This window comes from Vigna angularis, chromosome 2 (genome assembly GCF_016808095.1).
Source record: "Vigna angularis cultivar LongXiaoDou No.4 chromosome 2, ASM1680809v1, whole genome shotgun sequence".
Lineage (NCBI taxonomy): Eukaryota > Viridiplantae > Streptophyta > Magnoliopsida > Fabales > Fabaceae > Vigna > Vigna angularis.
Window position 1 is genome coordinate 24,070,039 of NC_068971.1, and position 72,089 is coordinate 24,142,127.

Sequence of the window (72,089 nt, forward strand, 5' to 3'; positions counted from 1 at the left end):
CATTAGATGGAATCTCCTTCAGCACATCCAAATCTGTTAAACGTTCTTCAATCATTCTCTCTTCTTCTTCATTGAGAGATTCACGTGCATCTATGAGTGTTTTTATCAGCGGGGACGACACATGTATCTCCCTTTCTACCGTTATGCAGGCTTCGTCAAGCACATCAACTTGAAAACAAGCTCCCTCATCAGTGGGGTGAGACATTGCTTCAAAAACATTGAAATTCACCTCTTCATCTTCCACCCTCACCTTGAGCTTACCATCATCAACATCGATGAGTACTCTTGCCGTCTTCATGAATGGCCTTCCAAGGATGAGTGGTACCTCCACATCCGCCTCCATTTCCATGATAACGAAATCCACTGGAAACACAAATTTATCTACTCGTACAAGAACATCCTCCACTACACCAAGTGGATACTTGATGGATCTGTCTGCCAATTGTAGGCTCATCCGAGTAGGTTTGAGTTCAAGCTCTCCAATTTTCTCAAATAAAGAGAAAGGCATCAAATTGATGCTTGCACCCAAATCGATCAATGCTTTTCCAATAGCTAGCTTACCTATAGTGCAGGGAATGGTGAAACTACCAGGATCCTTGAATTTAGGAGGGAGGAGCTTCTGGATAATGGCACTGCAGTTACCTTGAACTTCAATGGTCTCTTCCTCAATGTATTTCCTCTTTTTAGTGAGGAGTTCCTTCATGAATTTTGCATAGGCCGGCATTTGTTGTAGTGCTTCTGAGAATGGTATTTTTATCTCCAATTGCTTGAAGATATCCATGAACCGTCCAAACTGCTTTTCTTTATCCTTTCTTGTGTATATTTGTGGATAGGGAAGGGGCCTCTCAACTTCTTTTTCTTTTCTTTTTCTTCTCTCATCCTCTTCTTCTTTTTCTTTCTCTCCACTAACACTATTCTCATTTTCTTTTCTCTCATTCTCTTCTTCTTTTCTATTCTCACTCTTTGTCTCATTTTCATCTTTTCTTTCATCACTCTCTTCTGAGTTCTTTTTCTCTCCACTCACTAACAACTTACCACTTCTTGTAGTGATTGCCTTGCACTCCTCCTTTGGGTTGGTTTCAGTATTAGCTCCAAAACTCTTATCAGGTTTTTCTTCTAGCTTCTTGGCCAGTTGGCCAACTTGTATCTCCAAATTCCTTATGGATGCTTCCGTGCTTTTGTGATTGGAGATGGATACTTGCATGAATTGTTGAAGAGTGTCCTCCAATTTAGAGGTCCTGTCAGATAAAGAGGGGTGTGGTTGGTATTGTTGTTGAGGTGGTCTGTTTGAAGGTCCAGCTTGTCCTTGGCCCATGCTTGGGTGCGGTCTCCATCCTTGATTAAAGTGATTGTTACGGTTTTGATTACCCATATAGTTCACGTCTTCTTGGGTATTGACCTGCATAGCACAATGACCATTAGCATGTTCTCCACCACACAATTCACACCCTTGATGTTGGGCTTGTGAAACATTCTGGAGTTCTTTTGGCAATTGAGAGAGTTTGTTCATGAGCGCTTCAAGCTGTTGGGTCATTATCTTGTTTTGGGCTAATAGAGCGTCCTGAGATTGTAGTTGAAAAACGCCTTTTTGCTGAGCCCTTTCATTCTGCAATTCACTGTCATTTGCAGCCATGTTTTCTATTAGCTCATGAGCTTCTTCTGGTGTCTTCCAACGGATATTTCCTCCAGCTGAGGCATCTAACATCAATTTGGTTTGGGATCTCAATCCTCCCAAAAACATGTTGAGAACGGTAGGTTCATCAAACCCATGAGTGGGTGTCTTTCTCAGTAGCCCTTTGAATCTGTCCCAGGCTTGACTCAAAGTCTCATTAACATCCTGCTGAAAAGATGAAATCTCCTATTTCCCTTTGTTAACCTTGGACTGTGGAAAGAATTTGTTGAGGAATTTTGCCACAACATCCTCCCAAGTAGTGAAACTATTTTCAGGGAAAGAGTTTAGCCACATCTTCGCATTACCTCCCAAGGAGAATGGAAATAAGCTGAGCCTTATTGCCTCATCTGGCACTTGATGGATCTTTACAGTGTTGCAAATTTCCAAGAAAGTTGCCAAATGATTATAAGGATTCTCGTGTGATAGGCCATTGAATTGATTACTTTGCACCAGATGGATGAGAGCAGGCTTCATTTCCATGTTCACAGCATTTACCCGTGGTCGAGCAATACTATTAAAGTGGAGCGGTCTTGCGAAAGTAGAGTAATCTTCCAAGGTGCGCCTTGCTTGTCTATCACCATTGCCATTCATATCATCACCCATATCCCCCATTTCCTGATTAGCTGTGGAAGAGTTTGGTTGCTCAGAGACTACAGGTGCGGGAGAAATGTCTCTCGAAGTTCTGTTTTCTCTCCTTCTTCGGCTATTGTTTCTTCTTGCTATCTTTTCAACTTCAGGATCCAATAGAAGAGGTTCAACTGATGGTGTGCTTCTAGTACGAATTTTTCTCTGCATTCACTAGAAACAACAATACTAGAGCACAAGATTAACTTTAAGATCACTAAAACAAATTTATTCACAGTATAAAGAATATAAGAATAAAGCCTAAGTTGGTTAAGAATTACACAACAGTAAAGTATTAACACCGAGTCCCCGGCAGCGGCGCCAAAAACTTGTTAACTTTCTGGCAAGTGTACCAAATCGTTCTAAGTAATAAAACCGGTAAGACCGGATATCGTTTCCCAAGAGACTCGTGTAATGCTTTAAAACTGTATAATAAGTTAACTAACTTAGACTAAGAGTAACATCTTTAATATGATTCAAGTGTAATAAAATTCCAATTCAAATATATACGATAAAATGAACGTCTTAGAGGCTTAAAGATTGAAAGTGGTTGATGGATAATGAAACAATATGGAAGATATGTTGGAGAATGATCGTAATTACTACGCTATCATGCAAATGCACATTACTACTTCATCAATTGATTGCGTTTGTCAACCTTCCTATTATACTCAGACCCAATTCCTTGGTAGAAAAAGCCTAGACTCACTTTTTCAGTCCCAATTCCTTGGTAACCTAGAAAGTTCATCTGCATTACAATTAGAGGTTTATGACAACTAAAGGATCAAGCTCCATTTCTAGATACAATCTCCTATAGGTGTTAATTCCAGTTCAAGATCCACACAATATTTTCCAATATCAAGCAAATCTCAGATTCATGTTATGGTTGATCAAGTCACAACAAGCTTTAAGAGAAGGAAATTAAACACTCACAATCAAATGAAAGAAGCTTAAATTCATTAAACTCAAGTGCATTTACATGAAAGTTTCGTAACTACATCATTCCCCAACAAATTGAAATTAGTTCTCCATAGTCATGGAGAACTTGAGCTTACAATGGAGAAAAATGGAAGAATGGGGATCCAAAGAGGAAGGATGGAGAGTTTCCACTGCCCAAAACCAGCTCCCTTAGGTCCGAAAATGGTGTTCCAAGCTTCAGCCGCCAAGAAGATGCCACCCTCAGTTACAGAATGCTTTAAATAGATCTAGGGTTCCAGGTCAGCAGAGGTCACGCCCGGGCGCCCTCCTCAGTCGCGCCCAAGCGCGAAGCTTTCGCAGAAGGTCGCGCCCGGGCGCCCTCTTTCTCGCGCCCAGGCGCGGAGCTCTCGCAGAAGGTCGCGCCCGGGCGCCCTCTTTCTCGCGCCCAGGCGTGGAGCTCTCGCAGATGGTCGCGCCCGGGCGCCCTCTTGGTCGCGCCCGGGTGCGAGGCTTGCGCAGAAAATGGCATTTTGCCTCCTTCTTCTTAGGCGCTTAGGTGTGAACTTCCTTCCCTGCTCCATCAGATCCTGCTTTTGTATCTTTTCCTTGCTCCCGTTCTTGGTAAATACAATACTTCTCCAATAACTTGCAAATCACCTACGAATTTGAGGAATTAATGACGAAAACTTAAATATAAAGCTTAAGCTAGACTTATTCACAAACTTAGATAAAAAGGGAGGATTCGACATGTTTCAAGCTTAAAAAGGGTAGATTTTGTATAAGAATTGGTTCAAAGATAATGGTAAAAATTACCGTTATCATATACCATTTGTAGCTTGATGAGGAACCTTGATTGTCCTTCTTTTTCTTCAAGTGATGGCTTCCAGATGATTCATTGTTGGTCATTAAGCATAGATTTTCTTGTTCATTTGAATTGTTTAAGCTTGAGAAGTTTGATGTAGAGCTTGAATCAGAAAATGTCAACTTACCACATCTGTGACTTTATCATGAGTGACTCTAAAAAATTCCTAAATTTCCTAAGCATTTTCATAAACATAAACTTTGTAGAATTCATTAAGGGTTAATGCAGATAAAATTATATATTTTGCCTTAACATCATATTGTGCCATTCTATTTCCATCCATAGTCCACTGTAAATAAGGTTTTTCTACCTGCATATCATTTACAATAATGGTGGGAACAATGGGTCGATTTGAAACAACTTCCCACATACCCGTATCCACAGACTCCAAAAAAAATTGCATTCTTACTTTCCAAAAATCATAATTTTCTCCTGTAACCAAAGGAGGTTTGTCAATTAAAGCATCCTTAGCATAAGTTTGGTTATGTCCGACCATTTTGGAAAAATTTGAAACACTATCAAAGCAAGCTCTGATACTAACTATTGAGATTGGTATCACGCAACGAAACGTTTTAGAGAGCGTGTAAACGGTCAATAACCAAGAGGGGAGGGGTGAATTGGTTCCTTTAAACATTATGATTTTCTTTTAGAACTTTCGTCAAACAGTTTAAGCACAAGAATTATAGAGTCAAAGAAAATCACACAGTATTTTATCCTGGTTCTAATCAATAGATTCTAGGTCTAGTCGTTAATCACTATAAAGACTGATTAACCTTTTTTACTAAAAATATTGTTTCAAATTAAAAACACATTTATACAAAGATTAAGAAACAAAAAACACCTTTCTTCGACAAATGATGGAAAGGAACACAACTTAATTAACTTGAAGAGAATCGATTTGACTTTAGACGCACTAAAGACAAGCTTCTCCTTTTCACAAGACTTGATTGAACTCACTCTAAGACTTGAGAAATTCCTCAGAACTATTTTGTATTCTCAAATAGCTTAGTTCCCTTTTCACGCATAGAGAGTTTCCCTTAGGCACACAACTCTAATACTCTCAAATGAAAAGTTGTCTTCTAAGAGTTTTGGAGAACTCTATTTATAAGCCAAGGTTCGTGCAATATTAGAAACTGAAAAGGTAGCTCCCAACTGTCAGTAATAATCGATTATCAAAAGTGATAATCGACGATTTCAGGCCGTTATAAGTTTTGGAAAATGTGATAATCGATTATCCTTAGTGATAATCAATTATTGTCGAACCTTGGACAATATTAAACTTGTAGTGATTATTGCTGCAACAAATCATTTTCTACTTTTGCCTATGATAATCGATTATCTCCTATGATAATCGATTATTGCCAAAATGAATCACTAGTTTATGATATTTCTAAGTTCTTTACAATTACAAAATGAATCCTATACAATGATTTCTACAAATATTGCTTTTAACATTTACAGTATATGTTCTTCATGTCTTTAAGTCTTCACTTGCATCATCATAAAAATTACTTCAAAGCAACAATGCTTTCACATTGGTAACAGTAATCGATTACCAGGGTCCTGAGGACCATTTGTACAGAAAGTTCAACTATACTGCCCAATTGGAACAACAACACTCTTCATGATGGTTTTTGGTCTGTTTTGAGTCAATTTTTCCATTTTTTGACTCAAGATACAATAATTAAGTTTAATAGAGGACGAAGTGATTGACATGAGTGAATGAAACATTTTCTTTAATTTTAATATAATTGTCTTGCATAACAAAGTCTGAAACACGGTTGACATTTTGATTACATCGAACATTAAAACTAGTAATTAACTAATCATTTCCTGTAATAGTGTCTTGTTCCACAACGTAGTCGCTGCCTATTCCTAGTTGGATTTCTCCTTCCGTGTGGAGGTATAGGTGGATCTTTCTATGGAGGTCTAGGTGGTTCTACTTGTGAAGGTCATGGTTCAATATGTTCTTCACCTTCATCTCCTCCATAAGTAGTAGAGGAAGTACATACCTTATGGCTTTCGACAAAATAAAAAATGAGTTATCGTAAGGTACCCTAACAGTGTGGGCCGAAGGTGGAGTAGGGGCATAAGCTCCAAACAAGCTTGGCATGCCTAGATTAGAGAACTATGAAATGGAATGCCTTCTTGCATCCATACTCTTACTCTGCATGAGGAGTGCTTTCATGGTTCCTACTGTCATGGTATTCAGGAGAATGAAGATGTGTCGATGTCGAGGCACGTTGCATCCTAGGGTCATTCAACATTTGTGGAATGAACAAAAACAAAAATTGCATTCTCAAAATACCAAGACATGTACTCGCTTGTGTGGACAAATGGCCCTAGAATTGGAATTCCCGTCAATGTTAGCTCACGCCTGTTGTTCCATACGTTTATCCATTGAGCATGTCTAGTAACCTAATTCTCATCTTGTTTGAGCCTCATATAAACTTTACGGAGGTCATCAAGAGTGTTTGGTAATTTGGGAACATGTTGTGATAGGCGAAATTGTAACCTAATCCGGTCTGACTAGTGTCATTCAACAATTGCAAAACAAATTAAAGTTGTGAATGATGTCCATAATTCCTGGTCTTTGTAAGCTTGGGGAGGAATAAATGACTATAATCCCTCATACAGAGCCCTTGCAAACTTCGTCAACGAACCATTATTGCCTTATTCATTTTTTATCATAAAAGATTTAAATGACAAATACAATGTTACCTGGTTATGTTCTATATGGTCTAACCTTGATCGGTATCCGATTAAATCATATTAGGGGACATTTCGAAAGCTCAAACATAACCTCCGCTCCATCGACATACAAGTGGAAAACTAAATTGCACTCGCGAAATTCTTGCAATAAAGGGCATACGAAACCATGTCCACAATTGTAACAATGATGCACAACCACCCATGGTCTTCGAATGTCGATCTGTTGCTCTACACATCTCCTTGTACAACACAGCTAAACAAGCAGACCCCCAACTATATCGTCGAGTTCTACGAAGATTACTTAAGAAATTCAAGTACATTAAGTGTACTTTATTATCTATTTTATCAGGCGGTATAAGAACCCCTCCAATTAGTCCTAATATATATGCCCTTGTATGGGCATATTTCGTCTAAACTTGAGTCGTCATATACAAGCAACATATTTTTCTGCAACCACTTTACCATCAACTCTGAGCCCCAATTGTAATGACACATCTTGCAATGTAATTGTGCATTATCCTAAGGTATTTAGTACTTCAATCAAAATATTAAATCTTTTTGTTTTACTTTTCAAATAAAGTAATGTTTGAATTTTATATTTTAGTGTAACTGGCAACGTAAAAGTTATGTATGATTATTATGTCACAAATGTGAAACCTAACCCATGTTAGTATGGTTGGCTCTTGGAGTAGTATTAAGCCAATTTAAATCCGTAAAGATGAGGCCAAAATTTTCTTAAGAAGGAGAAATATCTAACTTTTATCATGAAGAATGTTTTGTAATACTATACATTGCTTTGTAATATAGTTGTTTGTATTGTGTACTGTTTCATGTGGAATTTATACATTGCTTTGTAATATAGTTGTTTGGTATATATTGTGTTTTAGTTCACTAAATTTTTAGTTAATCATTTTTTTGAACAAGTTGTGGTTTCTGCTATCATTATATATTACTTTCCAAATTGTTTGGAATGTCTGACGGTTCACAAATTGTGTTTTATACAAAATCATAAATTTTATATATGTTGGCCACAAATCGATGATATATGTCTCGTCAAACCACATAAAATATGTGGCTAATTTCTATGTGATTTGTCGCGATTTAATATCGATTTATAGTATTAATCAATTAATAATGATATATTTTACATCGGTTAATAACCTCTATAATATATTTACACTTTCTACATTGTTGCTGCATTTAATATATTTTACACTTTCTACATTGTTGGTATGTCTACATTGACTATTTAATCGATGTAATAGGTAAAAAATAATCGATGTAAAATGTAGTTTATGTACTAGTGCAAATTGTTTTAAGAGAATTGACTTTTAATAAAAAAAAATTGGTTCATTTTACCAATAAATTAGCATTTGAATAAACTTGAAATTTGAGTTTAACATTAAATTTGAGAAGAGTTCATGAGTGATTATCATCATCTTTATTACTCGATACAGATATTTTTTTGTAGACTTTATCTGATAATTTAAAATTTTAAATATTGACCAAGATTATTTTGTAGAAATTATAAAAATCCGACAACTAACATGATTTAATAACGCTCATATATAAAAGATATTAATATGGATGTGCATATTTTATTCTATATTATTTAATAGTTATAAATTGGATGTTACACACTAAGTTAGCAATTATTTAATCTACCATCCACATAACCTTTGTGTACTTAATAGAGAATAATGTATTATTTATTGGCCACATCAACACTAGCCATATTTCCTTTTTACGGATCATGTGATTTTAATTATAAATGAACTAAAAGAAAGAAAATATAAAATTAGAAGCCGACCACAGGAATCCCATATAAAGAATATCCGCATAGATATAGTAACCCCAACTTAATAAAAAAAAGAAAAACAGAAGATCTTGAATAAGGTTATTGTCATGGAGCTTTATTCTTATAATTCATTTGAGAATATTTACTTGTAGCTGAAGAGTGCATGACCTTTTGTTTTAGTGACCCTTCTAATAATTATTGATAAGCACTTAGGACATTTAGAAGTGAACAAAATACATAAATTCAATTAAACTATTTTAAATTTGAACTAAACAATAAAAGTGATGTGAGGTAACTGAATTGAATTATATATATATATAATGGTTTAAATGAACTTAAGTATAGTATAGCTTGAATGAACTAAATTAAATTGAGTTACTTTAATTATTTGAGTTACCTAAATTATTTATATTAGTCAACTTATTTTAAAGTATATTTTATTAAGATGTTATATATGTTGAAGCACGTGAGTTTATGATGTACAAAATTGTTTAGGAGCAGAGAAAATGTTGCTATTATGAGTAAGTTACTGTGTCATAAATTGTTGGTTTTGTAGAATATAGGGGTTGCCCACGTTACATTTGATTCCTTTTTTTCTGCCATCCCATTGGCCATCATTCATTTCTTCTCATAATAATGCTATTTCAACCTCTTCAAAACCTTTCTCATTACAGTTAAGTTTCATGTTTACTGTTGCTATCACCCCCTGCTTCAATTATTCTAACTTCTATTTATTTTTATTTATTTCATACATACAAAAAAGAAAGAAAAAAAATGCAATTTGTGTATTTTACACTAATTTCACCACCATGTTGAGAATATTTGAAAAAATATGCAGAAGGATCTTAAATAATTGAGACAGAAAAATGAATAGACATAATCAATATCTAAACAGAAAGATAAACAGTATTATTTTTTATCCCTATTTATAATAATAATTTAATATTTTCTGTTTATTTTTTAAATATGGTTTTTATATTTTTTTAAAAGGAATCGATAAGTCTTTTTCCACTGACATATATTAATATCATCTCTCACTTTTTCATGTATTTATCGTTCAGGAATAGAAAGGGAGGGTTGGGATTAACTCTGAATCTTTATAAAATAAATGTACAGACCATATTAAATAAAAAAATAATTAAATCATTCATACAAATATAAAACCAAAAAGTACTATTAAACCTAAAAATATATTTGAACTTTTAAATGTAAAATAAAATAATAAAATTGAATTACGTACGTGTAAAATAATGGAGATAAAAAAAACTTACTAAATAGAAAAAGTGAACTTTAAATTTAATTCAACAATTTGTATCTACTTATATATTATGAATTAATTTTATTTTTAGTCAAATGAAATTAAAAAGAAATTATGATTATTATTTTTTTTATCGTAATTGAGTTGTTCTTTATGTGAATTGGGTGCACTAGTTAGTGTTAAACTCTGGAATGAAAAGTTCTGGAAAGCATTCTGACGAAAAGATAAATTGTTCTGACCTAGTCTTATGATTGGATAACTTGTTCTTTTTTCCCTTTGGGTGTTCGAAACTAACTACAAGTTTGGGTATATGAAGGACAATTTTTAAACCTCTTTCTATTAACTGTTTGTCAGTGGGAAATCTCACTTTATTTACTTACCCAAACTTGTCAAAGTATGAATAACCAAAAACGTAATGCCATACATACATAAACCAAAAATTCTAGACCTTCCATTAGTCACACTAGGTTGGTACCACTAACGATACACGTTTATAAATGTACCATTTTACTGTAACACCTCATGCTAATGCTACCATCCAAATAGGGTTTAGTCTGTACTGTATAGGATATATGGTATCATGTCTCACGTGGATCGTTGTAGCTAATTTTCCAGACACCATGCTAATCCATCATCTTCAACCCTGTTTTCTTCTCTCCACTTGCCTTCCATAAATTATATACTGCAAATATTTATCAGATACCAACAAGAGATCGTGACTCACATATAAACATCACACTAAATAAATCTAATATATATTCATGACTTTCTAATAATAACAATAACAAAATCTAATAAATGTATCTATCTCCTCTTGTTGTTGAACTAGAGAACACGAACAAAATGAAACTACAAAAACTTAGATATTTTTGAAAATTTTAACTCTAATATTGAGCAACTTCTTTTTTTCATCAATACTTACTCCTTTCTTTAGTTCCCTTTCACCTCTCCTATACATTTCTAAAATTGTTTCCCTAAAAAGCTTCTAATGCGCCTTTACTATGTTAAACTCCCCTCTTAATAAGGAAATTAGAAAATTATAATTTTATTGTTATTATTTCCTCTTAATTTTCATTGCATATTTATATTTATGCTAATTTAAAATTATTTTAATTGTTTTAACTATTGTAAAACTACATAACTGTGAGAACTTGAAAATTAAGATTTAAAAGAGTGAATTAGTGCACTAAACTAATAGAACCAGATTGAGTATTTTAAAATAAATATGAATTTCTGAACAGCCTGGTTCATTAGCCTATTCTCATTCTCTCTTTAAAAACTCAGTTCCTCAAGTTCTTTGTCCTCTCTCTACCACACCTCTGTCTTCTCTCTTTCAGTCCTCTTCACTAAGCCACTGGATTTTCGTTTAGGTGACGCCAAAACGTCTGCAACGTAGAGAGCTTCGAAACCATCCGATTCGTTTTGGGTTCTAAGCTGGTAAGTCCCCCCATGCAACCTCCTATTTATTCTTGAACGGAGACGTACAATTTTGTTTGTTGCATGTACTTTCTTGCTTTCCCTTCTTCCATTTCTACTCGGTCCTAGCTCTAAGAGCTGTTTCCATCACCATTTCGGTGGTTGTAGGGAACTGTTTAGGTCCTTGCTGTATGAGGTACTGTTAGGGCTTTCCAACGAGCTATGCTGTTCAGTCAAGCCACTCTGAGGTAAGGGGAGCTAGAACACTTTCTTATAAGTTGTTATATGTTAGGTGTATGGACTGATTTCTGCATCATTGTGCTGTTTGAGTTGCGTTTTTATGTTTTGAGTGTATGGAATGATATGTGTTGAAATGTTAATATGTGAGTCTGTGAACTAATGCTTGTGAACTGATTTAAACGTATTGTGTGACTGCAACTGAGGATGTTAGATAAGTAAAATCTGAGGTAACAGCTGTATGTTGAAAGATTAAGAGGATTGGTAGTGTTTTAGGTCACCTTGAGAGGAAGTGAGGTAGTGATTTTGGGAAGTAGGGGTTCTGGGCACATTTGGGCTGTTGGAAAATCTTAGGCAAGTCAATTGTGACTTATTAGGATCATAAAACTGGACTAAAATAAGTTACAAGTGGTAGAATTGGATTTGGGTTCCTAAGTTGTCGATTTTGGTGTTCTAGAGTAGAATTTTAGTCTAAATCAATTTAGAATTGTAGTAGAGATGTTTATAATCATCTAGACAAGTTTAATTAGGAGTAATACAGTAATTAAGGGTGTTAGAAATTGGATAAGAGACCTAGAAATGGTAAGGGCTGGTGTGAGTGTATGATTCTGCAGAATTCGTGTGCAGATTATGCAGTCCCGCTGTGCGAATTGTCTCGCATAGCGAGACCCTCTAGAGGGTGCTCACTGTCTGGGTCATTCGCTGTGCGAATGACCAGAGGGTGTTGCTCTCTGTTTGTGGATTCGCCTAGCGAATCCGGTCGCTATGCGACTGGTGGTGGTCTGGAAGCACTGCCAATTTAATTCGAAAGGCGAATGGGGTGCATAGCGAGAGTTTTAGGGGGGTTGGTCTCTATCTAGGCTCTCGCATAACAACCTGGGTGCGTTATGCGAGAGGTGTGAATATTGGTGCCAGTTGCGAGTTAATTCACATAGCAAATTAAGTGGGTGCACTATGCGAGGGACATGAGGTACAACACCTCAGCGAGTTAATTCGCCTTGCGAGTGAGGGTGCGATGTGCGAACCCTTTGAGTCTAGTCTTCTCTTTTGCTCTCTTTTTGGTTGAATCAAGTGTGTGGAATGTTTGGAATGCATAATATGATGTGGTAATGTAATTATATTGGAAGTATGTGGTTTTAAAAGTATGGTTGATGGACATAATTCCGTGGATCTCAAAGGGAGGTTACATGGTGGTGCCCTATATCATTGAACGTAATTCCATGATCTTCAAGGAGAAGATTAATGGTGGTGCCCTTAGTGTTTAGAATGATTGCATGGTAGCTCAGTCTTGGGGGTTATAGTGAAACTACAATGGTCAATCATTCTCAAGTAGAGAGGATTGAATCATGTCATTAGTAGTAGCAGGAGGTCCTAGTCTTGGGTGCTTCCAGTATGGCCCAAGGTGAGTGATAACGGACTAACCTCGTGAGTGTGGTAGGGTGAAACCCATTAGCAATGGCTTTGCAAAGCAGTAGAGGCCACCACGAGTGCATGACCCGCCATAGCTCGACAAACATTCTAAGTCTGGACGAGTCAAGTTTAAGTGCAACAAGTCATGTTTGTGTAGTGTACTATATTTGTCCTTACTTGCATGTTACATGTGATTGTTATAACATGATCATTGTATATCTAGCTCACCCTTGCTTCTGTGTTTGTGTTTTGCTTGGGTATGCTTTTCTTTTGCAATGATCATCCACTTGGATGTGAGCAGAGGTGGATGATGTGCCTCTAGAGCAGGCTCTGGAGGAAGACGACGTTGTTGCTTAGTTTAGTTAGGACTTAGTCGTCCTTATTATTTTGAAATACTATATTATGTTTAAGTTTTAAATTATGACTCAATTCGAGATGACTGTAAGCTTAACAACTTTATTTACAATCTACTCTAACGGTTCTTTTTTATTAAAATGTGGACTTACTATATTATATGCTTCTTACATTCTAACTGCCAGCTTTATTCCTTTCTTAAAAATATTTATGTTTTCCTATAAATTTACTATTATTTTTTAACTAAAAATAATTTACATTGGTGCAGCAAAAAGTTTTAACATTGATTTTTCGTCAAAATTATATTTCAATTTTCCAACCAAAACATATTTAAACAAGATAAAAAAAATAGAAGAAAAAGAAACTTTTGGTTTCCATTCTTAGCTAAAGCATATGCTTCTAGACTAAACTTTAGTTGTCTTCACAACCAAGCCAAAAGTAATTAGAAAAGGTTGAAAATACAAAAAATAAAACTTCAAGCGAAGAATCACTTTAAGAAAATTTTGAGTTACCTACATATAATTATGTACATATTTGGATCTGTATAGGTAAAGTAGGTATAGATAAATTTTATCTATGAATACGTAAAGTTGAATTACATACGGATTTTTCATAAGTAATGCAAAAAATATTTTTCATTAATTTTCTTTATGTAAAATTCATATGTACAGTCACTACAAGAAATTGCTGGTTTACCGAAGGGTATTTACAGACGGCCTCCCGGCCTTCGGTAAAAGTAATTTACCGACGATCAGTTATAGTATTACCGAAGGTCTATGATCCCTCGGTATTGAATACAAAAATAGCGCAAAATACAGGCGGCTTTGTACCGAAGGTCCTTAGGCCCTCGGTAATAAACTGGTGATTTTAAAAACTGAGGGTCCTAGGCCGTCGGTATGTTTGAGGGTGAATTAAAACCAAAACTTCTGATTTCCCTCTCCCATTTCGAGCTCGTCGACGAAAGCCTATTTCCCTCTCCCTACGAATCATCTCCTCAGGCGCATTGTCTCTATCGTCACGGTTGTCCGTCGAGCTCATCCTTCATTCGGTCGTGTTAGTGAGGTGGCGTGACAGTGGTTGTCATTGACGGTTTGAGGACGGTTGGTGACTAAGGTGACTGGCGTGGAGTAGGAGGGTTGGTGACTGAGGTGTCATCTTCATTCGGTAGGCTTGGAGGTGTTGTTGAGGGATTCTCCGGGAAGGGTGTTGGTGGGCGGTGATTGGGGCATTTATTGCGGCTGCCGTGGAGTAGGGAGGGTGTTCCCGCTAGGATTGCCGTAAGGTTAGTGTTCTGTTCATTTGAATTTTAGGTTTGGGGCTTCCTCCTTAATTGATTTGTATTTGTTTTCGTGCTTCCAAATTCTTGCAATTCCTTGCAAGTCATTCTATATTGGATTGTGGTTGTGGCAGCAGGGGTGGTGCTTCGTGGATAGCGTGAGGAGGGCATTGCGGTGGTGACGTGTTGTGGACGTTGCTTTAACTAGTGGTGTAGTTGGGCTGGGTCTGCCATTGCAGAGGGTGCTGTGGAGCTTTTTATCAGGTTTGCTATCTTCCACCGCTGTAGTTAACTGCATTTAGAAGTTCCTCTTTTAGTTTGGATTGGTTTGTCTGGGCGTGATGGGTAGGAAAAGTGAACATCTTGAAAGTCAATGTCGCCTTTGATTCTGCTAGGCATCTTCCCTTCTGATTCATTACTTATTAGAGGCTTTGTTTGGATCACTTGGAAAACTTCTGAAAGTCCTCTACCGTGGCTTTTCAAGCTTCCCACACGTAACCCTACACACTACCTCACCTACATACATCCAACCAATTACCTCCAAAGTATTCTTCCGCATAAAACCAATTTCAATATTCTATTCTAATGCCAAAGTTGATTGCTTCTTCACATGGTATCTCACGGCTTTGGTCTTCCAGCAAGAATTCAATTGGAATAAGTTTCATTAAAAAAACTATGAAGTAATGGACATTAGAGCAACTAGTAATTCCAAATTAGATGTATGGTTCTTCGGTGCAGTAAAAAAAGAGCTCCACTTCCATGTACATCTTCTTATTCTCATCCAAAAGAATTTTCCCTTCTACTCTAAAGCAATTCCCGAGCACCCAACCAGCACCTATGCATGTGCTTCATTCTCCAAGCATATGAATAAGACTTCTTCTCTCCAAATTATCACCGTACACCTACCACATCTAATCACTTCTTCAATCTCAAACAAGAAAGACAATTATGTTTTCTTCCAGCCGTGAATCACCACTTCCACTACCTACTCCCATCTAATCAACAAGCTTTACATCCAAAGAAAGAAATAGAATAAACAAACGTGCTGCACCATGAGCTTCATAAATGATTAAAATACACTTCTTTCTCTCCCCAAAAACCGTGAACTAATAGGAACCATGCAATATTCAAGCAATATTCAAAGCCAAAACCCACTTCCTTTTCTTTTCCAAAACTGTGACACATACTTCAATTTAGTTTCCAGTTTCAATTTTTTTATTCATAACCGTATGAGCTAGGCTTCATGGCAATGCTTTTCAGAGTTTTAATGAATGATTTGCTCTCAATAACCACTCACTTTGCCACCGTTCAACACTTCATCATTTTAGCAAAACCGAACAACCAAACTTATCCCTCCCCTGCTCATTGCCCTCCAACCAAATTGTTTTTCTGCAGAGAACTCCATCCAAGAGCAGCATCCAGCATCTGTGTAACGTCCAGAACCTCCCAGCCACAAAAGCTTCCCAGTAACTTTCCAAAACGTTCCCCCAAAGAGTGTGTCCGTGAATGTGTGTACTAAGAGTAGTGTCCAGACTCCCAGTAGGCAGTCTTCCTCTTGTGTGTCTCTTCATTTTTAAAGGGAAAAACAACTAGCTATTGGCCATCTCTTCCGTTCAATCATGGCCCCCCCTCTCCATGTCTTCTGCCAAGCTTTTCAGTGAAGATAATATTCCCTTCAGTGGCTGCTCCCGCTTTTTATCCCAACATACGTTTTGCTGAATGCTTAGTTGTCCAAGGGCCGTGTGTGTTTTTTTTATCTTTGTTGTCGTGACTTCTCTGATGAAAGGGGTAAATCCTGAACTATCACTTGTTTACTTCAAACCTTGTGTGCACTACTTCTTCCAGCTGGAATGACTTGGGTCCATGAATGCATTTCTTTCTTCCAAATATTATGTTGTAAGTGGTGAATAGACCCCTTGGCCGTGAGCTTTGGAGTGGAAAAAGCAGATGGACGTAAAATTCCCCAAGGCATCAACTGAAACTAAATGCCAAAATGAAACCTTGAGTGGAGAATAATGCTGTGAGTAATGGCCCTTTTGATTTTGGTGTGTGTGCCAACGTGACTTGTCCATGGGCCATGCCATTATTTTCCAATCAATATTGAGACAACCGTGAACACTCCACATGATACCAAGTCCATCTTCCATTTTGCAGTTTGAACCGAGAGCCATTCAAGAGTGGTGAAGTGTTCCTTCCAGCCGTGATGGAGCTTGGGTGTTATTTTGGTTTTGTGAAGGCCGTAAGCTTCCTTGGACGTGGCTGCTGTGTGCTCTGCTGCCATGCATTTCCATGGTTTTGCCTTACTTCAGTAAAAGAAAACAAAGCTGGTGGCTCCCAATTTTAATTCCAACTTTGTTGATTGTTTGCTCCTTCATGGGCCCTAGGCCGTGTGCTTTTGGCTTCTTTTCAGAATTTATTTCTTTGCAATCAATTGAGGCAAAAGGAATAAAAGAGTGGCCACGTATGTGTTTTTTCCCTTTGGAAATTACCGAGGGCTTTTGGCCTTCGGTAATTACCGAAGGCTTTTGGCCCTCGGTAATTACCGAAGGCTTTTGGCCCTCGGTAATTACTGAAGGCTTATGGCTCTCGGTAATTACCGAAGGGCAAAAGCCCTCGGTAATTGTTAGCGACAAGAGATTTACCGAAGGATTTTTGGCCGTCGATAAGCCTTCGGTAAACACCCTTTATCGACGGCTTATGGCATTTTCCGAGGGCTTCTGGCCTTCGGTAATGCCCTACTTTTTTGTAGTGAGTTGGCACATCTGAATGAGAACTTTTGCGAATGATATTATCTGTAGGTAATAGTACAGGATCTGTAAGTAAGTAAAAAAAAAAATTTCCTACTAATTTTATATATAGATTTGAGAAATAATTAAATATTAAAAATTAAAACTAAAGTTTAGCATTGCTTACTCTCTTAAAAATGTTCACAGTTTTGTTCACTAACTCAAAAAGGAAAAAAAGGCTTACTCTAGAAAAGAAAAACGTCACTCTCTCGGAGAACCTCACATCTTAGAGAAGAAAAAGGTCATAAATCTCATGTCTTCGTTTTTCTCGCACTCATATCCAACCTAATCTTCGATGATTCTTAATTGCGTAGACCACACAAATAACCTCCATTCCAACGACAAAATCAAAACCATATCCTCCACCGTGCCGCCTCCTCTACATAGAGAACCACCTTTACTCAAGCTTGGTGCATGTTTCTTGACTTTTAGAGCTCTCATCCTGTGGCCACGGAGGTGTAGGTTTCTTGACTTTTGGAGCTCTCATCATGTGACCACGGAGGTGTAGGTTTCTTGACTTTTGGAGTTCTCATCTTGTGACCACAAAATTGAAGCAAGGTGAAAAGAGAACGAACAAGTAAGACAACGGTGAAAATGAAGCAAGGTAAGGAAGAATGGAGAGGACTATAGTGATGGTGAAAATGACACCTTACAAGTGTAGCGACAACAGAGATAGGTAGAGATGCTCACGTATGTAATGACAATGGAGAAATTGTAGTGGTGTTCACATCTCATAGTTGCAGAGCAAAAGAAAGGAACTCTCAATGGCATAATGAGACAAATATCTTTACTAGAATTCTAAATATCTGAAAAATTAACTCTAGCAAAGGAATAAACTTCAGTTCTTGAAAAATCGAAGCTTATTATGTGACCAGAGATAAAATTCAAAAATAACAATGGTATTTTTAAAATTTTGAAATGACTTTAGGCTTCAGTTCTTCTGCAAATATTTTCAAAAATGTAATTTATGACATTTTTGCAATTATTTGTGAAACTATAGGTTTTAATTTTTTAAAGAATCACAACCTATATTAGTATATGCTCAAGCTATTTTAGAATCAAAATCTATAGTTGTGCAAAAAATTTCAAAAATGTTACCATGTTTTGAAAGACTTCGTTTTTCTTGAAATCAAAGCTTATTAGACAATTTCGAACGCATTTTTTTGCACTAGTGTTGCAAACATAAATAAATAAATGAATGAATAATATTAAACTATATTTTTATATAATTATAATTTATTATTGATATTACAAGCTTACCAAAGAGTTGATGTGTCACCAAGTATTTGTGTCCAGAGGGAAATGAGACTAAAGCTCATGACTTATTTGTAAACAATAAACTCATCTTACATGAATGCAATTTCATGGAACAAAGTTCAATGAATAACAATGAAATTGTTATTAACTAAAGTATACTAATTAATTTGAATAAATGCTATATCTCACTCATGTAACATGATGAATTATAAATTGTGAATATGTACATTATTATGCTTGTTCTTTTAAAATAAACTTAATAAATTGTGAATCTCACGTCATCATGGAAGGATTTACTTAGTGAGTATGATAGTGAGCCATCATCGTGAGATATAAATAAATATCTAAGTGATAATTGTGAAACAAGATACATGAACAAAGTCATAACATAAATTACTTATTAAAAGTTATATAGGAATGTTTTTAGTTTTTTGTTTCATATTATTTTTTAAAATATTTGTATTACGTATAAATATAAAATCTTAAAGTTTTAAACCCTTGGATCGTCCTCGAATTTGTTGGGAAATCTCAAGTGAATCTTCGATTTTTCAACTGTCTCAATTGGGTCTATATATTTGTAAAATTGAGCCAATTTTATCCAAATATTTGAAAAATTGAGCCAATTAAGTCTTGTTCATTAAATTTTCACAGACGGCGTTAACAGATGCTGAGTTGTATTTTTTCTTTACATAGCGTGACATTGTGTATTAAATTGAATGGATGATGGGTTGTACAATCAAAAATTTCACGTGGATGTGTAAAATTTTTATATTTATCCTTACCTAAACACAAATTCATTATCCTCAAAACCAAACCCCATCACCCTTTCCCTAGTGATTTCTGCAGAGTCAATCAAATTCATTCTCAATTCCTTTCAATACCAACACTGACCCAAACTCAATCTTCCATGATTTTGTGTCCTCCGTCGAGCGAGATACCAACTCACATTTTTCATGTGATCCCAAGACCATTATTCAACCTACATTGCACAAAAGAAATGACAAAAGTAGGAATCAACCAACAAAGGAGTTGAATGCTTAAAAAAAAACATAGAATAGAACCCGAAAACCCATCTTTAATCTTCATTCGTTTGTATTCACAAACACGGTCCGATTCAATACTCTCATCATTATAGTTCTGTTGTCCATGCCGACAAACTCTTTCTTTGTTAGGGCTTTCCCCAATAAGCAAATTGTGCATCACCTAAGTGTCGAAGTCTTAATTGTTGGTGACGGTGGTCTTGAACTCAAAGAAGAGGGAAAGGTTTTCCCTGATTGCGAGCGAATAGGAGGGAGTCAGCGTTGGTGATGTTAACGCGGTGACCGGCGACGAGCTTGGCGGCGACCGGTGGTGCTAGTGGCGCCTGGCTCACGGCTCGCGACGGCCGAGCTCACTCAAGAGGCGATTGATGGAGGAACGAGAGAGCTTCTCTCTCACGCGTGAAGAGAAGAAGGAGAAGGGAGAACCCGGTGCCATGGTCGGCGATGCCTCCGACGGTGAACAGTGGTGCTAGCGACACCACGACTTGCGGCGACTGGTTGGGTGGAGGCTGAGGCGGATGTGCATGAGCAGAGGAGATGAGCGCTTCTTGGGTTCCTCTAGTTCCCTTTCTATTCAAGTGGAGGATGCAGAGACCAATTCGTATGGTGGGAGAGGCAAAAAACCCTAATGGGTTTCAGATTGGTAGAATGCAACTGATTGTCAAATCCCTAATTTCCTTTCCTTAATCTTATTTTAGTAAAAATGTCCTAACCTGAACAATCTCTAAAGTAAATAATTACATTTGGTACCACGTCCAACACTCTTTATTTAAATAATAAATTTCATGTAATATAACACTTTTACATCAGCATATTATGTGTGTACCAGGTCAGCATCTTTTAACGTCGTTTGTGAAAACTTAACGGACAGGACTTAATTGACTCAATTTTTCAAAATATTTAGATAAAATTGGCTTAATTTTATAAATATATGGACCCACAGTTACAAATAAAAAATCCACTTAAAATTTTTCAATAAATATGAGAACGATTTGAAGATTTAAACCAATTTTGAAAGAGATGAAAAATATATAATTATTTGTTATTGGAGATTTCTCCATAAAAACACCACACTCTACATATTTTAACCCAAATTCTTTCTAATTTATTTTATTTATAACTTTTATCCTATCTTTGATTATAAAAATTATTTGACTTAACCAATCTTCAATAATCTGTATATTTCTTTTCTTTTCTAACATTTTTTTTTTATATTTTACGTTTTTTTTTTCTTTTCAAAGTTTAGATGCAATGTAAAAGCTTAAAGAGTACAATTTGGCTTATTTGAGAAACTATTTACCAGGATACAAATATGGAGTGGCAATTTCTATACTCTGAATAAGTCATCATTACATTGACTCAACAGTAACCAGGGGAAACAACACTGGTCACAGATATATAATAATTTTGTGCAGCTTTTTTCTGAGAAAACGAACAGTGTTATCAGTTCCAATACAACTTGCAAAAAAAGAAAATGGGTAGTGAATTAGCTTGAGCATAGAATTCATACTCAGATGCTGCATGCGGTATGCGGTATTACAAATGGATTTGACATTCTTCATTCATACTGAAAGTATATCACTAATATACATGACCAACTACTTGAAGTGTCTAATAACATATTAGTCAATTTCATCAAAGGGGTAAGAGATATTTTATAAGGTATGCATTTATATACATGTAACTTTCTCTTATTCGTGTGTGTGTGTATATATTTATATTTGTTTTTTTTTTCCAGTTAATAAATATAACAAAGAAAGCAGTACTATCAGCTTATTAAAGTCAATAATACCAAATAAAGTGGTCTAAGTCAGAAGCATAAAATAAAGCTAGTCTAAGTTGGCAGTACTCATACAACAAAACTTGCTCAGATATGATAGTAATAGAGTCAGTTTCATTCACTTGCATAGTCAGAGGCGATTATCCATAACATGGTCAAGAACGACTTAAGTTAATAATAAAGCATATGCAAACATAAAGCAGCTGGTTACAACTTCACCAATGGTTAGTTATAGGCGAAACAAGTATTTTATTTTCTGTTAATAAACTTTTTAGTTTGGAGACTTATATTCATACACGATCTAACAAATATGTGAAATGATCAAAGTCAACAAGACTTATTCAGTATTATTAATTTAAAATTATTAAAAAATATTTTAAAATATATTTATTGACTTAAATATTTATATATGATTAAATCTTGATAATTTAATTATGTTATAATATTACTTTATATTTACGTAATATTTTGATTAATCAGATAAGATAAGACAGTGATTGTTCTTTTAATAGTCATGTATAAAATAAATTGTTATTTTTATTAATATTAATATCATCTTAATATTATCTGTTTTTATCATATAAATCATAAAACTAGTATAAATATACATTGTATTAATTTTACCAAAAAATATACATACTCTCGCTTCTTTCTTTTATTCATGAAAATCTAATCTCTTTACTGGTTTAAACATCACATGATTTTTTACAAATAAATGTTTTATATTTTAATCTTCAAGAATATACATCTATATAAATCTTCTAATCCAGTTAAATTTTATCATCTAGATCCACGCTCCAAATCCCGTTAAAACAGTATATACGTATTCAAGAACATAAATACTTCGAATGAATGTAATATATAAAACCACCTTTTCAATGAAACTAACCGACAACATTATGAATAAAATAGATGTTGTAGTAATTTGCCAAAACTGAATAGGGTCTACAATCTTTGACTGTGTGCCAAAATCTGAAATTCGTCCATACCCTACTCTTGAAAGTATATATAGTTTTCACCTCAACACTGTGCTATACAGTTCGAAACCCTAACTAGCTAGCCTTGAAAAGAAGCTTCATCCATCTGCAACAGTTAAGTAATTGACTTTGCTGCAAGGGAAAAAGCTGTGGGTGAAAAGCCATAACCCAAATAGAACATCTAAATTGCGACCAAATCTGCATAAGTGCCAAATGCTACATGTCTGTGCGTGGATCTTCTCCTAGTTACTAGGGTACATAGGTGGGGATGGATTCATCTTTTAGGACCTTTAATCAATTGGTTATGGCTGTTTCCTAGTGTCCGTTAGTTTTTCAATAAATGAAGATTGCGAAAAGACATATTCCCTCTGCTCTCAAGTTTCCATATCAGTAAACAGGAAGAGACTGTGAAGCAGCTATAGGAATACAGCATGCTAATGTCTCACAGAATAGCACCAGACATACAACTTGAGACCTGTCTCTTACTTTTAAAAACTTGTTTTTCATAATCTATTAATCATAAATTATGATATCCTGTATATAACAAGGTCTTTCAACACTTCATATATGTTTAAAACTTAATATATATTTAAAGAGAGTAAAAATGATAAATTACAGATTATATGACGTAATAAAAAAGAAAAAGAAAAAAAAAGTATATAATAAGTGCAGATAAAATAAAAGTGTATTCTTTATGATGATTTCTTTTATGTAATCTTCTGATAAAAGATAATTGTCTTTTTTTTCCAATTTTTATGCACACATACTAATATATATATACTACACTCGAATTTGTTTGAAAAATAACATAAAAGCAGTTTAAAATAAAAAAATGTGTAAATTGTTTTTTAAATGTAAAAAATACTATTATTCATAAATAAAGTCATTTAAAAATAAATTAAAAACGAAAATAAAGAAAATCAGAGATAAGAAGAGGCTAGCCCACCTTACGATCTCCTTAAAACAGTAGAAAATATCTAAAAGGTACTTATGATGTATTTAATATTTAGTAAAAGGAAAATTTAGTATTTAAAGAGAAACAGCAAATAGTGTTTTTATGTATTTTTCTAAAGTTATAAGCATCACCACTCCCTCTATATCCAAAGAAACATAGTTAGGATAGAGTAAGGAGTTACATGTTATCTGGGATGTTTGATTAATTTATCTATCTTTATATTATTTTCATTCTATTTTTTGTTAAAGAATTATACATATAATTTTTTTTCAAGTGTCTTGTGAACTAATTATTTTAAATCATAACAAAAATAATCAAATTTTTAATGTGTATTTTCATATATAGAGAGAGCAGGGGGGGTTAACTTTGTAATCCTTCATTATAAAATTTTAATAAATATATATTTATGTGAAAACTCATACAATTAAAAAAATTATAAAATAAATACTCCTTTTCTTGTTGAAATATACATTGTTGTCATGTATGTCTAAATTTACACTATATTTTTAATAGGTTGAAGGGTGGACAAGTTATTCCTTTAATATGCTATATTGATTTTGTTAATATATTTTTTTATCGAAAGAAAGAGATATAAAAGCGTATCAGAAGTACTAAAGATAAAGATCCAATTTCAATTTCTGTCAAATAACATTAGTTCTTTAAGTATACAACATCCATGAAAAAATAAGATTGAATATAGATGCTCCTGATGCAAACTATTTTAGTTATTCAACCATTAATAAGATTGTGTTATTTTATAACTAGCTCTTTAAGAATACAACATCCATAAAAAAAATAAGATTGTGCTATTTATGGACTAGTTCTTTACCCACATCTATCTATATTGATTGTGATACAATAGTATATGTAGTAGTCAAATAGACTAAAATTAAGCAGAGATCAGTATGCCATCTTGCAATAAGCGTGTCTTAAAGACCTAAAAATAAAATAGTGTCTTCATGAAAAAAAAAAAAAACTAATGACAAGTATACACATACATACACTACTATCAAAACGAATTTAGAACTCCGTTATTTTAGACTTTTGATATCCATTCAAACTCAGACATTATTTTGGGAGATGTCATTTTAATGTTAATTTTAATGTTGGAGTTTAGCAATAGACATATCAATTAACGTTGGACATCACAGGAGCACACGTTCTCTTTGACTTGGCAAAATTTTCTGGAAGTGAAAAAGGTGAGAATTAAACGTTTGTTATGAAATTAACAAACGTCAATTTTGTTTTTTGTTTTAAATAATTTTTACGTTTTTATAATTTTTTCAAACCTAAAAATCAGAAAATCAGCACAATTTGTAGTATTTGATGTTTCTAGAACATATTTACAATTGTAAAAAATGAACTAGTGAAAACTAAAGTAATGAAAACTAAAATGTAAACTAACATATGTCTTCAACAAAAAAACAATCACAAGTAGAAAAACATCGTATAACGTCACGTGTTTTGTAAATAAATGCAATTATTAAACGTCGTTTAGAATTATAATTCGACGTAAGACGATATAAAACGTCGAATGCCTTAACGTTAGACGTCAAAAGGCCAGTGAATTCAATAAAAATTTGAGCGGGAGATTGAAAATTCATTCACTTTATCTTAGCGCACGAGACCCTCTTCTCTGCTCAAACTTTTCTCGAACGAAGTTTGACGACCATCACATGTAATCTTTGTTTCATTTGATACAAATGCATGTTAATTAACTACTTTAGGTATGATTTTCGTTTGTTTTCACCGATTATTTTCGTGTTCTTGTCCTTCATAGGCGCATTTTGTTTTCTCTCTCACTTGTGGCAACACTTTATCCGATGAACCCACCTTTTAAAGGTTAGTTTTCGTTTTCGTTTTGAAGAACTTATTTGTTAAACTTGTTTGTTTTTTTTTTTTGTTGAATTTGTTTGTTGTTGTTTGGTTGAACTTGTTTGTTGTTGTTGTTTGATTGAACTTGTTTTTTTGTTTGATTGAACTTGTTTGTTGTTTGTTATTGTTATTTGTTGTTGATCCTATATTACCGTTCATAGTTCTGCTTTTCAGGTTTCGTAGAGTTGTTAAAAAGGATTACAATTAATTAAAAAATAAAAAAATTGATTAACGTCGTATATGTTCAAAATTCGACGTCGTATATTGACAAAATTCGACGTTAAATTAACGTCGAATTTTTTAAATTCAATGTCAATTTAACGTCTCCCGATATGACGTTGTCTCGAATTCGACGTGAAAGGCCAAAAATATTCGACGTTGTACACTGTTTTTGTACTAGTGAATGGTTGTTATGGTGGGTATGTCCTAACTCCATCTCTTCAAAATATACGCTGCCCACTCTTGTCGTATCTTCTTTATTGTGGTCTCCATCATTGGTGATGGATTCTTGAAGTGCTAAAAACACAATACAAGTTTATTATGCACTAGTAAAAAAAGAGATATTACCGCGCCCGTTATACCTCGGTTCACCAGTAACCGAAGCATAAAATGGCGTGGTGGCATTTTTGAAATTTTCTTGATAGTATAGCCTCAAATGCTTCCGAACTGATGCCATACAGGGTATATGACGTCGGTTGTCTGCAGAACCCAGGCCAAAAACCACTGCAAGAAACTGACAAACCAGTCAGCTGTTTGATGAAAATCCCTGTGTAGGGCTTTTGGCCTCGGTTGTCTGTAGAACCGAGGCCAAAAAACCCTACAAGACTTTGACATTCCACATCTGCAGTCTATTGTCATAAAGGTGGTAGTCAAACGGTTAAGGATTTGTCTTTGGTTCTCAAGGGAATCAAAGCCATAGACCCCGTGCCAAAATTCTTACATTCCATGTTTGCAGCATACATTAAAAAATTGGCAGTTAGACCGTCAGGGATTTGGCCTCGGTTCTCTTGAAAACCGAGGCCATAGATCCTGATCTGAACAAAATTTAAATCTTTAAATAAAATTTAAATCTTAACAGAGGATTTAGGCTCGGTTGTGGTGGGAACCAAAGCAAAAAAGTTGAAAAAAATTTCAAAATTATCATTTCATATTTATTTTGAATTTTTTTAAAAGAGAATAGGCCTCAGTTTTAGTGGGAACCGAGGTAATAGCCTTTAGCAGGTTAAAAAAAGAAAACACGAAGGAATAGTGCTGTCGTCTTCGCGTAAAACAGTTTCAGCACATCTTCTCGAGAGTAGTGTGTCATTGCCTTCTTCTTCCATTTTCACTCATTTTTCACCGTTTAAATTTGGATTTTCTTGTTGCCATGGCCGTTGTCAACGTTTAGGAAGCTTTTTAAACGATCAAAATCGTTCCAAACGTCTTTTTTATTTGGTTTTTACGATTCTCTTCTTTAGAGGTAATTTTTTGTTGGTTTTTCTTGTTGCGTTTTGATGTTTGATTTTGTTTGTAAAACTAATATTTTTTTTTGTAGCACTACAAGAAAAAATTGAATTACATACAGCCAAAATCCGTATATAAGACTCAAAATCCGTATATAACACTTAGGTACATACGACTTATATACGGATAAAAATCCGTATATAAAACTGGCGTAGTTAAGTTATATACAGATATATCCGTATGTAATTTATATACGGATAAATCCGTATATAAGTTATATACGGATAAATCTGTATATAAGTTATATACGGATAAATCCGTATATAATATCCGTAGATAAGTTATATATGAATTTATCTATATATAATTTATCTGAAAAATTCATATGTAGGTTACATACGAAAAAATCCGTATATAACTTTATGACTTTATAAAAAAAATAAATAATCCCATTTCTACCACTACCAAAATAATGTATTTTAAGGGAGGTTTATTTTTGGCGGTTTTGAAAACCTCCAACAAGTTCAGGCAGTTTTTATAAAAACCACAGTTAAGTTATGAATTTTTTAAAAAAAAAATAAAAATTCGGCCCTTTGGGAAGGAAGAGCTGGAAAGAGCAAAATAATTGTTTTTTTCCCCTAATTTGGCCTTCCACGCGCACATTTTCTTCTTCCTAATTTCTCTAATCTCATATACACTTTGGCACGCCTCTTCCTCATGGTTCACCGCAAAGCTGCTGTTTGACACCGTTCTTTGTCGTTCACTACACTGGCCTGAGTTCTCATCGTCCGACTGAGTCGCGTCCATCGTTTGACTCTTCATTCATTGTCCGCCATTGTTGCATGAGCTTCGTCCGTCACAGTTAAGTTCTCTCCTTTTGCAATTCCTAATTATCTCGTCCTCTTAGCCTCATCTAAATTCTCTTTTCCATCGTCCTATACTCTTTCCAAAACCCTAGAAATTGGGAAACCTCATTCCATTCAAATTTAGTGGTTATAATATCATGTAAATCGTTATGGTTAAATTGATTGATTTTTGTGTTATATTGAGCATGTTGTGATGTATGGTCTTGGTTGGAATGCATATATGTTTTAGAGTTCTTGTTTTTCTTTCTATGTTAGGTATGTTAGGTACTGGGAACGTAAGCTCGTGTTGAATCGCGATTTCTATAATCCTGATTCAAGAGAAAGACATCAGGAAGTCCAGTTTTGAAAAACATTGATTTCAGAGCAGAGCCAACAGAGAGAGAATTAGAAGCGTGAAACAGAAATATAAGTTCAAGAAGTTTGATATTTTGGTACAAAATTTAGAAGCATACACGATTAAAGGTCATTTTTCAAAATGAATAGATTAAATACTATCTAGAAACAGAACAAGCATCTTCTTGTTATAATGCACAAAATAACTTAGATTCTTAAGGAATGCTTCCTTATCTTCATATTTGAATTCAATTACTTATTCCAGTGTGGACCTTACATAGAGATCTGTATCTTAGTAGTTTTTGTTTTATAGACCGGAGATTCACGTCTTGAGGTTCGTGAGCGTGTGTAATATATCAGAGATAAGCTTTTAGAGCTTCACGAGGTAAGTATTTGCTACTGTAATTTGCTACTGTAATTATTTGGATGGATGATTTTTATTCTTTTTCACACTTGCAGATCAATAAATAGTTTAACACTTGTACTGAAAAATTTGATTTAATTCCCGTTCAATCTGGAAAGTAGAAAAAATGTTAGCCATATTGTAAAAAAGATACAGAAGAGGAATGAATGTCATTGTCAAATGAAATAGGTTATTGTGGTTTTGATGTATTATAGCTTACTTCAGGCAGTATGTCTATTTCATGTGTATCTTGAAATGTATGTTTTACATCCTATTTGAAATTAAATATGATTTGATATTTTCTTTTTATTGGAATGCATATTGTTTTCCTATTTGATATTATGTATTATCATCAATTCCCACGTATCTCAGACGTTTGGGTTCTGGTGTCGTATTTTGTTCTGATCAAATATTAAAATGCATGCAGCTTCTTTTCTTTCTGGGGGAAAATTGACCAGACTTCTAAGCGCCACATGTCTAGGGAGAAGACAGATATAATTTTGAAAGTAGTTGTAAAGCATTTCTTAATTGAGAAAGAGGTCACTTCTACTTTGGTAATGGACTCCTTGCATAGTGGATTGAAGGCTCTTGAAGGCCAGACTAAAAACCAAAAAGCTAAAGTGAAATGGCTGGATGCTGAAGAAATACCAGCACCAATTGTTCATGTTGAGAAAGACATGTTTGTACTGGTGGATTATGTTTTACTGCTACTTGAAAGGGCTGCAATAGAACCATTGCCTCCTAAAGATGAAAAGTGCCCTCAAAACCGGACAAAGGTAAGATGTAGAATTATGTTTGTAATAGTCACTGTGGAATTTTGTGTTGATGCCTGATCTGATAACTGGTGACATGGTTGAGCACTGATCTCTATGAAATGTGATGGTATTGGGCTGAGGTTTTTAGAAGATGTAGTTGACAAATAAGAGCATAACAGAATATGTTTGAATGGGGTCTAGACTAGGGAGAAAAGAAAACTGAAACTCTGCTATTATATTCTGAATAGCATTATATTTAGGATTGATTTTCGCTCAAGTACTACTACTACATCAGCTGGTCATCTGAACTATTAACCTTTAGAGTTATTTGATTTATGCTTTTATGCTTCAATTTTTTTGCTTGTTTCTTATTTTGTGTGTATTTTATTCTGTCATTTTAGAATGATTACACGTGTTTTAGAATTGCTTTGAAAATTTATAATTGAATAATAACAATTTTGTAATATTTTTTTTTTCAAAAAATGTCTCATAGTAAACATATATTGGTAATCATCATGTATTCAATTACTTTAATTTAAAAATTTAATGAGATTTAATAATAAGGGCCCTGCTTGTTTAAACTTTAAAAAAGTGAGTTATTATGATTTTTTTTTTAATTTAGCTTGTAGACATGTGTTACACGTCTTGCATGAGTAACTTGGGAATTTTAAGGGCAGTGAAATATATGAATATGGCGCTTTTGGCTTTTCAGTTTTGGTTAAAGATATACTTGGATTTAGTTTCTATTATATCATATTTTAATATTTTTCAACCATCAATAGTTCTTAAATTCGTCTAATAATTTTTTTAAAATATTATTAACTAATTATTGTTTTATACTGTAGGTATTTGAAAAAGGAAGCATATCAAATGATGGATAAAATGAAAAATGATGGATAAAATGAAGAAGTAGCAAATGATGGATAAAATGAAGAAGTACCAAATGATGAAAATAATGAAGAAACTATAATTATTATTCATAACATGTTAATTTTAATTTTTAAGAAACATTAATTGTATTTCTAATGTTTACAATTTATATAATAATATTTTGGTTTATATTTAATGTTTACATTTAATTTTGGTGTCATATTATTTAATTTTGGTTTATTAATGATAATCAAGTAATTTGAATAATAAAAAAAATTAAATTATTTATATTTCCGGCGGTTTTGAAAAACCCTCAAAAGTACCGGCGGTTTTCATAAACCCTCACAAATTACCGGCGGTTTTGCTTAACCCCGGTTATTGCCGGCGGTTTTAGTGAAACCTCCACTACTACCGGCGGTTTTAGTAAAACCCCCACTATTACCGGCGGTTTCTCAAAACCCCCGCTAATTGCGGCGGTTTTTTAAAAAACCGCCGGTAATTACTTAACGACGCAGGTTTTCCCAACGGTTTTCGTAACCGCGGGTAACATATTTTCTGGGGGTTAAAACCGCCGGAAACGGAAAAAATAACCCCCGGTAAAAATCTAACTTTTTGTAGTGTACATCCAATAATTAGAAATTTTATATATTTGATAAATGTCAAATACAACTGCCAAATTAACAAAAAATAGTATCAAATTATCAAATAATAACTGATTGTCTTTGTCTTTTACATAGTAGTAAACTAAATTACTTATACAATTGGCTATCAGTGAAAAACTGTCCAGGAATTGCTCCACCAATGTTTGAAGCTCCACCAACTAGCCATTTATTATCAAAGTGGTGGCTCTAAACCCCAAACCGAGAATCTTCAACTCTTGTATTGATGAATAGTTTAATAGCTAGTGTTAAATCCAATGAAATGACCTAAAGATAATGAGAAACCAAGTTATAGAAAGAGTCATAATATTATAGTTACAACTGCAAGGTTTATAAGAAAAATAAAGATAATTTATCTTGTTATAAAAAATGTATAGTAAATTGTAATAAGAAATTAACTCCTAAAAGTGAACAATATAATAATTGAATATAAAAAGTAAAGTGTAATAATAAATTAACATGCTTCACCTCTTCATTAGAAATCTGCATTATAATGAAGAAAACAATATCATAAGTTTCCCAAATCTCACCTGCATAAATCAAATCTCATCTTTAATGTAATGGAATGAACTGATGGTCATAAATACTATTTGTCTAAAACTGACACATCACAAATTAAATTAAATGGTAGAAATTTAAAAACATAATCAATAATTTAGAGTAGAAAATTCGTAGAGCTTTATTATAAGCAGTGACCTTTGGATCTCAAAAAGTGAGGAAGCCAGTACCAGCACTTTCACTCCCAGCCTTCATTCTCGTCTCTTCACATCAAAATAAAAACAATGAAGTGTAGTATAAGATTTGATAATACAAAATACAGAGTAGGAATATTAGTTTCAGTATAACTCATTATGCAGTAACATCAGTACTCATAAACTATAAAGACACAAACACAATCAAATATGAGCCATAAATTTAGTTTCAAAGAATAACTACATGAGCAACCTTATTTATAAACTTACAGGTATGTTAAAGTGGTAATTCTTCCTCTATAGGAATTTCCCCTAACAAATGATTGTAGGGTTCTTTGATCTATGTTGTGAATTCTAGAAAAAGGATGCCTTTAGAACAATATTTTCAACTTTGTCAACACCAAGTTTTAATAGTAATGTGTAACAGAATAATAGTAACAAAAAAGGAATGCTCATAAGACCATTGAAATGGAGAAACATATGAGCAATTAACGAAAATAAAGTGTCCACTAGAGTCTGCAATTGACTTCTTTAAAATTTCTAATGCACGGGTTAGTCATGTATAAAAAATCTTTTTTGCACCAGTGACAGTTTATGCAGAATTCTGAGACAATATACATAGCAAACCACAACCAGAAAAATTTCGGGATTCTAACAGTTAAATAAAATACCATCCAACAAGTTTCAGCCACTATAATTTACTAAAACACTTTTTAAAACAGTAATTGCACCATAGTTAGGCTTAAACAACTTTTAAAACCAATTTGCACACTTGATACATGCAACAGACTTCCTCAGGAGGAATGGAAAAAAAAGATTTATGAGCACTCACACACCATATTTCAATATCTATCATTCTTTCATTACACTTAAATCTGAACTATCAAATATCAAGGCACAATACTTAAATAAACCAATTATCAATTACTCCAACCCACATCAACGTAGCTCATTGGTTTGGTGGGAATCCCCAGTCTAACTAATTCAGATCAAACATATACACTCCTTTATCCTTGACATATAACTATCCCATCAAGGAAACCCATTCTAATATTTCATTTCCAAAACAGAGCATACATCTTATACTTACTTTTTCATACTCATACATGTCACTAACTGCAGCCCAAGCGAAGATAACAACACCCATACACATTTATTTCTCAAAATAAATACATTCATACACTTATTTCAGTTATTATCAACTATATTATATAAATTCCAGAATCCAAAGACACCATTACAATTCATAGAACAACAAGATACAAGATCAAAAGCAATTTAACTCCCCCATACCTTGGCCTTTGTTTTCCTTTCCTATTTCCGTTAGCTCCTCAAACTCTTTTTGCCTTTCCTTTTTGTGATTTTCACTTCTTCTCCCACTCATTCCCTTCTTAACAATACTAATTTCGTTTCTCTCCGAACATAATTGCTTCCTTTCACGTCCCATTGCACAATGGATTCCTAGGATTTCATGACTTATAGGCGAGGAAGAAGAAATGAAAAGAGAGAATAAGAAAAAGGAAAAAAGGAACGTGAATGCTAGGCTTGATTCAAGAATGAACATTTTCATATTAGCTCTCTTAGACATTTTAAACAAACATTTTATGAGAAAAATCACAAAATAGAACTCAAGACAACAATGAATGAAAACAAAACGCAGCTTACAACTAATCAAGACACCAAAGGAAAAGTAAAATTAACAACGCGAAAAAATTGAAGAAAACTCAACAAGCAGATATGCAAAACTCAAAACAGAGAACAATCAACTTGAATCAATTCAAGACAAATGAATAGAAACAAGGAAAGCAATACTTATCTCATGTAGCGTGCTCGACCTTGCTCTGAATACCACTCGATGGAAGAGCCTCCAACGAGATTACTAGAAGAGCGACGTGGACTCGACTCGAACTCCTTCGAAGCTTCCTTGATGAGGAAACATAGTGGAATAATGAGACGAACTCGAGATCGAGAGTGAAACGGAGAATGAACGGAAGAAAATGTTAGAAAACCCTAAACGAACGGATAAAAGCTAGAACGATTGGGGAAAAACTCTAAAATGGAGGACGAACCCTAATCAGGACCGAAGGAACCCTAAAAAGGGGGAGAAACTCAATATGAACCGATTAATCAGTTCAAACGCAAGATTGATCGGTACAAAAGTGTTTAAACGGTGGAAATGGAGGTTTAATCGGTGGAAAATTGAAGAACAAACGGTAGAAAGGCGATTATCATTGGACTCGCGAGTGATTTGTGAGGCTGCTAGTAGGAGGGAGAGGGAGAAATCGCAAGTGCTTTGTGAAGGCGAGGGAGAAATCGCGAGTGCTTTGTGAGTGTTAGGGTTCGAGAGAGTGCTTTGTGAGTGAGCGAGCTCGAGAGAGGTTCAGAATGAGTGTGAATACGGGGTTCCAACTTGACTTAATCAGAAATTCATTTTTTAGAAAAACTTATTTCCCATATCCGTATATAACATCTGTAGCTAACACTTGGTTCTAGCTATATACGGATAATACAGGTTATATACGAATTTTATCCTTAGATAATTTTCTCGCTACCCTGCGCTATTATTATATACGAAATTTATATACGAATAATTTGTATATAAAAATCCGTATATAATATCCGTATATAAAGTCTTTTTCTAACATTCGTATATAATTTCCGTATATAATACTTGATTTACATACGACTCTAAATCCGTATATAATAATTTGTATGTAATTCCATTATTTTTTGTAGTGTAGGTTTGAATTTTGCAGAGTTGAATTTTCTACCGTTCGTAGGTTGTTCTTTGTTATTGGCTTTTTTCACACTATCAGGTTCTTATATTAATGTTTAAAGTTTACTTTTTAATAGGATCATATAATTTTGTATGATTGAATATGTGATTAGATGATCATATAATATGTGTATAATTTTGTAGGATTGAAAAATTTTATATGATTGTATAATTTTGCATGATGGTATGATTTTAAAGTTTAACTTTTTAATTTTACGTAATGTTATTTTTTAAATTTTTTATGTTGAATATAAGATTATTTCAATGCTTATTAATCCTATGATTGTATGATTGAATTGAATTAACCTTAATTTGTTGTTAAATGACAATACAAAATTATTTTTTGTATTGTAATTTTGTAGAATATTTCAGAATATTTACGTATGGATCATATGGATCGAAATCGGATTAATTTACCACACATTAGTGTTGAGTACGAGAGACGGGTAGAGGAATTTATACAATTTGCGCAACGTAATGAGGGTAGAAGTGATGATGATGTGAAGTTTAGATGTCCTTGTGTGAACTGTTTGAATGGGAGAAAGTTGAACGCAACCCAAATTAGGGAACATCTTATCTGTGATGGTTTTTTGCGATGCTATACAACATGGATATGGAACAGCGAAGAAATACATTTTTCGATTGTCTCCCAAACTGAAAATGTTATTGATTCCTCCATGGAAGTAGATCGATCGGATGAAGACAAATTAGAGGACATGATCCGCGATGTTGGCGCAAAAAAATTTGCCAAAGCTCATGTGTATGAGACGATGTCCACTGATGCGGAAACACCTTTGTATGTCGGTTCAACTAAGTTCACACAGTTGTCAGCGGTGTTAAGGCTCATGAATTTGAAGACGACCAATGGATGGATTGATGAGGTTGAAATATTTGATGTCTTCGCTTCTGAAACTTTTGTGATGCATGCAATGTTATTTTGCAACATTAATGACTTCCCAGCTTATGGTAATTTGTCAGGTTATAGTGTCAAGGGTCATAAACCATGTCCTATATGTGAAGAAAACACTACAGCTCAACAATTGAAACACGGAAGGAAGACAGCGTATCTACCTCATTGAAGATTTTTAAAATGTAATCATCCATATCGAAGGTTAAAAAAAGCATTCATGATACATTTACTTGTTCATTTGGTTAGAGAAATCAAGTTGTGCGGACCGGTATACTTAAGATGGATGTATCCTATTGAGCGTTATATGAAGATTTTGAAAGGGTACGTTAAAAATCTGTATCGTCCCGAAGGTTTAATGATTGAAAGGTATATTGCTGAAGAAAATATTGAGTTTTGTTCAGATTACATGACTTCAAAAAATCCAATAGGAGTTCCTCGCACATCATGGTTGAATAAATGTTCTACAAGTAAAAGCATTCGAGGTGTGAATGTGGTGACCAAAGACCACAAAGAATTGTTGCAAGCACATCTTTATATATTGAACAACACAGATGAGGTGATCCCTTTTTTGGAAGCACACAAAGTCATTGTGAAGAATAAAAATCCAAGACAATCATAGAAATGACAGTTGATGGAGCATAACAAAACATTTATGTCTTGGTTCAAATCTAAAGTTGACAAAGAGCCACATTCTTCTCAGACTTTGTTGTGGCTTGCAAATGGTTTAAAGTTTGATGTCATATTTTGTACAGGTTATGAAATCAATAATTACACATTCTATACGAAGACTTTGGATGATAAAAGCACAGTACAAAATAGTGGAGTTAGTCTAGAAACTGAGTCACTCCAATTTTCCACATCAAAAGATCAAAATCCTGTAATTGGATCAATAAGATATTATGGTATAATAGAAGAGATATGGGAGGTTGATTACACTAAGTTTTCTGATCCATTGTTCAAATGTAAGTGGTTTGACAATAAGAGTGGTGTGAAAATAGATGAATCGGGTATGACACTAGTTAATTTTCGAAAGGTGGATTATCGAGACGAACTGTTAATCATGGTACATCAAGCATCTCAAGTTTTTTATACCAAAGATTCTGCATCTGATCATTGGTATGTCGCTCTTCAAGGCAAAAAACAAATTGAAGTTAACAAAGACAATTTGATTAATATTCATATTGTTGACAACCATTCATTGAAAACAACGACAAATTTGAATGACCACCCTTTTCTTGATGATGTACATGCAATTCGGTCAGATCATGATGAGGGGATATACATATGACCAATCCATTTATTTATGTATGAATTTCAAATTTCTGTATAAGATTTTTATTAATATTACATAAGTCTTTTATTAATATTTCATATGACCCCTATTACATGTTTTGTTAAATTATATGATATTACATAAGTCTTTTATTAATATTTCATGTTGTTATTTATTTTGACAGATATATGGTTGACCACCCACATTCATCAGGGGATGAGGCTCCCTCATCCAGACCTACTAAAAGAGCCATCAAGCTGAAACAACTGATGGTTAGAAGAAATAGTGGTGAAAGGACACCTGTGGATGTTAATGTGATCACAGGTGTGGCATCTGGCCCAAATGCAGATGCCTTCAGATCATACCTTGGAGTATTGGCCCGTGAAAGGATTAATATTCTCACTCCATCTTTTGAGCATGTGTCTGAGGTTGATCGGAACATTATATGGAACGATCTATTAGTAAGTTAATTAATATCATTTGTTTATATTGATAAATTTGTACTGATACAACTTTATTATGTTTATTGCAGACGACATTTGACATTCCAAATGTCACAACACTTAAAAATAAGTGTTTGTCATCTATTGCTGAGAAATTCTAGGGTTTTAAGACTAAGTTGACCGCGAGATATATATTTGGAGGCAAACAAATGAGTCTCCATGTAAAAAATATAAGGTCATTGATGAGGAGACTTGGTGCCTCTTTGTACAGAGTCAGACATCAGAGGAATGACAGGTTAGTATAGTTGATATTATTCAATTCCTCATGAACAAATATATATCATATGAACTAATTAATTCAATATATGTGACAGACAACAAGAAGCAAAGCACAAGGAATAAGTGCTCAAAATAAGAACCCCCACCTATTATCTCGTGGTGGGTATAGGAAGCTTGAGGAGAAAATCCTCAAGCAAAAGGCAGAAGGTAGACCATATCTGAGGGTGGTAGCCCCCAACCTCCTTCTCCACCTTCTCGGCATGAGAAGTGAAAGTTGGCTCGTTTAAGATTATCAGGGGACTACTCTTCTGAGATTGCACAACAAATATCTGAAAGAATTGTAAGTTATCACTATTCCTAAAACAATAATAGTTTCATTATACATACTACATTGAACTTTTTAAAGAATAATGGTGCTTTTTTATGTTACAGGACTCCTTGGTTAGGCAGAGCTCCCAAGGTCAATTCACTCTAGAGGGTCGCTGATAACGGTTGAAAATACCGTTATTTGTGATGTAATTTTGATACTAAATGCACCCTTTTCTGCATAGAAACTTGCTTGGAATCATGTTTTTCTATTAAGTTGTGTGAATAAGAGAGTTGAGGTTGAATTTGATGTTTTATGACTAATTCTCCTTGTTTTGGTTGAAAATGAGATAATATGGAAAGCATGGATGAAGCATTAAGGAGATGGAGCTCATAAAGGCCTGGAAAAGCACCAGAAGGGTGGGATGCTCGAAGCTTGGGCACCCTTTTTGGAGGCTTGAGCGTAGAAGAGTGTCGCTCACCGTCCGGGCGCCGTTTTTGGGGAGCTTGAGCGCCGGAGGCATGAAGCTTGGGCGCCATCTGGAAGGCTTAAGCGTGGAAGACCACCGCTCACCGCCCGGGTGCCCCTTTTTAGGCGCTTAAGCGCTGGAAGCACGAAGCTTGGGCGTCTTCTTTGAGGCTTGAGCGTGGAAGATCACCGCTCACCGCCCGGGCGCCCTAAGTGGGGCGCTTGAGCGCCAGCGACACGGTCCTGGGCTTTGTTTATGTTCTTTCTTCGCTTTATTTAAAGGACCCAGGCGTCCTATGTTTTGTATCTCTGGCTGGAGCAGCAAAACAACACACTCTTCCACTCTCTGAAGGCGGATTTGGATGCGGGAGCTTCCATCCTCTACTTTTAGGGTTTTGTTATCTCATGATTTTCCATCATTCATCTAGTTTCATCATGTCTATGGTGAACTAAACTCTATTTGTTGTTGGAGAATGATGTAACCTTGTGAACTCTCATGTATTTGAATTGATTCTCAATAACATATGCTTTTTCATTAATTGTTAGAGTAATTCATCTGTGCTTATTACATGCTCTGTTTAACTCATTCATAGCATGATGTATGAATTGCATGAGTACCGGGAGGTTCCTTACAATTCAGGTTCTTGTTGAATTCTCCCAAGAGTAATATTGCTTAGGGATGAGGGTATGAGTCTTGGTCGTCTTAAAGCTCTTGATCTTCACATTTAATTACTATGAATGCTAGGAATTGCATAACTGGTGATTAAGGACAAGCTTCTTCGTCGAGGGATCGGGTTTAAGTGATTTAGTGAGTGACGTTGACATTAATGCATAAAGAAGAATTCTTACATACATGAGAGAGAAGTTGGTGAAATCTAACCCCAACAACATATTCATCTCATATTAAACAACATCTGTTCACTGTGTTATTCTGCTATTGATCAAACTGCATTCATATTTAATTTTCTATCTTTGCATTTGAAACCAATGATCTCGTTTTCTTTAAGTCTTAATTAATCGAGTTATCACACGACTGTCTAGTGATGAGAGTCTTCTAGGATACGATACTTGGTCTTACCATTTTATATTACTTGTGTGATTCTGTACACTTGTCGATCATCCAACAGTCGCCAGGATATTCTTACCACTGCAATTGGACGACCTGAGCACCCTAGACGTGTGTGTGCTGCTTTTACTGGAGTAGGCATTCGAGGTTATTTTGGAAGTTCTTCGCATCATACTTCATATGCATACAATGAAGCACAAGAACAAAGGCTGACACAAGAGATCTCAAAAAAGCTTAGGGCGGAGCTTAGGACGGAGCTTAGGACAGAATTGTATGATGAAGTCACTACAGAAGTGACTGACAGATTTATGCGCCAGTTCCAGCAGCAATTTGAGAGTTAAGGGATGCGCCCGCAGCCATCTCTAGTACAGGAACCTATTGTACCTCCCACAAGTAAAATCAATAAACATTTATGTTCAATAATTTATTATTTTTATAATTTAACCTTTACTCTAATAGGGAGAAGCAGGAAAGGAAGTTGTTCAGCACCAGCCGTCCCAAGGGATGACATGGACGATGCTAGTCCATGTCTGCTATACATTTTAGATGGTACCGGAACAATGCTGGTAGCTCATGGAACAGTGTTTGAGGCAGCGATTGTTATTCATGGTATGGAGCTATCAGAGGATGGGGTGAAGGTCTCAGTAGACGACATTATCATACCAGATGCCTCAGTTCCTCTGCCCACAGATGCGATTTTCACTGTGGCACAAGCATTCCAGTCTTTTATCGCTTGGCCTAAACACTTGGTTGGTTCAGTTTTTGAACCCTTGGTATGGACTTCTACTTTACACTTGTCAATTTTAAATTTTACATGTTATTGATGTTGAAACTTATCCTATTTTTCCATGTAACAACAGACGCATGGACAAGAGAAGATTTATTTATCTAAGGACGATCCTGTTGGTGCATTGCAGCATCTTTGTGACATCATTGGAGATGAGCCTATGAAGGTTGAATATGATGCTAATGTATTTGGGAGAGGCTCTGAGGTCCCAATATACCTGCATAGCCAAGATGTCAGGGAGCTTGCGTCGGGAAGAGAAGAGTTGAATATTACATTAATTCAGCTATGGATGACGTAAGTCTATGAGCAATTATTTATATAAAATTGATTTATATATCAAGTATACTTATATCAAAGGTAATTTTTGATTTCAGGTATATGTTTGATGTCAGTAACAACTTGGGGTACAATGATGTCTATGGGTTCATTGATCCCCAAGTCATTCACGAAACAAATGATTTTGATGACATCACAACATATCTCACCAGCAGATTTGGAAGCGGGAAGGAAATATATTTTATTCCTTATATATTTGGGTAAGTGAAGTTTGTTAACTTCATAAAGATCCATATGTGATTTTAAAATATAACAATTAAGTTATTATCAATTTCAGGCATTATTGGCAGCTACTTGTTATTTTCGTACCGGAGAGTTATGCTTTGTGGTTTTGCTCATTGCACAAGTCTCCTCCTAAACATCTCAGACAAGCAGTTAATTCGTAAGAATCTCAATGTTTGGACTTTCTTTGTTATATAAATGAATGCTAAAACTTTTTTTTTATATAGTTCTATTGTAGCACGTATGATGTTGGTTGAGAGATCAACTGCTAACGATAGAAAGCTTGCATGGGTTGCTCTCAAGGTTTGACATATGCTAAAGTCATACCTTCTTATAGTTTTTTTGTTTTAATGATTTTCATTAACTATTTACAATTGTGATGATATATTGTAGTGTAACAGACAGAGTGGGTCATATGAGTGCGGATACTATGTAATGTATTGGATGACCCACATTATTCGTGCCCATATCACAAGAGGCTGGGAAATGGTAATATTTAAATTTAATAAATTTTGATTTTCTTCAATATTTGGAATTCATATACACTAATTAATATCAATCGTCTTGTGTAGAGATTCAGGACTCATTCTCCACTTCCTAAGAAACCACTTACATTTCTGAGGAAGGCATTTGCAAAGCATTTAGTTAAATTATATAATAGTTCATAGTTATTAGATTTAAAATACATTAGAACATGTTGATTTATAGTTATTAGACTTTGTACATTATGTTTTAAACATTATGTGATGTAAATATTGAATATTGTGTTGAATTTGTGTTGTATATATTGTGTTTGATATGCAGGTCTGTTTTTGTGATAGTGGATATCACAAAAACATACCTGCTATTAAAAAACATTTCAGGAGAAGGTGCACGATAATTTACTTTAGAAAAAAATAAAAATAGCGCTTTGGCAGCGGTTCAAGCTAGAACCGTTGCCATAGGTCCAGGTTATGGCCTCGATTCTACAACAACTGAGGCAGTATCCTTCAACATCTTACCTCGATTGTAACCGAGGCCAAAAGTCCCAAACCTTTTTACCTCACCCATATATACCTCGGTTCGAAAACCGAAGCATTTTGTCAAAAACAACCGTTGTCATTTTCCTTCGCTACACTAGTAATGTTTTCATTTTAATGTTTAAAGTTGAATGTGATTTGTAATATATGAAAGATATGTATTATTACCTCAATCCAATAATCTCTAATTCCTACTCGGATGATGGTCTTCATCCAAGACATCATATAGTAGTCACATTCGCATGAATCTAGCTGCTTGTTACACTAAATATGACACAAAAAAATCACATATTCAGGTCATAAGTTGACATACGAAAATTAATAACTTAAAGATCAATGAGTACCACCTTTGGATACAATATTTGAATTTTTTGTGCTCTAGGCCTACCAACAACTCTAATTATGTCTGGGAAATTTGAAACATATAGGTTAATATTAATATAAATAAGTAATTGATATGAAAACATGTAACACTTTCACTTGTAACAAGGATTTCAAGTCAGCTTTCATGTTCTTGTGCAAGAACAAAACCATACAATTGTGCATTGTCTTGGTATGATGACCATCAGTTGCCAATGGGCCCTATCATGAATCACAAATAGTTAGTCCATTAAGCGAACTTTCATAAAATTTTACAATTAGTAACACATATCCATAAATGTATGGTGAAAGGTACATCTCTCTTTTAGACTCAGTCATCCATGTTTGCAAGTATGATTGCTAGTGATCAATTGCGTTTCCAGAAGTTTGAATGGTCTAAGGTTGAATAAATCCATACATTGTTGCCCGACCTTGGTCCATAATAACTGTGTCCATGTATGTATTAGAAAAAGTAACAATTTCAATATTTACATATGGAAGACAATGAAAAATTTTACATGTACCACAGTTGTAGGATTGAAATATTTATCATCATGTCTCCCCCAATAACCTCTAGTGCATAATTAAAAGTAATATACACGGGCACATGACACTAGAGGTCAAATACTCTTAATTCCCACTCTAGCTATGTCGGTCCTCTATTCAACCTTTATAATTTCGTCATAAGCTTTGTTAGAGGATCATCCTCTACTTCTGACATATCATCATCGTCATGGATCACAGGTTGAGACACGCGCTGCTTCTCAGGATGATCGAACTGAAATAAAGATATTAAAAGTGATCAATCATTTATTTCTAAATTTTATATAAGAATATTATCAAATAACAATATAATACATTATGCGGGCCAATATATGGCATGATCAATGCCTTAGGCCAAGTTATAAATGTGCAAAAATCCTCCCCCACAAATTAGATTTTTGAAGTTGGCATAGACACTTAAGCATGGGGATCTTGAACTTTATCAATCGTCACTGGTGTGTAGTACGGAAATAGAGGAACTCCATGAATAGTCTACACTCCTTCTATATGTTGGATAATCATTTATGGTGCAAAGTAATTTCATGCAAACGAAAAGTTTCTTGAGAATATGAATAAAAGACATCGACGCCTTCTTTCCACAACATTTTCAAATCATCGATTAAAGGTTTCAGATACACATGTCATTTCCAAATTGTCTAGGACCCGATGTCATCATTGACAACATCATTTCTTTTCTCTTCATACACAACAAAGGAGAAAGATTGTATATCACCAATAAAACTGACCATGAACTATGTTTGCTACTTAAGTTTCCATAAGGATTCATTTCATCTATAGCAAGTGCAAGTTTTAAGTTTCTTGGCTCTATAGCAAGTGCATGTTTCATCAATCTATTCCATTGTGTGGAATTAGCTAGGTGTCAAAGAAGATTATCACACTTTCTTCCATTAACGTGTCATTTAAGGTTCTTCAGATCTTCTTTAATGAAAAATTATCGTTACAACCTAGGTATTATAGGAAAGTACAACACCACCTTAACAGGTGGACCATAATTGTCTTCATCACCATTATTTCCATCAACTTTCTTTTTAAACTGCGATAAACCACATATTGGACACATCTTCAGCGAAGCATACTCGTCTTTGTACAAGACACAATAATTAGGGCATGCATGTATCTTTTGGTATTCAAAACCCATTGGACATAGAATTTCCTTCGCCTCATAATTACGGATAGGTAACACGTTATTTTCAGGAAACATCTCCTTCAACAACTCCAACAATTGTGTGAAACTTTTATCGGTCCATTCATTTCTTGCTTTTAAACAAAACAATTTCAATGTTGTTGACAACTGGTGAAAGAGTTTTTGGTCGCACAAAAGTCAACAAACATTTACCCACTAATGTAGTATAGGGGCAACCTAGGGAATCAATCCAAGGACTTGGTACTTATTAAGTAAAGAATTGTAGAATTATAGCCTAATTATTTATTTACTAAAACTAGGTGGGGAAATAAAATTTAAAATGAAATATGATATGAAAAAACAAACTAATTAATGATGCATGTTTAAAGAAATTTAATACCTAACTAAACTAATGAATAAAGCAAAAGAAAATAATGCATGATATCTAACCTATATTACTGTAACTAATGCAATCTGGACAGAATTAAAATGATAACTAAATTAGAATAAAGCACTATCCAATTAAAATTATGAACACTACTGCAATGCAATAACAAAACCTAAACCTAAACCTATGAATGATATGACTAAAATATGCAACAGAGAGTAAAATTAAATCCTGTAAATGAACGCAAAGAAAAACATGAATTTCGAATGCATGAAAAATATGATCAACCAAGGCACACTATCTGTATTCATGGTATGGAAAGTGGAATCTCAAAGCAAGGAATTTAAATCTTCATGTATCAGAAACAAGTAAAAGAAAATAAAGGAATTCAACATCTAAACTAAACTAATATGAGATATACTAAATAGTGATACCAAAAATTCAAATGAAAACAAAACTAAAAAACATTCGGTAAAAGTAAAATTCAGGGGCAAATGTGCATTAAACTGGACAAAAGAATCTCAATTACTCTCAAAAAGGCATTCTGAAAAGTCAAGCCCTCTTGGGGGTCTTTTTAGTTCATATTTCAAAACTTAAAGTGGTAATTCTCATTCAATCCCCCAATTCTATACACATCTAACTCAGAATTATAGCTTTAACCAAAGACATCAGAACTTATCTACAATGTACAACCATATGAAAATATCCTATACCTAAACTACGTTCAACAAGAACAAGGAAAAACTCAATGAACATATCAAAAGAAAACTTAAATTTCAGAAAAGTAAATCAAATTGAACAGAATAGATGCGAGAAACATAAAGGTAAGTGATAGTTATCCTAAAATAACAGGACTGGAAATTTAAATGGCAGAAGAGTAAATTGAAACAATGGTAATCAAAACTATAAACTGAATCAACAAACTGAAATGAAAAATAGCAATTATTATTGAAAATTGAAATCTAAAGTACAAGTGATACCAGAGTTCAAAGATTACTCCAATGTCTGTCACCCAATGGAAAGATCAAAGAACCCCAGTGAAGCAAAGAATGTATCTACTCCTAAGAAAGCTTAAAAGTCAAAACTAAAAGTAGAGAATCAAAAGCCTAATCTAAGTACATCGTATGTCACCCAGTGCACGTACTTTACTACGTTACAAAACCTTCCTTTTATAGGGAAAGTTAGAAAACATAAAAAGAAAGAAAATGAAAGAAATAGGGGAAAGAGGGAAGAATCTTAAACTAACTCGGAAGCTTCTTGAGTCTTCAACGAACTCTGAATGCTCTTCAACTGTCAATCGCTTCTTAATTGTTTGATCATCTTCTCCAATTTAGCCCCCCGCACGTGCGTCTGGTTCAGCTTTACGCTCTTGAGCAAGTGACACGAACTCCTCTCTTCACACTCTCTTTCTCTATGCATGAACCCTAGCTTTTTGGTTTGTTCTTCTCTTCCAAATGAATGTGCTCAAGAGAGTGTTTCTCTCAAATGAAATTCTAGAGAGAACCCCAAAACTACAGCTACACTAAACGGTGTCATTCTAATAATCATAGGCCCATTTCCAGCATATCAGACCCAGCTTATGCATTAGCTGCCAAGCATCCAAACCACAGTGTTTCAGTAGCGGCCCAATCAGCGCTGGCCCAATTCACTTCAGCCCATTCAGCACCCTCTCATCAATTTCCTATGCTCTCCGCACAACATCAGCCCAACTTCTATATAATTCTGCAAAAAAATTTAACATAGCAATAAAAGAAAAAATGGTAAATTGGTAAAAGAAAACAAAAAAATAAAGCCTAAAAGAAATAAAAGAAAATATTTTTATTTTGGAATTTTTAAGAAAAGACTAAATGTCTATTGATTAAAAAAAACATCATTTATCATCAAAATTAACACTATTTTACAAAAACCTAGTTTTATCCTAATTACTCTAAACTATGTTATTTCTAATGAATTAAAAACTAAAATATCCTAAAAGAAGAGTATTAACAAGAAAAATGGGGAAAATTGGAGAGTTAACAACAACCGTGTAAAGTTGGAGCATCCTGGATACAGCTCTTCCTCTGAATAATTCTTAAGAGAATCATATAAATGTTCTCTAAATTATTATTCATCCGTTCATCGACTTAATTTTGTTCCTCGTGACATTGTAGAATTGTCATGCCAAGACGAAACTGTGTGTAACTTCTCATTATACCATAGATAATCACGCATATGCAAACACAAGGACAAAAATATTTCTCATTCATAGAGTCTGTGTGTTCTTCAACATATTGCAAGAACTCAAAAACTTCATTTTCATCATACTCTTCATTGATGTGACATTCATTCATCTAGCTTTGATTCATATTATGTTCGTAACAAACTCCATCAATCTCAAATTTTTAACTCTCACAAGGTTAGGCCTCTAGCCATATTGACAAAATATCTTTCATAATTTCTAACACACATAGAAAGAAGTTTAACATGATAAATTTTATAAAATTTCGACAATATTTCACATTAGTCTTCGAAATACACGAAATGAAAGTGATCACGAATGTCCATAATCAAATATGCATCAACAGAACAACACAAAACGATCTTAATCGAAATTTTATCAAATTTATCCATGAACTCTAACGTACACATTATAGCAAATTATAAAAAATATTTTTTCTAAACAGGACAATTTGATATTTAATACAAACAATTAAAAGTTTAATGATTTGTGTTGAATCTCAAACTAAACGAAGTTTCACTCAATGCTTAACTATAATTTCATACTACAAATATTTTAAACATTTTATCAAAAATCTAAAAATTTTGCCTATCATAAAAACCATAATTAAGAACACAAAATTTAACCAATCACACACACCCAAGACACAATGTACAATAACAAAACTAAAAATCACATCTTCAATAACCAATTAGTACATTGCAATGTATGAAAACCAACAAACTAACCTTCTTGGAGGGGCCAAAAATAGTTGTCGTCGCTAGAGAGTGGAGGGGAGTCGTATGAAGAGTGGAGGACTCGTCATTGCCACCAATTGTTAGTATAGAGCTCCTCGTCACTGATATTCAAAATGGTGGAGCTCCTCATTGTCGCTGTTAGAAGTAGTGGAGATTCAACTCACGTTCAAAACCTCTCTACTACACGAGAACACAAAATCAATCGATAAAAACTACACAAAATATCTCAACCAAGGCAGTCCAAACACTAATATTCAAGGAGAATCATCAAAACTCACCTTTGTTCTTCCTTGTAGTTGTGAACGAAGCAACATGATAACATGAAAATGAAAATGCAAGTGAAAAAATGTGCCTCGCACTCTGTTTTCGTTTTTTCGTTAGGTCATATGACTTCGGCTACAAGAGTCGTCCGACATCTTAAACAAGTCAGACGTTTCTCCAACACATATCTGACATATAAATCCTCTAGACGTTACCCTTCCTACTCAATTTGAGGCATGTTTTGAACCATATGACATCTATCTTGCACTCTTCTGATGCCAAATAAAAATAGAACAACAATTTCCTACATCTCCAACGGTTTCCTACCACTATGGAAATCTCTAGTCTTACCAATGATTAAAGAATGTAAACTTGATAATTATATACTACGGACAATAGAATGTCCAGATCAATTCATTATCACAGAGAACATGACAACAAAAGCAACCCTAGTTTTAAGGATTGGCAAGCCCAAGATCAAGCCATTCTGGGATGGCTGATGAATTATGTGTCAATTGACATTGCAAATCAATTTCTTCATTGTGAAACATCCAAAACACTTTGGGATGAAGCTCAAAGCCTTGATGGTGCACACACTAGATCCATAATCATTTATCTTAAATCTGAATTTCAAAACACACATAAAGGAGAAATGAAGATGGAACAATATCTTGACAAGATGAAAAATCTTGTTGACAAGTTAAATTTGGAAGGTTCACTAATCTCTAACTCTAATTTACTGATTCAAACACTAAATGCTTTGGATTTTGATTACAATCTAGTGGTTGTCAAGTTGTCTGACCATATTAATATTAGTTAGAATGAATTGCAAACTCAATTGTTAACCTTTGAAAGTATATTAGATCAACTCAATAATTTCAGCAGCCTTAACCTAAATGTCTCTGCAAACTTTGCTGCCAAGAAGAAGTCCAAAGGCAACAAATTTGGATCCCAAGGTGATTGGAGAGACTCTAATTTCAAAGGCACGAGAGGTGGAAGAGGAAGAGGTACGATGTCAAAATCAATATGTAGAAGGATTGGCCACATTGCTATACAATGTTATTATCGATTTGATAAGCCTTATACAGGGAAAATTCAATATATTGAAAGTGAAAAACAAGGAACACACAATGCATTCATAGCTTCATTTAGCGAGGTCAGGATTATGAATGTTATTTTGACAGTGGAACTAGCAACCATGTGACCCACCAAAGTGACAAAATTTAGGAACTTGGTAAAAATAATGGTACAAATTCTTTACTTGTTGGTAATGGTGAAAGACAGAAAGTAATGGTCTCAGGATCAACCAAATTAAATAATCTTCATCTACATGATGTTCTTTATGTTCTAAAAATCACAACAAATTTGTTGAGTATTTCAAAATTGAATGCTGACAACAATATCCTTGTTGAGTTTGATGAAAATTGTTGCTTTGTGAAAGACAAACTGATAAGGAAGGCTCTTCTAAAAAGGGAACTTAAAAATGATTTATATCAACTATGTGACAATGAAAACTCTTATGTCTACATGTCTCTTAAAGAAAATTGCCACAGAAAACTTGGACATCCTAACAATAAAGTTATGAAAAAGGTCTTGAAAGAATACAATGTGAAAACATCTTCTAGTGACTCATTCACATTTTGTGAAGCTTGTCAATTTGGAAAATTGCATATGCTACCTTTAGAAAGTTCTTCCTCACATGCTAATGAAATTTTAGATTAAAATTCATACTGATGTTTGGGGTCCTGTCCTAATTTTGTCTCCATCTGGGTTCAACTATTATGTTCATTTTATTGATGATTTTAGTATATTCACATGGAGTTTCCCCTTAAAGCAAAAATCAGAAACTATATGTTTCTTCACTCCTTTAAAAACTATTGTTGAAAATTAGTTTAACAGAAAAAATGAAGTCATTCAATGTGATGGAAGTGGTGAATTTAAACTTGTCCAAAGGATTGTCTTACTATCAGGAAATGTTTTTATAATGTCTTGTCCTTACACCTCTCAACAAAATGGCATGGTCGAGAGAAAACACAGACATGTTGTTGAACTTGACCTAACCCAGTTAGCAAAAGCAAAAGTGCCCCTACATTACTGGTGGGAAGCCTTCTCAATTGTTGTTTATCTAATCATACTATCATCAATAAATCCAAACAAAAGTTCATACTCCTTGATTTACAAGAAAGAACCTGACTATGCAAAATTGAAACCTTTTAGTTGTTCTTGTTATCCTTATCTCAAACCACACAAACAAAATAAAGTCCAGTTTCATACAACCAGGTTTGTGTTTCTTGGTTATAGTAAATCACACAAAGATACAAATGAATTAACTCTCATGGGAGAATTTTCATCTCAAGACATGTGATTTTCAATGAGAATCATTTCCCCTTTCATGAAGGTTTCAATGGTAAAAGAAATTCCTTAAAAGAATTAACTGAACCGATGTCCATTTTTTCTTCCAAATTACTCTACAGGTACCACTAGCAATAATGCCCTTGAACTAAACAACAATACTACAAGTCATTAGGAAGAAATCACAAGTGTTAGTTCTGCCAATAATGGTACAAATGAAAGAGATCTTGGTCAAGAAGAAGGTTCAACATTAGCAGAATCAATAGAGAACAACAATCAAACTGAAACTAAAAGCAAACAACCTAACATCAATGCTTATTGGATGGTGACCAATAGCAAAGTTGGAATTTACAAGCTTAAGCAACCATACATAGGATTGTGGTAAAGGATGAGTCCGAAGCTTTCTTGGTCATGTTGAATTCTATAGAAGATTCACTAAAGATTTTTCCAACATTGCTAAACCCTTGAGCAACCTCCTTGTCAAAGACACACCTTTTGAGATGAATGATGAATGTTTGAATTCCTTTGACATTTCGAAGACTAAGCTGATTTCTGCCCCCTGTGATTATAGCTCCAAACTGGAATCAAGACTTTGAGTTAATTTGTGATGCAAGTGACCATGCCATAGGTGTTGTCCTTGGCCAAAGAAGAGAGAAAGTTTTTCACACCATCTACTATGCAAGCAAAGTCTTGAATGACGCCCAATTGAATTATACGACAACAGAAAAGGAGTTTCTTGCTATAGTGTATGCCTTGGAGAAATTTAGGCCCTATCTCATTGGGTCTAAGGTGATCATATACACTGACCATGCTTCCATCAAGTACTTGCTAAACAAGCCCGACTCCAAACCGTGTTTGATCAGATGGTTGCTCTTGTTGCAAGAGTTTAATTTGGAGATCAATGATAAGAAGGACAGTGAGAATTAAAATACTGATCACTTATCCCGACTCATTAACGATGAAATCATGCAAGGAAGAAGAGATCCGGGAATCTTTCTCTAATTAGACTCACCTACTTATTCAACAGAGGCCATGGTTTGCTGACATGACTAAATTCAAGGCAGCAGGAACTATCCTAGAAGACCTCTCATGGCATCAGAAGAAGAAGTTTTTGCATGATGCAAACCAATTTATCTGGGATGATCCCTTATTGTTCAAGAAAGGATTGGTCTCAAAATTTGGATGATGTTTTTTGGGCATACAGGACGACAATGAAGACTCTAGTGGGGCTATCTCCCTTCCATCTGTTTTATGAGAAGGCATGTCATTTGTCGGTGAAAATAGAGCATCGTGCATATTGGGCTTTGAAGTTCTTAAATTTTGACCCTTCCATGTTCACTAATAAGAGGAAGAAACACCTGCTTGAGCTTGAGGAGATGCGCTTGCATACTTATAACACTTCCAAGAGTTACAAGGAGAAGGTCAAGTTCTACCATGATAGAAAGTTGATGAAGAGGGTCTTTAATCCAGGCCAGCAAGTGTTTGATTGAATTTAGTAGGATGTTTTAGTTTGATTTAGTTATGTTGGAGTCCTTCAGTTGAATTGACGTTATTAGAGTGTGGCTAGTTGTGTTGATATAACTCTTTGAGTGTTTATGTGAATTGGTGTATTTTAGGGATTCCTTCAATCTATTTTGATGTATTCTAGTGTGGTTCAATATGTTTGGAAGTGTTATGTTGAGTTTAAGTGTCTTTATAGTACAAAAAAGAGGAGTCTAGAGTTGTATGCTCATAAGCCTTTAAAGAGCACACTTGAATTACAAATCATGCATTCAATTTCATCCCTTTTGGTGTTGAGCAAGTTTGTATAGTAAAAACAAGTTATTTTGGGCTGAATTAAATGATCAAAAGTGTCAAATTTAAAAAATCTTGGGTTGAGTAGCTAAAATTGCAAAAATTTTGTAATCTGATATAGCGCCCAGCACCCTCTGCTAAAGAGCGCTCAGTATTGGCAGCATACGTCCAATTTCTGGCCTTTTGCTGAGTCGCGCCCAGCACCGACGCTGCAGACCCAACTCGCCTTTTGGGTCTCTCTGCACTGTGCACTTAAGCCTAACCCTAATTTCAAACCCTAAAACACTTCTCCCACTTCTAAGACCTCTCTCACACTCTCTCTCATTATCAAAACCTTTCCTTAACTTCATTCTACTCTAAATTCACCAAACTCACACACATTAACCTCTCCTCTCCAACCCACTCACGCATGTCATCTTCTTTTTTTCTTTTCTTTTGCTTTTGTGATTTGTGTGTGGGGTGTGTTGATGGAACAACATATTTGTTGATAGCATGATTTTGTATGCATTTTCCTATATTTGGTATTGGGCATGTTTGCTCTTAGCCCTTGGTTGTGCAATTTATGTTAATGTGCTCACATAAGGCACCTTCACACATCACTAACTAATAGCGCTCAGCGCCCTCTGCTGAAGGACGCCTAGCGTCAGCATGTCACACCTTACTCTGTCACTTGTGTGGTGAATTGAAATGATAATTGAACCCTTGTGCTTTTAATTGTTGTATGATGTTTTAAATAGGACTACATAGGTTCTATTCCACTGTTCTAAACTACTTGAATTGTTGTTCCTACTGAGCAATAAGCACACACCGTTGGCCAACACAACACTACACTAGCATCAAAGGAGCCTGACGGCAGCGGGCCAAGTCAAATTTGGCCTACCACTCTAGTTCCTGCTCCAATTTTTTGTTTTTCATGCTCAATGCTACCTTTCATGACCTATCTTGCTTGTACACTGTGTTCTGCTATGTGAACTCATGATTGTGCACTCAGATGAATGTTTTTTGCAATAGGATCTCTACTTTGAATGCTCACATTTGGCACTGTTTTGCTTCAATCTTTGTGTGCAGAAATGGCTTCTTCTTCTAGCTCTAAGAGGATCAAAATCACTACAGCAAACACGGATAAAGGAAATAAGAGAAAAGAAAAGATGTATTCCCACAAGTTCCTCTCCAAGAGGCACCAAAAAAACTTTGATGTGGTGCAAAACTACAAGCTGATTATGGAGAGGAAAGTTGGACCCCTAACTCTTGAGACGTCAGAATTTGTGGTTATCCTATTTATTTATTATTATTATTATTATTATTATTATTGTTGTTATTGTTATCTATTTCTAAAATTGGAAAAAGGGTTACGCTTTAAAAATATACATATATAATATATATTATTATTTAATTCCTGGTTCTAAAGACAAAGCTATGGTTAGAAGATCCATTGACCAGGTCAACTAACCCTCATTAGTTACATTGAAGAACAATCACGGAAATGGGCTAACCAAAATAAGGCCAACCTTTTGACAAGTCCAGGATTCAAGCCTGAATAAGGGATTCTAATTATGAAAGACAAAAATAAAAGATATAAAAAACGGAAACAGGTTTCGAAAACATTCTTGGGAATGGAAACAATATTCTATTTTATGAATTATTCCAAAAGGTAAAAGTCTTGAATTACCTATCAATTATATTCCACGTGTTTATATCAACATATCTTGATTATCACTTCATTCAAAATTAGTAAAATGTTTGAATCTTGGGGTGCATCAGATTACGTCAGATTCGATTTTGTAGGCACAAATCAATTAAAAAAATATTTCTTTTTGTGATAATATATATATATATATATATATATATATATAAAAGAATGAAATCAATTAAATATGAAAGAAATTATACCTAATTTTATGGTGAGTCGGGTTGGTTCACCAACCTACCCATAAATTTTAAGTTATATTACAAAAATGAAAATCTAAAACTTAAAATGTTCTCACTTCTCTTGATTAATTTGAAACGGTGCAAAAATCGTACTCTGTACTCTGCAAGTAGACCATGCTTTGTGTTTTGCATGTAGACCGTGTTATGTGCTCCATGCTCTGCAAGTAGACTATGCTTTGTGCTCTGCAAGCATATTGTACTCCTAATAGTGTAGACTATGCTCCTTCGTAAGCAGACTGTGGTTCGCAAGCAATTTGTACTTCGTAAGTAGTCTGTGTTCTTTTCGGTTGCTTGTTCTAGGATGATCCGTTTTAATTGAGTCAACCCATTTAACAAACCAACCCGTTGTAACATATCCCGAGTTCAAATTTTTTGGGTTCCCTAATAAGTGATGTGAGTTTTGTTGGTTCACTAAGTGATCAACCCATGATAGACTGGGTTGAATGGCCTGTTTTGATAGCACTACCTTATGATGTTAACTTTAAATTAAAGAAAAATATAGGAGAATCAATTTTTCAATTCGATATCAAAATAATGGGAGGCCGTAAATTTTTTTTTTTCATATAATTTGTTCCACCAATTACATTGTATATTTAATCTTCTAAATCTATGTTCAATTCATATTTTTTGCTATTGATAATGTAATGAATTACATCTTATATGAGACTTAAATTTTCTTCTATTATATTTTATTTCTTTCACTTTATATAATTTGTGGGACATTCTTGAATTTCGTGTATTGTTCCAAAAGACAAAATTCTCGCATTTCCTAGTTCAATATTTCAAGTATTGCCAACATGATACTTACTACTTCAAAATGGATAGCAAAAGATGTGAGATCGAAAGCTTAAGCATGAGGCATAAGATTAGGTCTCGTGGGCAAAATTCATTTAAAAAACCAATTGATCTATCTAATAAGAGATACCAATGTCTTTTTTTTTAAGTTTATCTTTTATTCTTATATCTGTTTAATAAAATCCAAATGGAACCAACCTACCATGAAATGAGGGGTCAATGTTTGCAACTCCATCTATATGAATGAGAGGTCAATGTTTGCAACTATACCAAAGGTTGCTAAAGTTTGGCCCATGTTTTATGGCTTTGCATTCTAAAATGAAAAGCAATTTGTGCAACCCATCTATAAAAGCGATAGAGAGAAGAAGAGCTAATACACCATAAGTAAATCCATTTCCAAGTGAAGAAGTCATAAGAGAGTTAGAGAGTTATTTGTATTCTTCTTTGAGAGAAAGAGAGAGTTCCATAGAGAGAGCATCATGTATATCATCCAAGAGGGTGAGATTCATAGAGAGATCCTCAAAGAGTGAGAGAAACACTTTGGTGTCATTTTCTTCTCTACTCTTTTAATTTTACGCTTCCGCATAGTGCCCATTTTGCATTCACAGAGGAGGGAACAAGTATCGTTGTTTCCTAACAGTGGTATCATAATTACTAGTTCAAAAAGTCATAGTCCTGTGAAATTCAAGATGGAAGGAGACATGTTGAAGCTAACTGCATATAATTATTTCTATTGGAAGCCGATGATGGAAGACTGATAACGGTTGATTTCACTGTTATCTGTGATGAAATTTTGATAATAAATTACCCCTTTTTACCTTTAAACCTTGCTTAAACTCTTGTTTTTAGTTAAATTGTGTGAATAAGACTGAAGAAGGCGCAGGGTGCCTGGTTGCCCTTTTTTGAGGCCCTCAGCGCAGGTAGGCTCACATGGACGCTTGGCTCTTTAGGGGCCCTCAGCGCTGAGGTTCACGCATCATCACCTGCTTGCCCTCTTGGGGGCACTGAGCACCAGTCTGATGCATCGTAGGACGCCTGATTGTCCTCAACCAGGGCCCTCAGCGCCAATCTTCTCGCAGTTGCGCCTGCTTGCCCCTATTTAGGGCGCTGAGCGCCACTCTTCTCGTAGTGTCGCTTGCTTGCCCCTATCCAGGGTGCTCAGCGCTAGCTACATGTCACGCAGCTCGCCTAGTTGCCCTACTTAGGGCGCTGAGCGCCAGCGACAACGACGTTGGCCCATGATCCATGTTTGATCTCTTTAAAGGCTTATACACATTAGGGTTGGTATCTTTGGACGGCTGAAGCACATAAACACTATTTTCGACCCTTTGGAGGAAGATTGGGCATGCGGGAGCTTTCCTTTTCTCTTTCTAGGGCTTCCATCTCATATTCATTCTTCCATTATAAGCCAAGGTTCTCCATGACAATGGAGAACTAAACTGATTTGTTGTTGGCGTTGATGTAACCTCTAAATTTCATGTATTTGAACATGTTTTAAATATTTTATGCTTCTTTCATTGAATGTTAGTGATTTTCTCATATTCTTAATGCTGGTCTTGTTTTCGTCATTCATGACTTGAGGTTTGATTTGTTTGAGTATTGGGAAATATCTTATGAATCATGATCTGGAGGATTTCACCCAAAGGGATTATTGCCTACGGATAGGGATAGGACGTTTGGTTGTCTTAAGCTTCTTTTCTTAATGCGAAATTGGTTATTAGGGATTCAAGGGATTGAGGTCTAATAATTAAGGCTAGGATTTTTACGCTGAGGGATCGGGTTCTAAGTAATTTCGTAAGTGACATTAACATTCCAATGAAGAAGATGAGTTCTAATATGCATGAAAGTAAAGTAGGTGAAATCTAACCCCAACAACATCATCATCTCATGCCATCTTAAATCATTCATTCATTCTTGTTTTAACCTCAATTGATCAATTTTACATTCAAGTTTTTATGTTTACTTTTACTGCAATTCAATTTCATTCAATGGAATTGTTCTTTAGCTTTAATTATTTAAGTGATTATACAATTATTTAGTAACACGAGTCTCTTGGGAAACGATATTTGGTCTTACTATTTTATATTACTTGATATGATTTGGTACACTTGCCAATGAGTTAACAAGTTTTTGGCACCGTTGTCGGGGACTCGTGGTTAAATTATACTTTTTTGTGATTCTAAACCAGTTTTGACTTTATTTTTATTGTTTTTAATTTTTTTTTATTTGTTTTGGCTAATCTGGTGCTCTAGTGTAGTGTTTTCTAGTGTATGCAGGACAAGATTCGCACTAGGAGCACAAAATTATGTGAACCTCTCTTGACAGGTCTGAACAATAGTAGAAGAAGAAGGAAGAAAAGGGTTTCCAGAGAACTTTTTCCCTCTCCTGATATTCTTGAACAACCCTTCACTTCGGTATCTGATCAGGAAACAGAAGACATGGTTGGCAATAAGAATATGGGTCAAGTTAGACATTGATAACGATTGAATATACTGTTATCTGTGATTCAAATTTGATATTAAATCAACTCTTTGTTACTTAGAACCTTGCTTGAACTCATATTTTTAGTATAGTTTTGTGGATAAGAGAGTAAAGGGTATATTTGATGATTTTATCACTAAATTCACTTGATTTTGTAGGTTATTGGAATGATTTAAAAGAAGAGCAAAAGTATCAAGGAGTTGGAATTCAGGAGGGACAGTCAAAGCATCAAAAAAGGAGCACAAGAGGTCACGCAGGGTGCCTGGGCGCCCCATACTGGGTGCTTGAGTGCCAGTTTGCGTAGTGCAGGGCGCTTGAGTGTCAATTTTGTATCCAGGGCGCCTGAGCGCCAGTTTTGACCTGTACCACGCCTGGGCGCCCCACTTAGGGCGTTGAGCGCTAGCGAAGTGGGCTTGGACCTGTTTTCTGTTATTTTATGTTCTATTTAAGGACTAGGACGTCTTGGGGATTGTATCTTTTCATGGAATAAGCACATAAACACATGTTTCACCCCTGTGGGGGTAGATTTGGGGATGTGACAGTTCTCCTCTTCTCTTTCTAGGGTTTTTCTATCTTTTTCATTCCATTGTTCATCTAGTTTCTCCATGTTAATGGGGAACTAAACCTTATTTTTTGTTAGGGAAGATGTAACCTCTAAACTCTCATGTATTTGAATTTATTTTAATTACATATGCTTCTTTCATTAATTGTTAGGATAATTATTCTAGCTCAATGCTTGTTATGTTTAACTCATTCATGGCATGATGTATGATTTGCATTAGTACCGGGAGGTATCTTACAATTCGAGTTTTGGAGAATTGATCCCAAAAGCAGTATTGCTCAAGGATGGGGGTATGAGTTTTGGTCGTCTTAAGCTCCTAATCGTAATGCAGAATTAATTATTAGGGATGCAAGGGATTGTGGTCTAGTAATTAAGAATAGACTTTCTTCACCCAAGGATCAGGTTTTAAGTAATTTAGAGAGTGATGTTAATAATTGAATGAAGAAGAACAATTCATTGATGCATGAGAGTGATTAGGTGAAATCTAAACCCCAACAACATTATCATCTCATATTATCAACTTCATCCATTCATTCTAGTGTTTAGCCTCAATTGATCAAATTGCATTCATGTTTATTTTTATTGTATTTACATTCAAAAACCCAAAAATTGTTCTTAAGTCTTAATTAGTTAAGCAATTACACAACTGTTTAGTGTCGTGAGTCCTTTGGGATACGATACTTGGTCTTACCATTTTATATTACTTGATACAATTCGGTACATTTGTCGACATTTTAACAAGTTTTTGGCGCCGTTGTCGGGGACTCGAGGTTCAAACTATTCTATTTATGTGATTCTTAACCGATTAGACTTTATCCTTAATTTTTATCTTTTTATGTTTTTATCTTTTTATTTTTTTTCTTTTTATCTTTTTATCTTTTAATCTTTTTTTATCTTTTAGTGCTAATTGGGTGGTCTAGTGCAGTGTTCTTTAGTGTCAGGATAAAATCCAAAACTCTGTACTAGGAGCACAAGATCATCAAGAGAAGAAGGTTGAAGAAGGTCGCAAGGCGCCTGACTGCCCCTTTAAGGGCCCTCAGCGTAGGATGTCACGCATCACCGCTTGGGCGCCCCATTTAGGGCGCTGAGCGCCAGACTTCAAGTGCCATCAGAATCTTTGTTTTTAGGTTTGAAAGTAGAGAAAACTACCAATTGTAGATGAAGAAGGCAGATAATGAAGAGATACTAGTTCACCAAGACTCTGTGCCTGAAGTGGTTAAAGATATCAAAGAGAATGGAGTCATTGAGATTGAGACTCCTTATTCAAGGAGGGTAAAGATGGTGAACAGGAAGATGTTGCTGATAAGTTGGTGTGATGAAAGCAAAAGGAACACCAACATCATAGATGCAGATTGTGCTTAATGTTGTCAGGCTCGTGATGTTAAACAAGCACTTATTGGGAGGCAACCCAATTTATGATTTTTTTTTCTTTTTAATTGATTATTTGTGTGGTTTGGATTTGATTTTGCTTTGCAGGAATGACAGCATCTACTAATGAATGCTGGACAGCATCTACCGAGGGATGCTAGGAGGACTCAGATTATAGCATCTACTGATGGATGCTAGGATGATTTAGATGAGAGCATCTACTAATGGATGCTGCTATGAAGAGGAGCATCTATTGATGGATGTTATGATGATGAAGATTCATATGAGAACATCTACTGATGGATGCTACTAGATTAAGCATCTACTGATGGATGTTATGTGATTAAGTGTCTACTGATGGATGCTACTGAAAGCATCTACTGATGGATGCCGATGAAGATGAGAAAGATCGGCATCTACTGATGGATGTTGATGAGAAGGATTCGCATCTACTGATGGATGCTGGAAGATTGAGAAGAAAGCATCTACTGATGGATGTTGCTCGATCAGGATTTTTATATTTTTGTTTTATTTTTATGCTTATTTGAATTTTGTTTATTTAGCTTTTATGTTAGCTTGCTTATGTGCTTGGTTTAATGAATTGTGGTGCAATGGTTTGGTATGATGTGATAAATTGTTGTTTGTGATGAGTAATATTCTTGTGTTTGCTCCATTGTTCTATGATGCATGTTGAGTTAATGATTAGTGAGGCTTTTAAGCATAAATGGTGGTTGCTCATAATTATTAAAATCAAATGCATGGTTTCAATTGTGATTAATATGTTAGGCAGAATGTTTATCAAATTGTGGAACTTGATTTAACCTATGAGAGGTTGGACTCCAAAGTCTTTGATTGATTGAATGCTATTGCTTTGGAAGCATGATTGATTTTGCCTAATTTTCTATGATTGAACCACTTGCTTGCTTGTTACATATGGTCAAGGCCATGTTTTCTTCTCCCTTAGAGCCAATGCCAATAGGTGAACCCAACAAAGAACAATGTTTCTCTTTACCCTTTGAACCTTGAGCTTAAAGTTGAATGGGAAAAACCATTTTTGAAATCCTTACCTTGAGTTAAGTAGAGTATGTTTTTGTGGTAATGGAGAATGGTTCAAGTTTGGGGTGGTGAGAAACCAAAAGAACTTTGTGAAATTCATTAAAGAGCATTAGGCAAAAGAAAAAGCAAAAGAAAAAGAAAAGAGAAGAAAAGAAAGAAAAGAAAAGGTTAAGCTCAATGCAAGTAAAGTTGGGAATAAGTTAAAGATTGGTTTCTCACATAAAAGAAGAAAGAGAGTTGATTGTTAATGTGAATAAATGAATTGTGCACTCTCTTAACTCAAGGAGTTTGTTGTCTGGAAAAACCAATTTTCTTCTTAGCCCGACCATGTTACAAGCCTTGAAAAGTCCTTGTGATGATAACTTGCTTGTGAGTGTGGTTGATATGTGGTTAAATGAAAGGCAAAGTTGATTAATGTGACATTGTGATGGTAGAGTGTAAGAGTGTCACCTCACTATACACCTTTGAGTTTGAGTGAAACACTTTTGAGTGCTTGAGTAAAACACTTTTGAGTGCTTGAGTGAAACACTATCCTTGGTGAGGAATTGTTCCATGCATTATAGGATAACATTCTTGTTTGGCTGTTGATCTTTCATGAGTGTGCATCTATTATATATTATGAATATGTGAGCACCATAGTTGAGCTTGATTGACTAAAGCATTAATGCATCTTGACTGAGATTTTTCTATGATAAGAAGACATGAGTGATTTATTTATCCTAGAGGAAAATGTTTTTTGGTGTGCTAGACCATTGTAGTATGATTATTTTGTTTAAGCCAAGTTACATTTTGCTTAAGGACAAGCAAAGTTTCAAGTTTGCGGTTGTGAAAACGGTTGAATATACTGTTATCTGTGATTCAATTTTGATATTAAAGCAACCCTTTGTTACTTAGAAGCTTGCTTGAACTCATGTTTTTAATATAGTTTTGTGAACAAGAGAGTAAAGGGTATACTTGATGATTTTATCACTAAATTCCCTTGGTTTTGTAGGTTATTGGAATGATTTAAAAGAAGAGAAAAAGTATCAAGGAGTTGGAATTCAAGAGGGACAGTCAAAGAATCAAAAAAGGAGCACAGGAGCTCACACAGGGCGCTTGAGCGCCAGTTTGCGTAGTGCAGGGCGCCTGAGCACCAACTTTGTATCCAGGGCGCTTGAGCGCCCTAGTCAGCGCCAATTTTGACCCGTACCATGCCTGGGCGCCCCACTTAGGGCGCTGAGCTCCAGCGAAGTGGGCTTGGACCCATTTTCTGTTACTTTTATGTTCTATTTAAAGACTTGGACGTCCTAGCGATTGTATCTTTTGATGGCATAAGCATAGAAACACATGTTTCACCCCTGTGGGGGTAGATTTGGGGATGTGACAGCTCTCCTTAGGCTTTTTCTATCTCTTCCATTCCATTGTTCCTCTAGTTTCTCCATGTTAATGGGGAACTAAACCTTATTTGTTGTTGGGGAAGATGTAACCTCTAAACTCTCATGTATTTGAATTGGTGTTAATTACATATGCTTCTTTCATTAATTGTTAGGGTAATTCTTGTTCGCTCCATGCTTGTTATGATTTGCATGAGTACCGGGAGGTATCTTACAATTCAGATTCTAGAGAATTGCTCCCAAAAGCAGTATTGCTCAGGGATGGGGGTATGATTTCTGATCGTCTTAAGCTCTTAATCGTAATGCAGAATTAATTATTAGGGATGCAAGGGATTGTGGTCTAGTAATTAAGGATAGACTTTCTTCGTCGAGAGATCGGGTTTTAAGTAATTTAGAGAGTGACGTTAATCATTGAATGAAGAAGAAGAATTCATATAGTCATGAGAGTGATTAGGTGAAATCTAAACCCCAACAACATTATAATCTCATATTATCAACTTCATCCATTCATTCTAGTGTTTAGCCTCAATTGATCAAATTGCATTCATGTTTATTTTTATTGTATTTGCATTCAAAACCCCAAAAATTGTTCTTAAGTCTTAATTAGTAAAGTAATTACACAACTGTTCAGTTTCGTGAGTCCTTTGGGATACGATACTGGGTCTTACCATTTTATATTACTTGATACGATTCGGTACACTTGTCGGCATCTTAACAGACATACTGTAGAGGATTATGCAACAATCATTGGCCCTCTTCATTTTAACAATATTGCCAAGCCAATGGTCAATGCCACTAACATGGAGATGAAGCCTGCTCTCATTCACTTGGTGTAGAGTAACCAGTTCAATGGCTTAGCTCATGAGAATCCATTTGAACATTTGACCACTTTCACAGAAATATGCAATACAATGAAGATTCAGGATGTGCTAGATGAAACTATTAAACTTAGCTTGTTTCCTTTCTATTTGGGTGGCAATGCTAAGAGGTGGCTAAATTCATTCCTTGAGAATAGTTTCACTGAGTGGGAAGATGTGGTGGCTAAGTTTATGAACAAGTACTTCCCTCAATCCAAGATAAACAAAGGGAAGTAGGAAATCTCTTTTTTCAAATAGGGCATGGATGAGACTTTAGGCCAAGCATGGGATAAATTCAAAGGCCTATTGCAGAAGACTCCTACTCATGGATTTGATGAACCTATAGTAGTCATTCTTTTTCTTGGAGGACTAAAATCATAGACTAAATTGATGTTGGATGCCTTAGCTGGAGGTAACATTAGATGGAAGACTCCCGATGAAGCCTATGAGTTGATAAAGAACATGGTTGTTAATGATAGTGAGATACATAGTGAAAGAACTCAGTTTCAATAGAAAGGAGTTCTTTAGTTGCAATATCAAGATGCTTTGTTTGCTCAAAATAAAATTATGACTCAGCAACTTGAAACTCTGATGAAGAAAATCTCTCAATTACCTAAAGAGCTGCAAAATGTCTCTCAAGCTCAACATCAACTTTGTGAGCTATGTGGTGGAGATCATATCAATGGACAGTGTGCTATGTAAGCCAATACCCATGAAGAAGTCAATTTTATGGGTAATCAGGGTCGCCAGGTAACTACAACAACCAAGGGTGGAAACCTCACCCAAGAATGGGTCAAGGGCAAGGTGGACAATTCAATAAACCACCACAGCAACAATGGCAACCACAACCCTCCTTATCTGATAGGACTGCAAAGCTAGAGGAGACACTCCTGATAACAGTTGAAAAACTGTTACTTTTATACTTAAAATTGACGTCAATTACAACCTTTATGACTTAGAAATTAGCTTGAACTTGTGATTTTGTTGAATTGTAGGAAATAAGAGAGTTGAAGGTGAATTTAATGGTTTTGCGCTAGATTCCCTTGATTTTGTAGGCTAATTGAATGGTTTGAAAGAAGAGTTGAAGTACCAAATGATTGGAATGCAGAAAAGTCAATCAGTCAACCAATAAAGTCAACCAGTCAACCAGAATGCAGAAAAGTCAACCAGAGTGCAGAAAAAGTTGCGACCGAGTGGCGTTGAGCGGTAATTTCCGCTGAGCGCCAGTTTTTAGGTGCCAAAATCACCGCTGAGGGGCAAAAACAGCAACTGAGGGGAAAAACTAAGGTGCCGCACTTGCCGCTGAGCAGTAATAACCGTTGAGCGGCACTTTTCTGGGTTTGGGCCTACTTTTCTGTATTTTTTAGAATAGTATATTACCTTTAGGACGTTCTAGGATTTGGATCTTTGGCTGGAACGAAACAGAAATACACTTTTCACCCCTTGGGGGTAGAATTGGAGATGGTAACGGCTCTCCTCTTCTCTTTCTCGGGTTTTTCTAACTCTTTCATTCTATCATTCCATTGTTCATCGAGTTCTTCCATGACGATGGAGAACTAAACTTATTTTGTTGTTGGGGAATCAATGTAAATCCTTAGAAACTCTCTTGTATGGAATTTGTTCTTCAAGATCATTTTTATGATACATGCTTTCTTTCATTAATAGTTAAGGTTTTTCCTCTTTGCTCAAAGCATGCATTGTTTAACTCATTCGATGTCATGATTATTGGTTTTGTCGATATGGACACATACGGGGAAATCTAGATCTGGGGAATCTCTCCCAACAGTATATTACAAACCTAGACATAGGAGTATGATGGTTGGTTGCCTTTAAGCTTTTGTGCTTCAGAATTAATTATTAGGGATGCTAGGAATTGTATGAACTCATAATTAAGGATAGGCTTTCTTCACCGAGACATCGGGTTTAAGGTAATTTAGAAAGTGGCATTAATATTAATGAAAAGAATGATAAACCCCAACAACATATTCATTCATATATATTTCAATTAACGTGTTTTGTTTCTTCTTGCCCATTGATCATCACATGCATACATATTTACTTTTCAGTCTTTTGCATTTGAAACTTACAACACTTTGTTCACAAGTCTTAATTAATCAACAAAATCACACAACTGTCTAGGCCGTGGGTCCTTTGGGAGAACAATACTTGGTCTTACCAGGTTTATTACTTGATACGATTCAATTACACTTGTCGAGGGTTAACAAGTTCTTGACTCCGTTTTCGGGGATTGAAGATTTTTTCATCAACTCCAACAATTCATGCAAGTGTTTATCTCCAATCATAAAAGCACTAAAGCTGCCATTAGAACTTTAGAGATACAGGTTGGCCAATTGGCAAAGAAGTTGGAGGATAAGTATGAGAATAATTTTGGGGCTAATACTGAAGTTAACCCTAAGGAGGAATGTAACGCCATTATGAGTATAAGTGGTGAGATGTTAGTAGAGAGAAATAAGAAGGAAGTTGGTGAGAAAGAAAAGATGAGTACAAAGAAAGAGGAATTGAGCGAAAAAGAGGAGAAAAATGAAGAGAGAAAAGAAGAGCCTGAGAAAAAGAAAGGAGATGAGAATGATGAGGGGGAGGAAAGGGAAAAGGAAGAAGGAGAGGACGAGAGAAAAAAAGGAAAAGTAATTGAGAAGACCCTTCCTTACCCAAAAATCTATTCAACGAAGGAAAAAGAGAAGCAATTTGGGCGTTTCATGGATATTTTCAAGCAATTGGAGATTACTATGCCTTTGACCAAAGCACTGCAACAAATTCCTGCGTATGCAAAATACATGAAACAATTCCTCAGTAAAAAGAAGAAGTATTTAGATGAGGAAACAATTGAAGTGCAGGGTAATTGCAGTACCATATTGTAGAAGATGTTTCCTCCCAAATTCAAAGATCCAAGTAGTTTCACCATCCCTTGCACTATTGGGAATCATGATATAGGGAAGGCTCTAGTTGATTTAGGGGCTAGCATCAATCCGATGACCCTATCTATGCTTAAAAAGATTGGTGGTTTGTAGGTCAAACCCACAAGAATGATCTTGCAAATGACAGACAAGTCTATCAAGCATCCGTATGGTGTAGTGGAAGATGTTGTGATCCAAATTGACAAACTCAAATTCCCAGTGGATTTTGTAGTGATGGAGATGGGGGAAGCTATAGATATCCTTCTCATTCTTAGAAGACCATTCATGAAGACAACCAAGGTTGTCATTCATGTAGATGATGGAGTTTTAACATTAAAAGACCAAGATGAAGAGGTGACTTTTAATTTCTTCGACGATGTTCAACCAATCCAAGTAAAGCAGACTAGTCCTAAAATACCAGATGAAGTTTTCTCAGTAACTAGTCTACTCGATCAAACTGTCAAGTTGGTTAAGAGGAACAATAATTGTTTTTTCTCCAAGAGTGAAGGAAGAGGATGGAGATAAGGAAGAAAAGCTAGTTCACCAAGACTATATGCTAGAAAATAATGAACCCAAACCAGGAAAACCAGTGAAATTCAAGAACAGGTTATGGGTTATTAAGGATATCAAAGCAAATGAAGTTCTTGAGATTGAGGCTCCTTATTCTAGGAGAGTCAAGTTGGTGACTAGGAAGCTATTGAAATTATGTTGGTGTGATGAAAGAAAGAAGCACACCAATATCAAGAATCTAAATTGAGCATAGTGGTGTTAAGCTAATGACGTTAAACAAACACTTACTAGGAGGCAACCCAGTTTTCCCTTCTTTTTAAGTCATTTAATTGAGCGGTTTTGATTTGATTTTTCTTTGAGTGTTTGAGTGTTTTTAGGTTATATGTTGCTTCTCCAGGACTTCAGTGCATTTCACTTGATGAGTTCATCACTCGCATGTCTTGGTCTGGGGACCGGGCCCAAGCTAGTGGAGGAGGTGGCACGTCCGTAGCCGAAGCTATGGCAGAGGATGATTTAGAGGAAGATTCAGATGCCTTTAAGGGGAGTGATGACAGCATCTCCTGTTTTTGTTATTTTTATGCGTGTTTGAATTGTGTTTATGTTGTTTCTAATTTTAGTTTGAGCTATGTACTTGGTTAAATGGATAATTTGCTGCAATAGTTTGGTATGAAGTGATAAACTGTTTGATTGTGAGAAGTAAGATTATCTTGTGTTTGCTTTATTGTTTGGTGAGTGATGTTGAGATATTGATTGCTTTAGCTTTTAAGCACAATGGTGGTTGCTCATAGTTGTTTAAGACAGATGCATGGTTTCAATTTTTATTAATGTGTTTGGCATGATGTTTATCAAATCGTGGAACTTGAATTAACCTGTGAGAGGTTGGACTCTAGAGTTTCTTGTTGTTGAATGCTATTGCTTTGGAATCACAATTGATTTTGCCTAAGTCTCTCTGTTGAACTATTTGCTTGCTTGTTACAAATGATCAAGGTCATATGTTCTTATCCCTTGTAAGCCAATGCCAAAATTTTAACCCAAAAATTTTAAAAATTTGTTTTATCCTTTGAACCTTAAGCTTAATGCGAAAAACCCTTGAAATCTTTGCCTTGAGTTTACTAGAGTATGCATGTATGGTACCGGAGAATGGTTCAATTTTAGGGTTGTTGGAAATAATTACAAGAAAAAGAAAAAGAGCATTGAGTAAAGCAAGAGAAGAAAGAAAGAAGAAGGTAAGACATGTATCGGAGATGCTTCTAAACTTTCTCTCAATTTAAAAGCTACATGATGCTGGAATGAACAACCAGTTTGGCGATGGAAAATGAAAACTTAGTCGAGGAAGCATGATTGTTACTCGCGGCAAGAAGGAAGGCTCCTTGTACATCACACAAGGAAAGATACGCAAAGGAGAGACAAATGTTGCTCAAGAAGAAAATAAGGAGTTATGGCATAAAAGAATGGGCCATATGAGCGAGAAGGGATTAGAGATCCTTGCGAAAGATCATCTCCAAAGTATAAAAGGACAACCATTTCAATTATGTGAGGATTTCCTAACATGTAAGCAACGTAAAGTATATTTCCATAAATATGATAGTGGAAGAATAGAGCATATTTTGGATCTTGTACATTCAAATGTTTGCTCAACATCTGAAAGGTCCCTTAGTGGTGCTCAATATTTTTTTACTTTCATTGATGACTACTCTAGAAAGTTGTGAGTCTATCCATTGAAGAGAAAAGATGAAGTTCTTCGAATCTTCAAGGAGCTTCATGCCTCAATTGAACGAGAAACTAGTAAAATGTTGAGATGTTTAAGAAGTGATAGTAGTGGATAGTATAAAGGTCCATTCGAGCACTATTGTAAGACTCATGGGATCAGACATGAGAACTACCTCCCAAGACACCTCAAATGAATGACATAGATGAAAGATTCAACATAATGATTATCGAGAAGGTCAGGAGCATGTTGTCTCATGCAAAACTTACCAAGTCATTCTAGGGGGACGTAGTGGTGATAACAATTGATTTGATCAACTTATCACCCTCAAGACCATTAAATGGAAAGATACTAGAAGAAGTATGGTATGGTAAAAAGACCTCATATCGCAATCTAAAAGTTTTCGGATGTAAGACATTAGTTCATTAAAAGATTGATGATAAGGCGAAAGAATGCATATACCTTGGTTCACCAAGAGATGAATTTGGTTTCATATTATGGGATCCTGCAAACAAAAAGATTGTTCAAAGCAAAGATGTGGTGTTCTTTGAAGATCTGATGATCCAAGACATCAAGAAAATGGAGAAACCAACACTTAAGGTGAGAAGTGATCAAAGTCTTATTGAGGCAGTCAACAAGACAAAAGCAACTGTCAAAAAGGTATTTTTCAAATGAATATGTCAATTTTACCGATGAAGGTGAACCTCAAAGCTTTGCAGAAGCAATTGAGATGAAAGACAAAGACAAGTGGTTGCAAGCCATGAAAGATAGAGAAAATCCATAAAAACTTGAATTGGTCTAACATGATGACTAAAACAGTACCAACCAAGAAGGTTGAATATTGTTACCAAGGTGTTGGTATGATGGTACCTCCCAGTTAAATTAGGGTTCCATGACGAGAAGAAGGTTAGAAGGTCCATTTGAGTTTATGGGAGAGTTTTGTTTAATAAAATCTAAATGGAACCAACCTACCATGAAATGGGAGCTCAGTGTTTGCAACTCCACCTACCATAAATGTGGGGTCAATGTTTAGAATTATACCAAACGTTTGGTCCATGTTTTATGGCTTTGCATTATAAAATGAAAAGCAATGTTTGCAACCCATCTATAAAAGGGAATGAAAGAAGAAGAGCTAACGCACCACAAGTAAATTCAATCCAAGTGAAGAAATCATAAGAGTTAGAGAGTTTTTGTATTCCTCTTTGAGAGAAAGAGAAAGTTCCACACAGAGAGTTCCAAAAGGGTGAACTTCATAGAGAAATCCTCAAAAAGTGAGAGAAACACTTTGTAATCCTACTTTTATAGTAGAGATAATTTTCTGAACAAGTTTCCATGATTTTTCTCTAGAGAGTTTACAGGTAAAAATTTTGGTGTCATTTTTCTGCATAATGTTCATTTTACGTTCACAGAATAGAGAACAAGTATAGCTATTTCTCAACAATATCCAATATAAGTCCGGAGTCAAATATATGTAAAAGAAAGGATATAAAAGCCATATTTTAATCATATCTACTCAGACAATATCTAAAGGTGAATAAATACACATTAAATTACTAAACATCGTGTTTCGTAGACAATATAAGATGAGCATAAAGAAATAACAATTTCCAATTTATACTGGAAGCATAAGCAACAATAGATCACATTTACATTTTTTATTTATTTTCACAAATAATGAAATATAAAGTTAATTTATTTGTCAATTGGAGAATCATAAAATTTAAAAACAATAAACATAAACACTAAATGCAGTAAAAAGCCTAAAAGTTTCTACTTACATGTATTGACATATCAAAAGTCTATGGTGATATTGGTTTGTGAGATTCAAAGATTTTTGCAAGCTACAACTTCTTTTTTTGATTGGTGTTAGAACATTCTCACAAAACTTTTCTTGTTAGAACTTTTATTTCATCATTTTAGTATAGGCTTAATAGCACTGATAGTCCCAATTTTTGTCAGTTTTGTTCAAAATGATCCTACTTTTTTTAAATTGTTCAATGTAGTCCTTAAGATTGTAATTTGTGTTCAATTTAGTCCTTTTTGCAAACGTCGTTTAAATCGTTAACGATCAACTGTCCAGCTGTGCAATCAGTGAAATGACATGTCATTTAATGACTAACGTGGACACTTTAAGGCATAATGATGTGGATTTTGTTTTTTTGAATGTGATTTTCTGATATTAGGGTTTTTATTGAATTGATGCAACCCCTACCTCAGGTCCAAACAAGATCATCGAAGGTTTCACTGGCTGGCCGAGAGTGTCGTCGGAGATGTTGCCGACGCCGGAAGTGTCGTCGTCCTTCAATGACTGTCACTCCTCGTTGTCGGCATTCACTCCTCGTCTCCCTCTGTTTCTCTGCTTAATTATTTCATCACAGGCCATAGAAAGGCGTTGATGTATCTCTTTGAGGTTCGCCGAAGCTCAACCGCTACACTTGTCACCAAAATTGGTTTGAACTTTTGGTTAGGGTTTTAATTGTTACGGTAAGGGATGGAGTTTTGTTGTCATCCCCCTCAAGCTTGAGGCTTCAGGGTTGCGTACCCTCTGGGATGGATTGGTCCTTCTGAACCTCATTGCTTTTCAAGCTTGAGGCTTTGGGGTTGTATTTTCTCCAGGTTGGATTGACCGTATGAGCCTCATTTCTCTCTGACTTAGGTTTGAGACCGTGCATTATCTTAGTTGGAATAGTTTTCTTAGCCTATCACTCGCTGAGTTTGAGGCTCTTGGCCATGTCACCTCTAGGTTTGGATTGGCCAAAATCGGACCTGAAAGACCACAAACCAATCATTAATAATCATACCAAATTACACCCAAATTTGGCTTTTTTGAGTTCACAATTTATGAGGACGATCCCTCAGTCCTCGCCAATTATGAACTATCTGGAGGATTGAGTACCTCTCCCCGATATGATCGCCAAGGCTTAGGCATATGTGTGTGTAGTACCTCCCAATGAGGATGGGGCAGAAGAAAAAAATGGTATACAAACCAGTTGATTACATCATCTGCTAACTCTATTAATTGATGACGAGAGACTAACACTCATACTAGAGAAAAGTATACGAACCAAAAACACTAAAAAATGGTGTAGTAACTAAAACCAAAGTGGTTTAATACGTATTTTGGTCCCTCTTTTCGTAGGGTCTGTTCAAATTGGTCCTACTTTTTTTCAAAAGTTTACTAAGATCCCACTTTTCGCAAAAACGATGCACGTTAGTCCTTTTTGGTTATGGCGTTAAAAAGACTAACGGCACAACTGTCCAGCTGGCATAAAACTGATGAGTTGTACATTTTTCGTTGAGGTGGCACTGTGAATTGGTGATTCATCCTGAAAACAGAGGATTCATGGTTGTTTTTCCCAAATTAAAAGTTAGGGTTTGTTGGTTACAGGCCTAGCACGAACAACAGGGTCTGGTGTGATTTCAACTCCAGTAAGATCTTACCCTGGCAGGTTTCAAATGAAGGGAAGCGTAGAAAAGCTTGGCTTACAGAAGTGAAGTTCCAAGAGAGTATGTTGTGGATTTGTGTATGGTTACCAGTGGAAGCTGAGAACCCCACAAACATGTACTCGTTTAAATAAGGAGAGAGATCCACAGATTCTGAGAAGATAGGAGTGGAAGGATAATCCTCTTCATTGGCTCTTCGAAGACGAATGTCCATTCTCCTCTGAGGACCATCATAGGTGATCCAAGCGCGGTGAACAAAACCATCCTTAAGGGAAACACCAACGTCAGAAACATTGATAACTTTGGAAGATACTATGGTACCTAAGTTGATGCCAACATGGTTGTCATTAGGATCTCCAAACTCTGGGTTCTGTCTTGTGTCAAACTCCACGGCCACTGCCTTGTAGTCATTTTCACAAGCATCATTGAGCATGCCAAGCCATGGCCCGGGCCTTCCCACAGTGAACTCATCAGGGACAATGATGAAAGTGAGGCCACTACCCCCATATGCAGCTTGCTCAGAGGCAGTGGAATTGTTGAGTTGAAAAGAGAAAGTTGTTTGAAAGGAAGCTGGGGTCTTGGTGGTTGGATCTAGCAGGCGAATTGGGAAGGAATAGATCCCTCTACCAGCTTGGTGTCTTATGTCTGCGTATTGTGACTCATCTGGGATTTGAAGAGAACCCTTTTCAAAACATAATCATAATAATTTAGATACAAATGTTAGATCAAGCAAGTTTGAACACATGTATACGGAATATTGTTCCCTGTGATATGTGTTCTGCAGAATGATAATTTAGAAATGTAATTGTGGATCAAATAAACATGCAGAACACCGTCTCCTTATTATTTTACAATTTCTGATTGGTTTAGTCCATAATCAATATTTACAATTTATTGATTGCAGAACACCGTCTCCTTACCCTTTCATTTGCCAACGCTCAAGCTACTACCTTTGGATACTGCGGTTATTTTTGGGGATTAAATTGTAGTCGGACCCAATTTGTTGATAACTTCTGTTTTTGTCTTCGATTCCATTGAAAATTTATGCAGCTGATGTGAACTATGTCGTGAAGGTGTCTGGAGTTGAAATCACACCAGACCCTGTTGTTCGTGCTAGGCCTGTAACCAACAAACCCTAACTTTTAATTTGGGAAAAACAACCATGAATCCTCTATTTTCAGGATGAATCACCAATTCACAGTGCCACCTCAACGAAAAATGTACAGCTCATCAGTTTTGTGCCAGCTGGACAGCTGTGCCGTTAGTCTTTTTAACGCCGTAACCAAAAAGGACTAACGTGCATCATTTTTGCGAAAAGTGGGATCTTATTGAACTTTTGAAAAAAAGTAGGACCAATTTGAACAGACCCTACGAAAAGAGAGACCAAAATACGTATTAAACCAACCAAAGTTTGGGAGCCAAAAAGATAATACCTTTTCATTAATACTGGCACCAGTCCTTATACAAGTCACTTTAAGCATAATCACAGGGACAATAAAAGTAATTAATTCAGTTGATTTTGTTGAATTACAAATGAGACAAATTTATCATCATTATTAATGACTTTTAAAATTATTTTTTCATTATTTATTAATAAAAACACATATTTGTAATATTTAATACGTGCAAAGAAGGAAAATCAATAATGCTTCATAGAAACTATAAAATGCCTTATAAAAGAACATCAATTAAGAATCGCAGGATTACTTAGTTTCATGACTCCATGTTCTTACTATTTTCTTGTGCGGCTGGATTATAATTATTGACTGAATATTTAACACTCCATTTCACATCTATGTTTTTCCTATTTTGTAAAAGTATAATTAAGTGATAATATTCAATAAAAGAACAAAGACGAAATAATTATATACATATTCATTCCAGAGGATTAACCAACACTTAAGCAACATTGGAAGAGACCAGAGGAAAGATAAACCAGATACTAACTAATCACATTTTTCATCCATGAAATGCAAATCCAAGACCAATTGGCAAAATTAACTTCACATTTTTCAATAAATTGAGAGAGGAACAATACGTTACAGCTACAAGAAAATTTTCAATTCGCAATAAAATTGCTTTGTAATCCTAAAGACTAAAAAATATACAAACAAGGCGGTTTAGTTTTACAAAAGGACTGTTAACGGAAAATTTGAAATGAACTATTCCACCCATCAAGA

The 72,089-nt window shown here is 35.1% G+C and overlaps 1 protein-coding gene and 1 long non-coding RNA gene across 3 annotated transcripts; one reads left to right on the top strand and one right to left on the bottom strand.

Annotated features, from left to right (window-relative positions):
• The first annotated feature begins 27,286 nt into the window (after nt 1-27,286).
• LOC128195488 (uncharacterized) lies at nt 27,287-29,365 on the top strand. 2 transcript variants are annotated; one of them, XR_008247097.1, is made up of 3 exons: nt 27,287-27,511; nt 28,163-28,234; nt 28,680-29,365. It is a non-coding gene; the product is annotated as an uncharacterized LOC128195488 (long non-coding RNA). The 2 variants fall into 2 exon arrangements; XR_008247098.1 differs by having other exon boundaries at nt 27,473-27,511; nt 27,781-28,234.
• Nucleotides 29,366-69,167: 39,802 nt separating this feature from the next.
• LOC108320053 (L-type lectin-domain containing receptor kinase VIII.2-like) lies at nt 69,168-70,605 on the bottom strand. Its single transcript, XM_017551392.2, has 2 exons — nt 69,852-70,605; nt 69,168-69,231 (listed from the first exon to the last, which is right to left on the bottom strand). The coding sequence occupies exons 1-2, from the start codon at nt 70,340-70,342 to the stop codon at nt 69,168-69,170; spliced, it is 555 nt and encodes a 184-aa protein (XP_017406881.1). The 5' UTR covers nt 70,343-70,605.
• Between the last annotated feature and the right edge of the window lie 1,484 nt (nt 70,606-72,089).

Excerpts from the sequence above, each read along its gene's own strand:
- LOC108320053 (XM_017551392.2), bottom strand. The coding sequence starts at position 70,342 with ATGCTCAATGATGCTTGTGAAAATGACTACAAGGCAGTGGCCGTGGAG. Across the intron at positions 69,232-69,851 it reads CTGTTGTTCGTGCTAGGCCT|GTCCGATTTTGGCCAATCCA; the intron begins GTAACCAACAAA and ends GTGGTCTTTCAG.